General features: G+C 42.8%; 1 long non-coding RNA gene and 1 pseudogene across 1 annotated transcript; one reads left to right on the top strand and one right to left on the bottom strand.

Moving 5' to 3' along the window:
• Positions 1–36,572: 36,572 nt before the first annotated feature.
• On the bottom strand, positions 36,573–58,205 carry LOC123370744. The gene is made up of 3 exons (XR_006579525.1): positions 57,917–58,205; positions 40,319–40,322; positions 36,573–36,583 (listed from the first exon to the last, which is right to left on the bottom strand). It is a non-coding gene; the product is annotated as an uncharacterized LOC123370744 (long non-coding RNA).
• Positions 40,406–40,461, top strand: LOC123372084 (annotated as a pseudogene).
• Positions 58,206–72,089: the final 13,884 nt, after the last annotated feature.

Genomic DNA, 72,089 nt, shown 5'->3' with positions numbered 1-72,089 from the left:
CAAAGGAAGGTTAGTGGGTTACAGATTGTTGTAATGAGATGATTTTTTGTGGCTAGCAAAGTTATGAATTTAAGATCTCAGGCTCATCTTTTGAAGGTGTTGTGCAGGTTTCCTTTGAGGATGAGAACTGAGTCAGATATGGAGTGATCAGGGTTCTACTCAGCACTGAAGTCAGGTTGCAGAAAGCCAGGCTAGAGCAAGATAGAGTTGAATTGTGCCTGTTTTATGGAGCAGCCTGCTTTTTCACTCTCTGTTTTTGGGTTATTGTCTTAGGATTCTGTATTCTAAGAAATAAAGTAGAGGTGCATTGCGATCTTCCAGCAAGAGTACAGGATGTTTTTATCTAACTTCTGTATGTCTGCCACATACTTTTAATCCAATAATGTTAAGCATTACATAAATGTAAGTAGTTATTTACTGGTTTTCTAGCAGTATAGAATGTATATATATGATTAAGAGGGAGGCAGAGTGATGAACCATAAAGGTGAAACCATCTGTATATTGAGAATATTAAGCCCTGAAGAACAAATCTAATAAAGGCTCATTGAATGCAAGCACACAGTTTCTGAATCAATATTTCCATAGTAGCTCACTGTAGGGAAATGTTAAGAGAATGCTACCATGATCATCAATTGGTATTTTTAAAGAATAAAGAGAGGAAATCCTTCTAAATGGCAATGTGCTGCAGTATGTTGGGCAAAAAGAGATCTGAAATGCAGCCACATCCCGAAAGCTTTGAATCAACTGAAATGAAGATGGAAAATTGAATGAATGGTTATATTGCTAGAGGGATAAAAATGTGGTATTATTATGAGCACCTGGTGATACATCTTCTCCAGGTCTGCCAACTGTCATCACTGTGCTCTGGATAAAACTGATCCTAAGGTGGGAATGTGTAAAGCAGCCAAAATGACTACTGTGGGAGATTGGGAAAAAAAGGTATTAGATCCTTTTTACAATAGCAATTAGCCACAGAACACCATGACCTTAATAGAATGCTTCAAATGATGAACAGGATCGATGAGAAACCAAATAACCTAATGAAAAGAGGTGACAAAAAATAGTAAACAAGCAGCAGAAATATTTCAAACAAAACAATATCACAAGTAGGTTAAATAACATATGGCACATATCAATCAGCTGTTTGCCGAGGCAGGAGTATAAGGTGATCAAGCATCTAGATTTAAAGATAATTGAAAAGGTGAGGGGTGGGGGGAACAAGCAAAAATCAGACATGAAGGATTAAGGGGCTTAAGTGTTCCTGTAAGAAACTGAGCTGACTAAAGCACATTTCAGACAGAATTAATATTTTTGGTACATCCATTTAACAGATGGCATAGCATAAAAACAATGTAGTCACCACACTAACACAGAACCTAGTCTGATGTATTTGGCATTACATAGTTCAACATCTTAAAAAGATAGCCTCTCAAAACAGAGATGTCAGCTTTTCAACATCACCTCATGAGCCTGAATCACCCCTGGTTCTGTTTTGGGCCTACAGAAGGCCCAAATACAGCAGAAATACCATGTTTCCATGGTCCTGTAGGAAAGAGGGACTCTCTACCTTAACTGCACATATAAAGGGACAGCCCTGCAGTGACTCTGTGTACTGTGACATGGAGTGAAGGGAAACAGATATATTGGGCTGTAGCATGTGTGTTAATGCACAGTTTGAATCCACAATGGCAAAAACCCATGCTGGAGAGACACAATGACCTGCCTCCAGTGATCCCCTTCTTGTGCTCTGAATTAACTGATGGTATGGGTTAGATGGCACATGTTAGGACTGAAGATTCCTTCCCTTAGCTCAGATGTGCTTCAGCTCAATTTCCACATACTAAGAAACTTTGCCGATTAGCTAGCTATTCCATTGAAAGACTTCTTGCACCGTCCTCTGTAGCACCTGACATTGACCACCATCAGAAACAGAATACTGGACTTAAGGATAAAATAAAAATAGGTCTGCAACTAGGGTCCTTGATTTCAAGAGGACAAACTTAAAAAAAATTAATGGAATTAGTTGGGAAAGTGGACTGGACTGAAGAACTCCAAGATTTGAATGTGGAAGAGGCTTGCAATTACTTTAAATCAAAGATGCAAAAGCTATCAGAAGCCCACATCCCAACAAGGGGGAAAATATTCATAAGGAAAGGTTGTAGACACTGGATGAGCAAGAATCTTAAACAGTTTATTAAGAGAAAGCAGAAAGCCTACAAGGAATTGATGATGGGGAGGATCAGCAAAGAAAGCTCTCTCTTGGAGGTCAAAAAGTATTGGGAAAGAGTGAGAACTGCCAAAAGCCAAGCAGAGATGGATCTTGCAAAAGAAATTAAAACCAATAGTAAAAGGTTCTATAGCTACGTAAATAAAAAGAAAACAAGAAAAGAAGTGGGACTGCTAAGCATTGAAGATGGAGTGGAGATTAAAGATAATTTAGCTGTGGTCCAACACCTAAACCACTACTTTGTCTCAGTTTTAATAGGGGTAATGAGGAGCATAGGAGTAGGGTGGCTAATGGAAATGAGGATATGGACGTAGAAATTACCACATCTAAGGAGGAAGTCAAACTCAAACAGATTAATGGGACCAAATCGAGGCACTTTGATAATCTCCGTCCAAGAATATTAAAGGAACTGGCACATGATATTGCAAGCCCAATAGCAAGGATTTTTAATGACTCCCTAAACTCAGGAGTGGTACCCTATGACTGGAGACGTGCTAATCAAGTACCTATTTTTAAGAAAAAGGGAAAAAACGTGATCCGGCAAACTAAAGGCCTGTTAGTTTGATCTCAAGTTGTTTCAAGACCTTGAATACAATTTTGCAAGAGAAAGTAATTAAGGACATAGAGGTAAATGGTAATTGGGATAAAATGCAACATAGTTTTACTAAAGGTAGATCATGCCAGACCAACCTGATCTTTGAGAAGATAACTGATTTTTTAGACAAAAGAAATGCAGTAGACCTAACTGACCTAGATTTCAGTAAGGTATTTGATATAATTCCACATGGGAATAGCTCAGTGGTTTGAGTGTTGGCTTGCTTAAACCTAGGATTGTGAGTTCAATCCTTGAAAGGACCACTTAGGGATCTAGGGCAAAAATCAGTATTTAGTCCTGCTAGCAAAGGCAGGGGGCTGGACTCAATGACCTTTCAACGTCCCTCCCAGTTCTAGGAAATAGGTACATCTCCTTTTTTTAAAAAAAAAAAGATGGGGATTAATATGAGAACCAGAAGGTGGATAACAAACTGCTGGTTAAAGGAAAGACAACAACAGGTCATACTGAAAGATGATGTGTCAGGCTGGAAGGAGGTTACTAGTGGAGTTCCTCAGGGATCGGTCTTCAGACCAATCCTATTTAACATCTTTATTAATGAGCTTGGCACAACAAGTGGGAATGTGGATGACACAAAATTGGGAGGTATTGTCAATATGGAGAAGGACCAGATCTTCTTGTAGATCTTCCTACAAGAAGATCTGCATGATCTCAAAAACTGGAGTAGTAGAAATGGGATTAAATTTAATAATGCAAAGTACAAGGTCATGCATTTAGGGACTCACAACAAGAATTTTTGCTATAAACTGGGGACTTATCAGTTAAAAGCGACAGAGGAGGAGAAAGAGCTGGGTGTATTGATTGATCACAGGATGACTATGAGCTTCCAATGTGATGTGGTGAGACCTCATCTGGAATACAGTGTGCAATTCTGGTCCCCCTTGTTTACGAAAGATGAATTCCAGTTAGAACAGGTGCAGAGAAGGGCTAGTAGGATGATCAGAGAAATGGAAAAGTTACCTTACAAGAGGAGATTCAGGATGCTTGGCTTGTTTACCTTAACCAAACGAAGGCTGAGGGGAGATATAATTGCTCTCCAATATTATTATCTTGATATTTAGGAATGTATGTTATTCATTTTTTTGACAAACTCTTCATACAAACATTTCAGCCTATGGATTTTTTGCAAGCTATTGGCTTCTGTCTCTTTATTTGCTATTTATGGTGTATGATTGTTCAGTCATGTAGTATTGTTTCCACTTACTTGCTAACCAAAACTTTTCAAGTTCTGATTTGAAGAGTACAAAGATTCAGGTGAGCATTTGAAAGACTGTACTTATTTGAACATATTTAAACCTTTGGGTGCTTACCTAAGAAAGTTCAAACTTTGTGATGCTTTTCTCAACATATCAGAATGTCTTTTCCCTGAAAAAGGAATTGAGGAGGGGAAAAAGTGTTCTTGTGATATGTCTAATAATTTATAGTGCAACCAGTTTTTGGCTGCATTGAAAATTCATGTAATACATTTTATACCATTGTACTATCTGATAACAGCCTTTCTCCTACTACATCAGTATGGTTGCTTCTAATTAGAGTTGGTCAGAAAATGGAAAAAAAAGCAAAAGCCACAATTCCACTTTCCATCCAGATTTCCTTTTGTCAAAATTTCCAACCAGCTCTGCTTCTGGCTGAAGACATGGAGAGGCTTGTACAAGACACTTAGCACCTCAGATCAAACCAGGGAAGAAGTATTTCTGCTACTAGCCCTGGCATAGGCTGCATGTTGGAGTTGGGACCACAGTGAATAGCGCTGTGGGGATTCCACATGTTGCTGCCATCCAAGGAAGCCATGGACAGGCTGGGCTACTGTCCTAAATTACTTCAGGAGCTATAAAGTTCCCTGCATCATCCCCAAATCTGAGGGGTGTGAAGGTGGTTTGAAGCCCCTAATCTCTTCCATTCCCTTGAGTTGACAGATCTGGTAAGAGTCCTCTATAGTGAGCTGAAACTTGGAAAGCACAGGAAGGATGGTCAACTTGAACACTTTAAAGACACCATTAAGCAGAGTCTCACCTCATATGGTATAAATATTGATAACTTTGAAGACACTGCCAAGGATAGACCTAAAGGGACAGCAACTATCGATAACGATTGTCAATACTTTGAGGAAGACAGATGAGAAAAACTGATTGAAAAAAGTGAGAAGAGTCATGCCAAGTCTTCACTGGGAGCTTGCACATTCCTATGTGACATATGTTCACCTTGCTTACCACCTTGCTACTGACGGATTGGACTATAGAGCTACAGGAAAACACACATGAAGCTGTGATGGTCACTGTTGGATATGATGCCCAGCCTATACATGGTAGTGTCTAGAACTTTAATAAGGGAATCTACTTAGTATAGTAAATCCAGATGCATTGCAGGGTTTATACAAATGAACCATTAATTTATACTGCACCTTGTTTTACTTATGAACCACATAGTTATCTACGGTGTCAGTGATTATCATTTTCTTATAAAAAGTATTAAAATGAGGTATTCCAGGCACTTTAGAGATTTAAAAGTAGCTGAGGATTTTAGGAAGCTAGAAGGCAGAATTTTTGAGGTTTTACAAAGCCTTTTTGTCCATATATTCTGAGTCCAGTTTTAACATTTGGTTGGCAAGGGCAGTAGATTTCAACCGTTATGCCACTACTCTGATTGCTGGAATAAATCCCCCTTCGATTAAAAGTCTATCTTCAAGTAGGTTTTGTGAAGTAGCTTCTTTATCCAGAGAAAGGTGGCTGGTTGCTACAAATTTTGAATCAGTGGGACTGTATTTTTAAATGATCTGACAAGGGCTTCTAGACTCTGGGATAGATGTTTATACACTGAAAAAGAAATTATTATTAAAGTCATTTCAAGGATGTTTTTAAAGCTCCTAATAATGAAACGGGTCAGTTTAAAAAAGCTAATAACCATTCTGTTTATGGCGTCAACTGTCAAATTGTGGAATTAATTTAGCTCTTTTCCCAAATATCCATCAGGCAATCTAGTTCTCTAAGGGTGACATCACCCTTAAACAGAAATGCAGCAGAAGGTCAATAGAATTGAAAGTGGATTTAAGCATTGGTATGGCTTTTGCTGGTCCTCTCCATAGGGGTGCATTTCTTCCCAAATGGAGAAGTGGAGCTTGAAACTGCAATGACTGATAAACAATTTTTGGTTTTTGACAGTATTGTAAAAAGCGTGCTGAAAAATACAAGATGTTTCCCTGATTTTCATCTTTCAATTTGGGTATATAAAATAATAAGAGCCTGTCATGACTTATTAGACTGAAGATACAAAAATAAGAGAAACATGTTTTATGCCACGATCTTGCTAGATCAGCCAAGAAACTGCATTCAGAGCAACCAGATCTTGAATATTTCAGATTATTCTGGCTAGAGTGGAGAACAATGGTGGCAAAGGATTTATTTGTTTTTTAACTTTCTGTAGAGAAAGTAAACACAGCTTTCCTTTCCCTCAAGAAGTTCATTTTAGGACAAGTTGATTCCTGGATTAAATTTTACCAGTGCAGTAATTTATTCCCTTCCTACTTTTAATTATCCCCTTGATGGGGCCAGGGATTGTTGAGGGAAGAATGCTAAATGTAATTGCTATACGAGGAACAGTATGTTTGCATGTTAAATATTAATGTCCCTGTCCCTGGAACAAAACAAAAATTCTTAAAATATTTTCCTTAGTTAAATTCTACATTGAAGTTTCCAGTACAGTTTTAATTGCATTCAATATGTCAGGCTATAGATAGGATTAGAAGTAAACCTCAAATTACAAGAATGTATTGTGTCTTGGTGCGCTTGCCTCATGTGTGCAAGAGTCCTTTCAGTCTAGTGTTCCCTCCAGTCCTTCTGGCCTCATAACAGTCTGTCATTATATGTGGCCTAGCTCTCCCATTAAGTCACTACTCTTGTCAGTAACAGAAAAGTCCAAAATTACAGAACTCCAAGTCCAACTGTCTCATTCTCTCTCCCATCCTTCTTAGAGTCTTTGACCATTTTCCTTCTCCCTTCTTAGTCTGAGCAAGAAATAAGGAAACCCAGGGCCATTCACTCCACTGGTTCCCAGTTCAGGGCTCACGTTCAGGAGCAGCCAAAGTTAACCCTTCTCAAGTCCCTTGCTGTTACCTGAGCTGCTTCCTATCTCTGGGGGCTTTCCAGCCATTTGTTCCATTTCTCTCTCTGGAGTGTTGGTTTCTCTGGTGGCTTCTCACCATTTGTTGGCAGGATCTTCTCTCCAGAATCTCTCTGCCTCTCTGGCAGCCATCCTGCCCTCCAGCCTTTTTATTCTCACAGCAGCTGTGGGGCTACCAATCAGCTCCGACTGAACAGGCAGGCAGTTGCAACATTAATTGCAACATTAACTCTTTGGTTGCCAAACCAGCACGGGGTGTACAAACCCCATGCCATGACACATGTTCATTGTTTCAGTTGCACCCACAGAAGTCATGGAACCAAGGGTGCAAAACCAGACAAACATACAGTGGCTCAGAGGAGAGGCAGGGGATTTGGAGAAAGACACCTTCCTGTACTCATCCTGTAGCAGCAGCTCTTGTCCAGTGGGTCTGGGAGTGGGCCAGGTTCCCCGCTTCCAAGCCTTGAAGCCTGGTGCATGGTGTCACAGTGTCCCTCAGCTGCCCCTTATGGGTGCTGGGTTATAGGATGGTGCTGCAGGTGGTTGGTTCCCCCCTCAGTGTAGTGCACCCATTGAGTTGGGCATCTACATCCACCCCTGGGTTATTATGATGCCCGTGAATTCTCCAAACAGGGCTGCTTAAAATATGAAGATCTGGTAATAATTCACTTCCTGTTGCTTTGCCTGATAGATTCAACTGCTTCTTAGTTATGCTATTAAACGGAGCCAGCAACATAATTCTGAACTCCCACTGAAGCAAATAGGGACTCTACATGAAATCCTGGCCCCACTTGAGACAATGGGAGTTTTGCCATTGATTTCATTGGAGCCAGGATTTTACCCTCAGTGTGCAGGCTGGGCCTGGAGTTGTGTTGTCACTGCTGACGGATCTCAATTTTGTTAAAGTCAGCAGCAGAAATGTAACTTCTGTGTGGAAGTTACATTCTACATGTGGGTTTTATTATCAGCAGTGAGATTACAATGATTAATTTGTGACACTGTTTTACACATTTTGGTTAAACTGGCATTTGTATTTGCAGCAACTATGAGACAAAAGAAAAGTGTAAGTGAAGATACAATATGTCAGTACAGAAATCAACCGAATCAAAGGAAACTGACAAGCTTTATAACAAGATTAGTTTGTAAAGTCAGAATGTTTTCTATAAAAGTGTCTGGCTGCCCATCACAATAGACTATTGAACTAAGGAACCATGTTCTTGATGCAAAACTACTCGCTATAAAAAAAATAGAGAATTTCATGCATAGAGCTGTTATAGGTGGAGGTGGTGGTCCCACCCATTAAAGTTGCCCAATACCACTGTAAAATTCTGTTTCCAGTTGCTTAAAAATTAGAAGTTTGACAGGGGAGTGACCTGTGTGTCAGGGATGTACCTTCTGCTGTCCCCGTGAAAATCCACCCAAATTTGGCCAAGTTATAAAACTTTGAAAAATTGCAGTTTACACATGCTCAGTAGATTTTTAGCAGGTAAATTCCCTGAAGATTGCATGTGCACTTAGCGTGCTCCAGCTGGGGATGAACAGGGCTTTCCCTGCCATTGCAGCTCTGGGATATACTAGGCCCAGGTCAGGACACGGGCACCTGACATGAGAGCAGGAACACTGTTTCTCCTGTGCACCCAATGACCTCCCTGCTGGGCCTAGGCAGAATAGAGGAGGAAACTGATTTTGAATGCAAAGAGGACAAGGGGGAAGGGGTGCAGGAGGAGTAGATTGGGACAAGGAGCTAATACTAGAAGCCAGCAGTGTAGGAGCAAACATGGGCCTGGGGCTCTCTGAGCAAGGAGATTGGGACTGAGAATTGATTGTGGGGGGGAAGACAGAGCTGGGACGTGGGGGTAAAACTGGGATTCCTTGGACGAGGAGCTGCGGGGTGGGGAGAGACACTATGATCGGATGAGGAGACTGAAGTGGAGATTGGGATTGTGAGCCAGTGGGGATGGGGAACATGGATGTGGGGTGGAGGAGAGAATGAAATCAAATGAAGAACTGTAACTAGCTGGGAAAGGAGACTGGGACAAGTCCTTGAGGTGGGAAGACTGGGAATGACTTGTCAAGAAGACAGGGCCTGCGGGGGGGGTGTGTGTGTGTGGAGACTGGGTTAAGGAGTCCAGAGGGATGAGATGAGAACCAGATGGGCAAAGAGATGGACTGGGATGAGAAACAGAGACTGGGACTGGCTACGTGAGGAGAATGGGACTGGGGGTGAGGAAGAATCAGGCTGGGACAGGGATGATTATTATAACTAATTAAGAGTCAGCTGAGGAGGGGGAAATGGACCCTGGGTCACCTACTTCCCAGGTGGGTGACCTAACCATTGGACTACAGAGTCATTCTCTCACACAGTCTCTGACCCTATGACTATTTAAGCATTAGAACACAGTGGAACAGCTTTCAACAGGTGAGACGAAGAGGAATCCACATCAGAATATCCCACAGCTCAGTGATTAGTGACCTCTCCTGCGAGTTTAGGTATATCTGGAGTTCAAACACCTACAGAGTTTGGTGGCAGCTGAGCGGAAGTTTTGTGGATCACAATGGTGCCTAAAACTAGAACTTAGGTGTCTGAGTACCTTTGTGGATCTGGGGCTGAATACCTATGTAGCCTGAGACATGATTACTTACTTGTTAATAGGAATCTTCCTAAATTGTTCCCTAAATAAACTACCTGAAATCTATGTATTATCTTCAAACTTCCACTGGGTTGCGTTACATAATTGGATACTATACTTTTATGATCAGTGAAGGTATATTTGATAATTCTCCTTTATCTCCAAGGCCCTAAGCCAGTTTCTCCCCACTGTTGCCTAAGTAAAGAGGCATATTTTAAGCATGACACATCCTGGGTCCCTTTTACAGTGCTCACAGCATATTGAATCATTCTAGCCAAACTAATCACTGTGAACATGAAGGACTTTTATTATGAACAACTCTATGCAATTTCTGGCCAGTCTGTTTTAAATAAAATGCAAAGGTAAGGTGTGATTTTTACAGAACAGAGAATTCAGAATTATCCAGGTGCGCTAATTTCCTGGGATCAAGAAACAGCATTTGATCCCACTAATTTTGGGTATTTTTATTTAACTGAACTTTAGTGCTTATAAATGACTGACAGCAACTGAGTGACAATTGTGATCTAAAAGGGCAGGAATAGCTTTGATATCATGTCATGAGTTTATAGTTTGAGAAGTTCTATGGAAGCTAATAGGGAACGCTATTTGCTGCTTAAAAATCCCTATAGCATGGATACTGTTCTCCACTGGAGTCTATGGGATTTTTCCTTAGGAGAATTTTCAATATATTATAAACTATGGACTCACTTCTGCAGCCCTTGCTCACACGATAATGGGACTAGTTGCATTAATAATGACTCAGTAATTAAGGGTCTGCAGGTTTGAGAGCTCTGTTTTTGGATGTAGTATATATTGGATACTCATGCATTCTGTCATGAAGTTCAAAATATATTTAAGATTATTTGGAATCCATTAAAGGTGTTCCCACTTTTAACTCTCACGTTAAGGTCCTATTTAATAGATTCATAGATTCCAAGGCCAGAAAGGACTGCTGATCATAGAATCACAGAAGATTAGAGTTGGAAAAGACCTCAGGAGGTCATCTAGTCCAATCCCCTGCTCAAAGCAGGACCAACACCAACTAAATCATCTCGGCCAGGGCTCTGTCAAGTTGGGCCTTAAAACATCTCTAAGGATGGAGATTCCACCACCTCCCTAGGTAACACATTCCAGTGCTTCACCACACTCCTAGTGAAATAGTTTTTCCTAATATCCAACCTAGACCTCCCCCACTGCAACTTGAGACCATTACTTCTTGTTCTGTCATCTGTCACCACTGAGAACAACCTAACTCCATCTTCTTTGGAACCTCCGTTCAGGTATTTGAAGGCTGCTATCAAATCCTCCCTCATTCTTCTCTTCTGCAGACTAAATAAGACCAGTTCCCTCAGTTTCTCCTTGTAAATCATGTGCCCCAGGCCCCTAATCATTTTTGTTGCCCTCCACTGGAATCTCTCCAATTTGTCCACATCCCTTCTGTAGTGGGGGGACCAAAACTGGACACAATATTCCATGTGTGGCCTCACCAGTGTCAAATAGAGAGGAATAATCACTTCCCTTGATCTGCTGGCAATGCTCCTACTAATACAGCCCTATATGCCATTGGCCTTATTGGCAACAAGGACACACTGCTGACTCATACAGCTTCTCGTTCACTGTAATCCCCAGGTCCTTTTCTGCAGAACTGCTGCTTAGCCAGTTGGTCCCCAGCCTGTAGCAGTGCATGGGATTCTTCCTTCCTAAGTGTAGGACTCTGCACTTGTCCTTGTTGAACATCATCAGATTTCTTTTGGCCCAATCTTCCAATTTGTCTAGGTCACTCTGGACCCTATCCCTACCCTCCGGCATATCTACCTCTCCACCCAGCTTAGTGTCATCTGCAAACTTGCTGAGGGTGCAATTCATCCCATCATCCAGATCATTATAAAGATGTCGAACAAAACTGGCCCCAGGACTGACCCCTGGGGCACTCTGCTTGATACAAGCTGCCAACTAGACATTGAGCTGTTGATCACTACCCGTTGAGCCCGACAATATACCCAGCTTTCTATCCACCTTATAATCCATTCATCCAATCCATACTTCTTTAACATGCTGGCAAGAATACTGTGGGAGACCATATCAAAGCTTTGCTAAAGTCAAGATATATCACATCCACCACTTTCCCCATATCCACAGAGCCAATTATCTCATCATAGAAGGCAATCAGGTTGGTCAAGCAAGACTTGCCCTTGGTGAATCCATGTTGACTGTTCCTGATCACCTTCCTCTCCTCCAAGTGCTTCAAAATGGATTTCTGGAGGACCTGCTCCTTGATTTTGCCGAGGACTGAAGTGAGGTTGGCCGGTCTGTAGTTCTTTGGGTTCTCTTTCTTCCCTTTTTAAAATATGGGCACTATATTTGCCTTTTTCCAATTGTCCAGGATCTCCCCCAATTGCCATGAATTTTCAAAGGTAATGGCCATTGGCTCTGCAATCAAATCCGCCAACTCCCTCAGCACCCTTGGATACATTAGATCCGGACCCATGGACTTGTGCATGTCCAGCTTTTCTAAATAGTCCTTACCCTGTTCTTTCACCACTGAGGGTTGCTCACTTGCTCCCCATACTGTGTTGCTCAGTGCAGTAGTCTGGGAGCTGACCTTGTCTGTGAAGACCAATCTAGTCTGACCTCCTGTACAATACAAGCCATAGAATGTCCCCCAAATAATTGTTTGAATTACAGTATATCTTTTAGTAAAAATCTCAGAGCTGGATTAAAAAATGGCCAGTGATGGAGGATCGACCACACGAGGTCAGGCCTTGAATCTATGAAGGGCTCAGGCTACTAACTTTAGGAACCTATTTTTGAAAATGGACTCAGTTTCCCTGTCCCACTAATGCATTAAGAGTGACTGGATTATATCATGGTTAATAAAGGTATAAGCAATAATGAAACTGGAAAGCACTAGAGGAAACAAGTCACACAAAGATGCAAGACTTGGAATACCTGGTCTCTCTTATCAAAGCACTTTGGCTTTCACAATGTTAATTAGAAGGCTCCCTTAGCAATCCTGATGGCTTTTCACCCCCCCCCCCAAGGGGATTCAGACTGCATTGTAAAAAAAGCTGCTGTCACCCCAAACGGTTCTGCTGCAGTGGAGCCTGGTGGTACACGTATCCTTCATGTATATCTTATCCTTTGTGTTTTTATAGCATAGAGATTTCAGTATTTTTCCTGGCAGTCCACAGATTGCAATGAAGTACTGTCAATTAAATGAAGCCTCAGTGGAAAAGATTTCATAAGGCCTTGTTGCATAGGAGCACTGGAAATATGAAGTGGTGACTCGCTCATGAAGAAACCTTCTTGGATGTTTTGTTACAGTGGAAATAACGGTAAGGCATTTTCATTTGGTAATTAAAGGAGACAACACTAGATGATCTCTTGAGGTCCCTTCCAACCCTAGTAATCTATGATTCTATGATTCTATGAACACTTCATTTATTCTCCTGGTGGTATCTTTGTACTCACTATTGTATAATTGAGTGAGAAAGTATAGCACAGTATAATTGAGTCAGTGTTCTTTTATAGATATAAACTTGCATTTTAAATTCCTTTACTGGAGAAATTCGGAACTTTTTTCTTCACTCTATATGCACATGTAACTTCCTGTGATATCGATAGGAGCAGCACTCACACAGGAAAGGAAATGTGTAAACATGTACAAATGGAACAAAATTCAAAATCAGGGATTCTAATATTTAAATGATGTTCTTGTATCTGAAATTGAATATTTTGCTGTTTTCCCCTCAAGTCTTTCCTAGTCCCCATTTAGCCTAGGAAACCCTCTCTTACTTTTGATATCTTCAGAAGGATGGAGGGCAGTCTTGAGGCTTACAACTCCTATTCCATATCCTTTTGAATGGCAGGAGGTATGCGTTCTTCTTCCATGGCACCAAAGCAGGCACTGCTGGCCATGCCCACTGGCAGGGTCTTTTAGGAGCCACTGTAACTGCTGCCTGTCTGAAGTCATTAGGATGGAGTAGTGTTGGAGACAATATACCTCCTTTTACTGCAGTAGTGAGAGATGTCAAGAATTTGGTTGGAGAGGGCCACCATAATGCCACTATATAAATCCATGTACACCCATACCTTGAATACTGCATGCAGTTCTGGTTGCCCCATCTTAAAACAGATACTAGAACTGGAGAAAGTACAGAGAAGGACAACAAAAATGATTAGGGGGATGGAACAGCTTCCATATGAGGAGAGATTAAGAAGACTGGGACTGTTCAGCCTGGAAGAGAGACAACGAGGAGGGATATGATATAGGTCTACAAAATCATGAATGGTGTGGAGAAAATGAATTGGGAAGAGTTATTTACTCCTTCACAGAACACAAGAACAAGGGGTAACCTAATGAAATTAATAGGCAGTAGGTTTAAAACCAACATAAGGAAGTACTTCTTCACACAACACACACAACCTCTGGAACTGGTTGCCAGGGGATGTTGTGAAGGCCAAAATGTACGTGGGTTAAAAGAAATTAGATAAATTCATGGAGGATAGGCCCATCAATGGCTATTAGGAAAGATAATAGGGAATCTAACTCCATGCTCTGGGTGTTACTAAACCTCTGACTGACAGAGGCTGGGCCTGGATGAACCACTCTATAAATTGCCCTTCTCTGTTTACTCCCTCTGAAGCATCTGGCACCAGCCACTGTCAGAAGACAGGATACCAGGCTAGGTGGACCCTTGGTCTGACCCAGTGTGGCCATTTTTATGATGTTCTTATTTTCACCCACTAAGGACTCCCAATGCCCAAATCCTGTAGGATTTTCAGCAGAACAAGGTGTAAGGCCTGCCTCACCACACAGTGGGGAGAAATACACCACCTGCTGCCATGGGTACTACTGAACCAGGAGCAAATAATGCTCCAAAAATCCCTAGTGCAGTAGTTACCGTAGGGAGCAGAGGGTGTTTGCTGCAAACTCCTTATAGTACGTGCTGACAGTGGGAACAATAGCATTTACCTTCTTCACTTGCCCTATTGGGGAAGTAAATGTATCCACCTCCCTGTTCAGGGTCAGTGCTGTGGCCCCGCAGCCAGGCACACTTTCTTGGTGCTGCTCTGTGTGTCTGCATATTGTCCCCCCCTACTCCTCCCACCACCCTTTTAAAGTTTCTGTTTCCATCTCTTTCTGTTTTCTCCCAGGCTCCAGCTAGTCTAGCAGCGGGAGAAAGAGACAGACTTTTGCCCTACAGTACTTCGCCTGATGCCTACTGTGAGAGAAATTAGCTCAGACTTGTGTTGGTCAGTTTCACTCACAGCAGGTGCCACCAATTAAATGCTTCAGTGCAAAAGTTTGTTGATCCTTTTCTGTGGCTGATAGTCTCAGTTATGAGAAAATGACCACTGGGAAAAGAAGTGCAATAATGGGGCTGGTAATAAGGTCTAGAGCCTTGTGAATCTGTTAGCAGCAGCCCAGATTGATAGTGGCCAGATGATGTTACTACCAGGTAGCCCTTCTTTGAATAAACAGAGGATCCGAGTTATGCTCTTGTCAGTGTGGCATCTTTTATCATCATCTCCAGATGGACATTTTGTATAGAGATGAGCTCAAAGAAAAAGCTATGAACAAATGACTCAAATGCCTGCATCTTTGCAGGATGGGCCCTTAGTTTCCATTGATATCCCAGTCCGCTTTCCGTAACTCCCTCTTATGGCAGAGCAATGGGCTGGCTGCAGTATTTGCCATGGGAAATGAGGCCCCACCCACATATTAATGAATTATTTTAGTTATGATTTTTAATGGTGACCAATGTAGACCTTTAATACCAATATAAGTGATCACTACATTTCTTTGAAAAAAAGATTTCCTTTACGTATTTTTTGTGTGAAAGAACATGTGTGTGCACACATGTACATATGAAATAAATAAATAAATAAATATACATTTATGCCAGGTCAAATGTCTGTTTCTAGTAAAAATGTCCACATGACCCATTGAAACTATTTGCTGGTTAATCTACTGGAGGCTATCAGCAGGTCTAAAATGTATGTTTTGAAATTTGTCAGGGAGAGGTTTTCCTATAACTAGTATCATTACAAAGCATGGATTTTAAATTTTAATCTTGAACTGGCACAAGAATGTACATGGAGACATTTTTTTTGACAGAAGAAAGAAATTGTGGATCAACGGGAAAGAAACTGGAGGTATTAATTTACCAAACTGGAGATTTTGCAGTGAGGTAGACTTCCCCTGATGCATCAGGGACTGATTACACTGTAAAAAATATACCATACAAATTATCAGATAAAACAGTTGACCCTCTGAAAACTCAGTCTGACATGCAGTATTTTTGGATTTTTTAATAAAATGTGGTTTGTTTTTTTCCTATCTAGACATTTATACCACATTCACCACTGTAATACTGTAGCTTTTATACAGATGAGACTCCTAACATGGGAGAGAATAAGTACTTGAGGATAACAGCTGAATACTCCTACAATGCATACCTGTGACATCCCCCAGGGTACAATCTGGGCTGTTGAACTGCTGTGTCCTTTTAACTCTCCAGCCCAGGCTGCCTTTTACATTGCTTTGTTAGTGAAAAGAAGCCTCTCCAGGCTCTGCTCACACAGCCATTAGCACAAAAGTCAATCCCAGCAAAGTTACATGAATGTTTTCCCAGCCACTCATGAACTACCTACAGGATGACACCCGCAAATTCTTAGCCCCAGCCTAACCCTAAATTTATTTCTAAATTTTACCAATCTAAATAAGATTGGAAAGCAAAAAGGGTTTCTCTCACTCCAAAACCTTCAGCAGTCCATAATAAAGCTTTCCAGCTAGGACTCCCCCGCAGTCCACCCCACCCCACTTCAGTTCAGTAATGCTCCTGTTGTCTTTCAAGCGATCTTGCTGCTGTGAGTAAAGATAGGGAAGGAGAGGTAGCCAGAGGCCTTTCCCCCACCTTTTAATAGTCTCACCCTTTGTACTGGAAAAACCCTGTGCTGGGTCATGGGGTCAACAGTTCCACTGCGGATGTGCTCTACCACCTGCCCTTCAGGTGAATTGTAAATGTTTTGTTTATTACTCCCCTGCTGATGAATCTCTGATTAAACAGGTGATGGCCTTTTAGCACCTATGAAGGAAGGCTGAAAGAATTGGGTTTGTTTAATTTGGAAAAGAGAAGACTGAGAGGGGACATGATAGCAGTTTTCAGGTATCTAAAAGGGTGTCATAAGGAGGTGGGAGAAAAACTTGTTCACCTTAGCCTCTAAGGATAGAACAAGAAGCACTGGGCTTAAACTGCAGCAAGGGAGGTTTAGGTTGGACATTAGGAAAAAGTTCCTAACTGTCAGGGTGGTTAAACACTGGAATAAATTGCCTAGGGAGGTTGCAGAATCTCCATCTCTGGAGATATTTAAGAGTAGGTTAGATAAATGTCTATCTGGGATGGTCTACACCAGGGGTCCCCAATGCGGTGCCCAGGCGCCCACCAGGGCATCTAAGTGTGCCCACATACTGGCTGGCAGACGAGGATCCGCCGTAATGCCACTGACAAGCAGTCCAGGCTCAGAATAACCCCCACTGATTTAACTCCATAGCATTGTTTGCAGCTAATAGGTAAATTGAGGTAAACCAACATTCCTTGGTCTAGGACAGAGCTATTTTTCACCTTTAACTAGGGTCGACTGTCTGGTCTTAAACATGTGCTAGTAACATCATACACAGGGAATTCATAACATTACATATAATGATGTTAACACAGCCATGTTACACTTATATTAGTAACCAGCATGGTATTAGCTTTCATATGATACCTGACAAGTCATATTTGTACAAATATTATTGCAGTACTGTGTAAGTTGTGAGTACAGGGGTGCCTAAGGTCACAACACCCCCTACCTTACATTGGATCAATCCTTAGTTGCTCAGCAACATTTAACTGACAAATAACTGAAAGCTAGGTAGTGCTTTCTCTTTTTTTCTATCCTACCTTAAATTAGCAACAAGGATGATCAGCCATTTCAGGTACGGTTCTTAGAAGTCTTTGCAATGTTTTAAACTTTGTGAATTACGTTTTTGCTCATTGCTGATCCTACAGGTAAAATGATATCCATGTCACACCCAAACTGCAATTGCTGATAGCATGGCCAGGAAGTTAAAGAGATTTAATGACAGATAGCATGGCTTTGAAGGCACCCAAAAACCTTGGCAAAAGCTTTCCTCTGCTCTTCTTCCTCATTGCTAGTTCAGACAAGTTTTCCAAATTACTGGACCCATTTTACCAGCATAAGTTGGATAATGGTGTGGATTCCAATTTGTCTATATTTGTAGATATTTTATCAAGCCTCTGGAAACAGGTAATGTCAGGTTCAAAAGAATTTCAAACATATTGTAAATAGCTGGTCTAACTGGAGACTAAGGGGAAAGGTTTCATCATGGTGATGCTGGATTTAACTATCCAGTAACATCAAAGCTTATTGGGAGTCCAACAACCAAATCCTTGTGAAACACTGAAAATGTACCCCTACAGTTGCAAGAGACCATACATACAAAGAAGCACTTTGTGTACAATGAATTAGCTTAAGGCCAACACACAACTATCATAAACGGAGAAGACGTTACGTGACAGTAAAAGGGGAATATGATTAACAATAGGTTAATCTCATAAGGTTCAGGTTTGGTTCTTATAGAAGTTCCAGAATGTGGGAGGAAGGACAGGGGGCCATGGTCCCCCCACTTTTAAAATTGGGAGGGCTATGCCCTCCTACTTTTTACCGGCCATAGGGGCGAGTGACAGGGGAGGGGTCGTGACCTTGGGGGGAAAGAGGTGGCATGAGAGCAGGGCCTCAGGGGGAAGGAGCAGCATGAGGGTGGGGACTTGATGGGGAAGGGGCAGCCTGAAGGGGTAGGAGCACAGTTCAGGCACTGGTGACTCCCACTGTTAGGAAGCTTCCACTGCCCGTGGTTCTTATCAGCACTCAGAAGTACAGATGCTTTTCTAGAGCTCAAAGATTGTGACTCACTTGGATTTTCACAACTGGCCTTGGAAACAACCAGCTCTCTCACATATCTGCTATTTCCTGGTTCTGGTAAGAATGAAAATACCACAAAGAAAGCCTCTCTCTCCTGGTATTTTGGTTCTCTTATTTGCATCCCTAGCCAACATTCAGAAATGCTGGAGTATGTGAAATTTTAATTAAATTCTAAACTTTTAGAGTGTGAGTTTAAAATTTGAACTTAAAAAATGGCACATCCATGTAGGAATAATGGGCCTGATTATCCTCTCACACTAGGCTTACACCCATATAACTTCATCAGCTTCAACAGCGTGTCAGGATCCTAATATGGGCTTTTAGGACCAAGGGTCAGAGCAGGGTCAGACCTGAGGCTGGGAGTAGCAGAGGAGTTTGTTGTCAAATTCCAGGTGTGGGTCAATACTGGTCAGGAGGCAAGATCCAAATCAAGCTGAGGTCTAAGCCAAGAGCTCAGGAGCAGGAATAGTCATGGCAGCTAATGGAGAACCACACTGTTGCCCGCAATGCCCCTTGTGTTTATATAGGGCGAGGAGCCAATCATGAAGCTGCTGCCCGCCAGAGCTCTTGAGGTGAGGATGTGGCATGGGCAACGTCCACAGTGGGTCAAAGGCAGTGGAGCACAAACTAGTTCTAACTAGTGTTGGGTGGCAGCATAGTACTGTTAGCTCTCTGGTATTTCTATAGACCTGGGCTCTAGACCTGCAGGGCCTCACACTAAGCTACTTTCTTTGAGAGGTGCATCTGGCCCAGTATTTGTTACATGGGAAACCTTGCAGTACTTGTGTAGTTGAAAATATGTTTGAAAGTCAGAGAAATGGATCACAAATAGGAAAAGGCATATAGACTGAAGGACAAATACTGATATGGGGCCTGTGTGTGGGAACTGTGAAAAGCAAGAGTGATGACAGCTGGAGGAGTTGTCAGTTATGACTATGAGCTGAATGGCTCTGTGCATCAATTGCCCTTACGTGGGAACAGGAGTGATGTTGTCACTGAAAAGGAATCTTGCGGTGATCTGTTCATCTTATTTAAAATGTCTCAGGGGGAGAGGGGGAGGGAGAGAGGAAATCTAACGACACTAAAATGAAACTACCATAAATCTTTAAAATAAGGAGGAAAAAAACTGTTTCCTAGCACTGAGAAGACATTTGCCAAATATGGAACAAATTACTAACAAGGCCTCCTATGCACAGCACCATTCAGTTCTAATGAGGTTCTAGACAACTGTCTCTGTCCTTAGAAAAGCAATAATCATTTTTCAATTTCGTTTTGTGGTCGTTGGGTAAAGGTAAAACATACCTTTCCCTCATTCTGGTCCATGATTTTAACAATTGTATTTCTTTCCAAGTGTGTGTTTGTAATTATACACATAATATATTGCTCATAACTGGGATCCATAGAAATGAAGGGTGAAATAGTTCAGATAATAAGCATCAGTAGGTGCCTTTGCTGAAAACACAAACTGGACACAGACCAAACCCTTCTAGTACCAAATATTTCAGTCCTTATTCAGGCAAAACTTCCTATTAAATGATCAGTCTTTCTTCTGCTAAAGACTGGGGATTTGGCCCCTACAGTGCAGATCTACCCTGAAAAGTGACAGAGCAAAAATGTTCCTTTCAATAGATCCTCTCCCTGTATATATTCAGAATCAGTTCTGCTTTAAATGTTAGAGGGTCAAAATGTGTACTCATTAATTGACAAATCTCAGATTAAATTAAATGGGAATTTTATTTAGTTCAGAATTTGGCCCTCTTTAAAAATTTTCCAGTTTTTAACTCCGAATAGCATTGCCAGCGCAGTACTGTGAGAGGGAGATGGTTTATTTTCCTTCCCGTGCATCATCGTCATCTTTTAACTAGGTTCCAAATGCAGGGAAAATTTCCATCCTCATTTTCACCTTTGCAACTCAACAGAAAACATTTCATTGCACTTATGCAATTCTGTGAAATATAATGTGGTTGTTCAGAAGTAACTGAGTAAAAGTTGGTCTGCAGGATCCTTATTATTGATGATGTGTGTGAAGGGGAGAACCCAGCTTGACTTTTAGATTCCAGGCTGAATTTGCAGGATGGGCACTGAGGAAAACCTTAGTTTAGGAAAAACCTAGTTCCTTGCAAACTAAGCAAATGGTATTCAGAAATCACCGAGCCAAAATGCACATTGAGCATTTATTATAGAACATTATTTTTACATAGCCTTTACAAGTAGGCCTCTGTATCTTGAGATATTGTACTTATAGAGAGGAGTAGTTACTTACATGAGTAGTTCCATGGAAGTTAGTGGAAACAATGTGAGCAAGATTTTCAGAGCCGGTCTATAATGTTGACATACTCTCTATGCACACAAAGAAGAGATAGATTGAACTGGTGTAGAAAGCCCTGCAGCAATTGTGGGGAAAATAAATCCACTCTAAGATTGCAGGTGTGGAGCATCTTCACAGTTGCTTTTTCAGAAACTGTGGGGCATCGGGACCCCAATCCATGCACACATCCATATGTGTGTCCCTTGGGCATGCAGGATTCCAGACTCATGTGGTCAAATCCTCAACCATCTTCAAATTTAATCTATTTTAAAGCTAAAAGGGATCGTTACAATCATAATGTCCTGTCTTTGGTGTTCTATACAGGGTGGGTATAGAATTTAACTCCTCAAGGGTAGAAACCTACTATCCAGTCATCCATCACACATGCACGGGTACTACTAGGGTTTCCACTGCATGCAGGGAACTTCCATAGTGCCTACAAAGCTGGGTGACTTTCACCCTCCCAGATAACTGTATCCTACTGAGAATTTGAGTAGCCATGTTGATACGCAATTAACCTAGCTTTAAAAGAATTCTTCATTTATCATTTTCTATAATGAGACCGCTAATTAGGACAGAGTGCTATGTTTTTATTTTGTTTGATTAGAATTTGATTACAAGTGTGACCAATCTGCAGAGGATTAGGTACGGTCACCACTGTTGCATTCCCTAATGCGGTGCTTCTGAAATGAATATGTAACTTCCCATCATTAGAAAAAACAAACAACAACTTCATTAGTGAAGCTACCACAATTTTCCTTGCTCAAAACATTTTTGGATGAAACTAATCACTTATGAAGATCTACAATAGTCGTGCACAGCCAATATATTTTGCCACAGTTGGCAATTACTGTTTTTATTGTAGTGGTGCCGAGAGGCCTTATTCAGGTTAGGGCTCTGTTTTTCTAGGCACTCTATGTAAATGTAGTAAATGACACATAAGTGAAATGTATTTTAAAAAGTTTGAAGTACATATGGGACATGCAGAATGAAAACCATGGGGCCTTAAAGTTCCCACAGGCGGGATTTTTGTTTATTCTTCTAATGTCAAGAATCTGGCTTGCAGTCACCTCTACTGCATTTGGGAAATATTTTAAATTTCCTGTTGTTACTATGGAGGTCACAGAATGTTCATTCCTTACTGTGAAGTTATTTAACCTGTAAATGCTACAATCTTATTGAAATGTCAGCTGATCATAACAGGGTATTTTAAAGGGACTCCGTCAATCTTTTTTTCCCCCTCTTACCTTGATTTTGAATTGTGCCTTACAAACATAAGAATGAAATCTACTTTTGTCACTGATTGCTGTCTGAACCTGCCTTAGCACTTGATTTTTTTGAGGAGGAGCTGTCCAATGCGGTCAGAAATCCAGAAGCAGTAGTAGGGTCTTTCTGAGAGACACCACGGACTTGGAACATCTGGCAGCTGCTGTATCTTTGTAAGTGACTGCTTTTAAATGACAAATTAAAAATGAGTGAAACTGGGGATGATCAAATTCTCAGGATTCAGCTGACATGGGCTATGTGAACCAGACTGCTAGCTCCATTAGCAGGAGTTATCTATCTGAAAACATAAGAACAATGCATCTACATCTCTAAGAAAATCCTTATGTCCCCCCAGACACGCAACCAAACTCCATCTCTTTCAGGACCTGAACACACCCTCACCTTACTTTTTAAAGACTTCAAGTGGAGCCCTTCCTTGCCCACACATGCATATACATGTATGCACTGGGCTATTCTCTTGGCCCTAGGTGACCCTGCCTCGAGTCTTTGGGGTATACAGGGTATCAACTTCTCCAGGTAAGTGCTGCTGAATCAAGCCCCAGTCCATGGTAAGATGTGAAGGTCCCACTCAACAGACCAGCAGTAGTGCTGTAAAGTGTAGCCCTGCCCCAGAAGCACTGATTGGATGGGGACAGGCAGACAGGAGAAACTGACATCGCCACCCTCCACCTTCGCCCAACCCACCTCCAGCCCACACTAGTTAGAGCATTGGCAAGAAATCTCACCCCTACTTCCAGGTGCGAGGTCTCCTCTGATTGGAATAGGGGGTGCAATTGGAGAATGCTGTGTATGGACTGCAGAAGAGGGAATGTGCTTCCACAGCAGAGCTTCAGCCAGCCCTGAAGGAGCCTGAGTTCAGTATTAGGGAAATGACCCAAAGTGTGCATGGTCCCCATGAACCTACATGACACATAAGAATCATTCACTGTTCAAAGGGAAGGAGGTGCTTTAATCTGGGACTAAAGTCCTGAGGCTTTGTGTACATTTAGAGGAACTACTAATTTCAGGGTAAAAAGAAGTAGAACTTCAATTGTGCCTGTGTCCAAATGAAGCCAAAAAGGACACACACACGGCCATATTATAAGCAGGACACAATTGTATTCACAGTCATGCCCCAAACTGATGTTTCTTGCTGTTTTAGAGTCTTTGAGGGTCTTGGCCTGATGACTCTCCATTTAAGTTTGTGTTTCAGCTGTGACATGTTCCAGTGTTTTGAATATTGTGACTGCTGCAGTCAGCCTGGAACTCCAGCTCAAAAATGAACACCACAAGCAACATACTGACAGCTACAGAAAAATGTATGAATCTTTTGACCCAGAGATATCCTTGTACTAAGAAGGATGGCAGCCAGCAATTCTCTGGATAAATCAGAGTAATTCTGACTCCTTTGTATTGGACTCACTCATTTCCTCTCAAAATTGCATGCAGTGGCTGGAAAGGTGACAAGTCACTTATACTTTGAGTGATTAAGTCCTAGTCAGGGATAACAATAGTAATAACCAGCTGCCAAGATGGTCTCCCACACAAATAAGGGTAATAAAATCAACAGTGCTGTCAATCATTTTGTCTAAATTTTCTACATATATTTCTCACAGCACAAGATGAACACAAACTAAAAAGTAATCGTGTTTTACTGCCATGCTATTCATTAAATAGCTACTGTCTAATGGCATAATTGCCTGGAAGTAATTTTACACAGTGGCATGGTATTTACTCATGGTATTATTCATCCGTGGAACTCACTGGTACATGGTATCATTGAACCCAAAAAATATAACAGGATTTAGAAAAGAACTAGACATTTATAAGGCTAATGAGAGATGCACAGTTGCATAGATAGAAGACATATATGGACTATTTGCCCTCATGTTTCAGAGAATTAAATAATGGTAACTACAAAAAGCTTCTTATATGGGCAGGTGATTCCAAAGTTGTCTACTGTAGGGTTTCTTGCATCTCCAAAAACCACTACCCCACTGAATCACAACCGTCAACCACTACCACTAGATGAACCACTAACCTGATCCATTGTAGCAAATTCTTTGTGCTTATCATGACTCCTGCTATACATGCAAAAATGTGATCATTATTAGTGGTCAATGGCACCAATTAGGATGGGGGCAAATGCACCCCCAGAGGGATTTTGCACTTCTCAACGTTTCAGAGGCCCTGGAACTGGGGGGGACACCACTTTTAAGCAGTGGTCCTGTATTAAATCAGTATGGCTGATGCTAGAGTGGTCCAGAGTGTTGATCCATCTGTGTGATCACTATCCCACCAAAATTTGATCTAACTGCTCTTCTGCATAGACAGAGGGGTGGTCAGGCCAAATTTCAGTGAGTGGTGCTGCCACCTGGGAAATGGGGTTGCAGTGCCACTCAAATTTGGCTCAGCTGCCCTTCCATCTGGATGGAGGGAAAACTGGGCCAAATGGTGCCGTGCCCTTGCACACAGGGAGTCTATTTCTGTATGGTGGAGCACAGGGAAGTCTGCCAAGGACTCGACTCCCTGACTCACCTGCTCATGCATTGTGTGGGTAAGACAGAGGTGAGACTTCCTGGCCAAGGAAGGAATCAAGTCCCTCTGGGAAGAGGGGTGATTGAGCATGGACCAGAACTGGGTCCCTGCTGGAGGGCATGGAGGCAGGTACTGGAATTATCCTCCCGCAAGATATACCTGAATTGGTGCCATTGCTAGTGGTGTCATTGTGCTGGATACATAATATGTCAAAAGAGGAAACTGGCTATGCCAAATAAAGACACATGGCAAGGACAACAACAAATGTCTGCCTTTCAGGAGAAAATAAACCTGATAAAAAATAACTTCCAGACTCAGTGTGTAAGAGATTACATATACCTTTTAAAGAACAAAATTATCAGACACATAGATGAACATAATTTGTTGGGGAAGAGTCAACATGGTTTTAGTAAAGGGAAATCATGCCTCACCAATCTACTAGAATTCTTTGAGGGGGTCGACAAGCATGTGGACAAGGGGGATCCAGTGAATATAGTGTACTTAGATTTTCAGAAAGCCTTTGACAAGGTCCCTCACCAAAGGCTCTTAAGCAAAGTAAGCTGTCATGGGATAAGAAGGAAGGTCCTCTCATGGATTGGTAACTGGTTAAAAGATAGTAAACAAAAGGTAGGACTAAATGGTCAGTTTTCAGAATGTAGAGATGTAAATAGCGGTGTCCCCCAGGGGTCTGTACTGGGACCAGTCCTATTCAACATATTCATAAATGATCTGGAAAAAGGGGTAAACAGTGAGGTGACAAAATTTGCAGATGATACAAAACTACTCAAGATAATTGAGTCCCAGGCAGACTGTGAAGAGCTACAAAAGGATCTCTCGAAACTGGGTGACTTTGCAACAAAATGGCAGATGAAATTCAATGTTGATAAATGTAAAGTAATGCACATTGGAAAACATAATCCCAAATATACATATAAAATGATGGTGTCTAAATTAGCTGTTACCACTCAAGAAAGATCTTGGAGTCATTGTGGATAGTTGTCTGGAAACATCCACTCCACTCAATGTGCAGCAGCAGTCAAAAAAGTGAACAGAATGCTGGGAATAATTAAGAAAGGGATAATAGGACAGAAAATATCATGTTGCCTTTGTATAAATCCATGGTATGCCCACATCTTGAATACTGGTGCAGATGTGGTCGCCCCATCTCAAAAAAGATATATTGGAACTGGAAAATGTTCAGAAAAGGGCAACAAACATGATTAGGGGTATGGAGTGGCTTCTGTATGAGAAGAAATTAATAAGACTGGGACTTTTAGGCTTGGAAAAGAGACAACTAAGGGGGGGATATGATAGAAGTTTATAAAATCATGACTGGTGTGGAGAAAGTAAATAAGGAAGTGTTATTTACTCCTCATAACACAAAAACTGGGGTCACCAAATGAAATTAATTGGCAGCAGGTTTAAAACAAACAAAAGGAAGTATTTCTTCACACAGCACATACTCAACCTATGGAACTCTTTGCCAGAGGATGTTGTGAAGGCCAAGACTATAACAGGGTTCAAAAAAGAACTAGATAAACTCATGGAGGATAGGTCCATCAATGGCTATTAATCAGGATGAGTAGGGATGGTGTCCCTAGTCTCTGTTTGTAAGAAGCTGGGAATGAGCGACAAGGAATGGATCACTTGATGGGTACCTGTTCATTCCCTCTGGGGAACCTGACATTGGCCAGCGTTGGAAGACAAGATACTGAGCTAGATGGACCTTTGGTCTGACCCAGTATGGCCATTCTAATGTTCTTAAACCATTTCACTGGTAATAATCTAAGTGGAAAAGACTGCCATCCCAACAGCAAATTATTGTATCTGAACTTGGAAATACCTGCATGAGAAACAGATTGCTATTTTTCCATAACGCAGAACAACTCACCAATTGCCGTTTTCCAAACTTATGAATCACAAATCAAAACATTACATAAAACAGTATAAAGTAGCATGGGAATTTGCCAGGTCTCGTCAGCTTTATTACATTACCCTACACCCAATTTTTTTTGAAGAAACACAGTACCTAGTCCCTGCAGAAACAGGCAATAATAACAGCTTTGTCCTGTCACCAACCTTTGACACAGCCAGCCATGCTCTTCCTGAAATTCTGTTCTCCTTTGGCTTCTGTGACTCTGTCCTCTCCTGGGTCTCCTCAAATCTTTCTAATTGCTCCCTCAGTGCCTTTTGGAGAATCCTCCTCATGTGCCCTCCAAGTTCCACGGGGCCCTATCCTCGGTCCTCTTCTCCTTCCCCCTCTAGCCCTTATCCCTGGATAATCTCATATACAAACACAAATTCAACTACCCTCTCTATGCTGATAACTCACAGATTTACCTCTCCACTCCAAATCTGCCTCCTTCTGTCCCAGCTAAAATCGACCTGTTTCTCTAACATCCTGTAGTGAGATGGAGTGGCCTCCCTCCAGACTCAAGAGCAAGGGACCACTATACTGCTCCTGGCAGGTGGAGTCAAACCTGCCCCCCTTGCTGGAAGTACCAGAGTGGGACAGGAAGTATAAAAGAAGAGCCCTGTGGCTCAGTTTGGGCTTGACGAGGAATGGAGGCAGACGTCTTTTCTAGGGAGCCGAGCCTTCTGTGGGAACCCAGACCAGCAGCTGAGCAGACCTGTTCCCTACTGATGGAGGAGGCAGACAACTCCAAGGAATTACCAGTGATGCCACTGCCTGACTGCCAAGCAGTGCAATGAAGCACCACCAGCCGAGTTGGCTAGGAAGCAGCCTGGGAATCAGACATTGATCCAAATTTGCTCCCAGGAAGCAAGGCAGCGTGTTTGTATTTCCCTGCTGACCCTGTGACAGAACCACCCGCCACTATTAGGGCTCCTTGTTTAGTATTTCACTGATGATCAAAGTGCAAGAAGAAATAAGAGGGACAATCAAACATCTGCACCAACTGCTGTGAACAGCATCTCTTATTGGTGGCTTAATTGGGTGGACATGGGATTTTAGGAGGAGGTTAGGAGAGTGCTACTGAACTGTTTCCCTATCTGACACCTAAATAGTTATTAAACGTATCAGAATACAAGGAAAATCAAGTCATTAATATTTGCAAATCTGTTGTACATAGGAAATGGTTAGAAACTGTAACTGACAATAAGCAGTTTGTGGCTTGACATGGAAACTCGTGTGCTTCTCTGAATAGCTCACAAGGGGGAGGGATAGCTCAGTGGTTTGAGCATTAGCCTGCTAAACTCAGGATTGTGAGTTCAATCCTTGAGGAGGTCACTTAGGGATCTGGGGCAAAAAATTGGTCCTGCTAGTGAAGGCAGGGGGCTGGACTCAATGACCTTTCAAGGTCCCTTCCAGTTCTAGGAGATTGGTATATCTTGTATTATTATTATATTATAAATTCATAACAAATAGCATGAGGCCCTTTAGTTCTTTTCAATGACAGTCCAGAATCATGACTACAGAAATGTTATTTCTTGTACTTTAGGCTTGATATTTGAAATTTGTTTTTACTACTCAATTTTATCACCGTATATTTGTTCTCTATGATTATAGCAGCTGGTTTTTAAGTACCAGTAAGTTTGAGAGTTTCTAAGGAAAATTAAACTGATTGTTCCCTTTTATTTTCCTTTTTTGGACAATACCTGTTTAGTTTAAGTCATATCTACTGCCTTGCACTATTTTTTATCCATTGAGGTTGTAAGACTCATCTTTTGGGTTGTTGTATTAGTATAGATTTTTAAAAAATTCCATGTAATACAATGAACTCCAGTTTCATGGCATATATGCTTGACTTTCACTACTCCAGCAAACTTCTTAGCTGCTTCCCTGGGTTTCAAACTCTTCATTACCCTTAGGCCTGGTCTACACTAGGGGTGGGGTGTCGAACTAAGGTACGCAAGTTCAGCTACGCGAATAGCATAGATGAACTCGAACTACCTTAGTTCGAACTACTCACCCGTCCAGACGCCGCGGGATCGAAATCCACGGCTCCCCCGTCGACTCCGCCACCGCCGTTCGCGGTGGTGGAGTTCCGGAGTCGACGGGAGCGCGTTCGGAGTTCGAACTATCGCGTCCACCACCGCGAATGGCGGTGGCGGAGTCGACGGGGGAGCCGCGGACTTCGATCCCGCGGCGTCTGGACGGGTGAGTAGTTCGAACTAAGGTAGTTCGAGTTCAGCTACGCTATTCGCGTAGCTGAACTTGCGTACCTTAGTTCGACACCCCACCCCCCCCAGTGTAGACCAGGCCTTAGTGCCTGCTGTCTCAGGCTGAAATCCTGGCCCCACTGATATCAGTGGGAGTTTGCCATTGATGTCAATGGGGTCAGGATTTTACCCCTAGTCTTTCCTAGTTCCAATCCCAAAATAACGTCAAGCCCTTTTGCATTCACATCTTGAATACATTTTTTTTCTGTTGTATATATATTTTAAACGGTGCCACCCTCCAATACAGTTCCAATCCCAAATAACAGTGCCCTGTGTCTAGGCTATGTGGCTGAATTACTTTTTTCCATTTACTATGGTGTTATATAGATTCCCACTGTACCTCAAATTTATCCTAATTTGAAGCCTAAACCATGCTGGCCTTTGTCTGCATCTAGAGATTTTGGGTGGGGTTTTCATTCGCCCTGACCGATCTCTGCCAACGAAGTTAGTGCCAACTTTACCATCAACTCCTACAAAGCTCACAAAAACATATTTCATGCAGTATCACAGACATTTCCATTTCAGGTCCCTGCTGGAAATAGCACAAGGACAACTTCTCTCACTGTGTTTTGGAAATTTGACTTTTCTGTTCCAGCCCAAGCCAGAATTCAGAAATGCAGTGTTGGAGGTATGGGTCTAGAATGAACTGAACATTTCAGAATCATAGAAAGGGTTCATTTCAAATTTGGTACTAATAAAAGGTGAAAGATCATGAGTTGGGGGATATAATTTATTCCTCCACCCTCCAACTGGCTCATCCTTCTTGGGCTCTTTCATATGTTCTAAAATGTTATGAACCAGAACTAGAAATGCCATGCTACCATGAGGGAACTTGCTCTTATGCTATTTCTTGCTGGGTCCAGAAATGGAAGTGAAAGAAATCTCATGAGAAAATCTGTTATAAAATTTCTATCCCAATTTTGTAACTTGAAGTTCAAACATGCTTCAAAGAAGCATCCAGACTTTTCAATGCAAGCTGCACATCTTTGCGGTTAGATAAAATACTAGAATCATAGAAATGTGCATCTTGAAGGGGCACTTAGAAGTCATCAACTCCTGTCCCCTGAGCTAAGGCAAGACCAAGTATACTTAGAACATCCCTGACAGGTGTTTGTCTAACTGCTTTTAAAACCTCCGGTGATGGGGATATTACACAAGCTCCCTTGGAAGTCTATTCCAAGAGCATAATTATCCTTATAGTTAGAAAGTTTTTCCTAATATCATACCTAAATCTACCTTGTTGCAGATTAAGCCTATTATTTCTTGTCCTACCTTCAATGGACATGGAAAACAATTGATCACGGTCATTTTTTGTAACAGTGAGATGCTTTGCAGGGGTATCCAGGGTTGTGAGGCTTCTCACTACTACCTGTCCTTAGCATAGAGGAGTCTTGTCTGCCTGTGTGGAACAGCTCCCTGAATCCACCAGCTCCTGGCAGCACAAACATCATCTTCCAGGCCTCCACAGGCTCTCTCTGTGCAGGAAGCAACAGGCACACAAATATTCAGCCCACAGTCTGTAGGATCCAGCCCCTTATCCACAGGTCCATAGTGGGTTAAGATATTTGAAACAAATGGTTACATATAAAACAAAATAACACAATTTCTAAACACTAAATTTAACTTACAGGATAACCTCCTCTATAGGGAAGTTTAGCTCACCCAAAGTCCTCTTCAGTGTTTTCAGTCAAGGCTGGCTGAGACCCTATTTTCCTGAATGCAAATGCACTGTCTGTTTTACTTCCTGTCTGGAGGAACCAGTCTGAGGCATGTCATAGCTGGGTGACTTGCTTTTTAACTCACATGCTTCAGACCATAATTTTCTGTTACAGATACGTAACTCCTTACATAGTACCTGTACATACATTCACAATGATATCGGTGACCAGTGTGACACTGGCTTTCATTTGAGACCTCATCTGACATTCTTTGGTGAACAAGAATGGACATACCAGAATCTGGAGACTCCTGTAACCCCACTGCACCCCTTGTCAGTTGGCATTAAAAGGTCCTTTGGTCACAAACAGTCCTTAACATATTTGAAGGCTGTTATCAGGTTCCCACTCAGTCTTCCTCTTTCTCAAGACTAGACATGCCCAGATTTTTTAACCTTTTGTCATAGGTCAGGTTTTCTAAATCTTTTATCATTTTTTGTTCTCAGAACTCTTCCCAATTTGTCCATATCTTCTTAAAGTATGGTGCCCAGAACTGGACCCAGTATGCCAACTGAGGCCTCACCAGTGCTGAGTAAATCAAAGATATTACCGCTCATATCTGACATACAACACTCCTGTTAATACACTCCGGAATGACATTACCCCTTTTTGCAACTGCATTACATTGTTTACTCCTATTCAATTTGTAGTTCACTATAACCCCCACATCCTTTTCAGCAATATTACTGCCTAGCCTGTGAATTTCCCATTTTCTAGTTATGCATTTGATTTTTCCTTCCTAAGTGAAGTAATTTGCACTTGTCTTTATTGAATTTCATTTGGTCTGAAATCAGCAAATTCTCCAATTTGTCAAGGATATTTTGAATTCTAATCATGTCCTCCAAAACGCTAGCAACCCTTCCGAACTTGTTGACATACTACCAATAAGTGGAGGAAAAAAAACTTCAGACCTATAAAGAAAAGTTGAAAAAAATACAAGTTTTATTATTTATATTGTGGCAGGGCCTACAGTGTACAAGATAGTGTCCCAAAATATAAGATGGCATGGTTACTGCCCAGAAAAATGTATGGTCTAAAAAGTGAAATCAAGGGATCTGATCTCACTTATATCCATTATTCCTTTGAAATAACACTAGCATAAAACTAGTTTGAGGTCAGAATCAGGAAGGATATTACAAATGACAGGTGAAGCTTCTCCTCTGCAGATCATACCATCCATAGGAAAGCTGGGTGAAGGAACAGAGAGGAGGCTGGTAATGGGGGAGTAGGAAGAGTGTCACAGTTTCAGGGCAACTGCACCTGCAGTCCCCCTCTGTGGTCACTCAAGGGCACCCACTTCAAGGTTTGCAGATCCCAGCTGTCACCTCTCCTGGGCTGAGACCTGCATCTCACTCCTTTCTTACTGGGGTTTTAAGGTTGCACAGTCCCCTGCCTTACACTGTGATATCCCCTGGAAGCCAGACTGCATAAAAGGCCAGCACCTGCACTTTGCTTTCTCTCCAAAAGCTATGAGCAGTGCAGTTGCAAGTTACCACACAGCTTCTTCTAAGCAAGCATGTTTATTCTGAAAGGTACAGCATTATAGAGAAAACATTAAAACAATAAGAGAACCTATGCACATGCTACAAAGCTTATCATGATCATCCCCAATTCCATCCCAGGGCTCTGGCAGGTTTTAGTCCTTCATAACCCAAAACTGATTTTTCCCCTTGGTTACAAGTTCATATCCATCTTCGATCCAGAACCAGAATCCTGACTGGGCAGATGCACCATTTCTTTATACGGCTCAGGCCTTTGATCTTGGCCTTCTGTAATAGGTAATTGGCTGACAATCACCTCTCCTCAGGGTGTAGCTTCACAAGACATGGTTTTTGAATAACTGGAGTCGGGGAATTTGCATTAACCTCTCCCTAGAGCTTCCCCAGGAAAGCCACTTGACATTTAAAAGCAGCAAAAGAATTCTGTGGCACCTTATAGACTAACAGACGTTTTGCAGCATGAGCTTTCGTGGGTGAATACCCACTTCATCGGATGCAACCCACGAAAGCTCATGCTGCAAAACGTCTGTTAGTCTATAAGGTGCCACAGGATTCTTTGCTGCTTTTACAGATCCAGACTAACACGGCTACCCCTCTGATACTTGACATTTATTGTCCCAGAAGTTCATACTTATCCTGACCATTTTCAGTATAGTCTTTAGAACTCCAAGGTCTCACATCTGTCACATCTCCTTCCTAAAGAGTTTATATATAATCCCAGCCCACAATAGTACATATACCTAATACAATAAGGACTTTCAAGGATATTACAGGAAATTGGCCTATCGGTTACTAAGTGTAATGACAGGATCTGGGAGGCAGGTTCAAGTCAGTCAATGGATGGCATTTTTTTTTTAAGAGGGCAAATTTTAAGTGAAGTCTAAAATGTTTGGGAAGTTACCAGAGGCATTTGAGCATAAGATAATAATGCAGTGGATAGGAAATATCAATTCAAGTGTGTGCCCTGAGCATATTCCAATCTTTACAGTAGTATCTACAATATCTCTAACATTATAGGACTAGCTTCTGCCATGCGCCCTTGTTTGCATTTAAAAATGCCTTATTTCATATATAGTCCCACCGAAATCAGAGTAAGGTACTACTTAGTGCGAGCAAGGTAGCAGAATCTGGCTCATAATTACTAGAATTTAAAAGCTCTACAGTTTCTGTATTATCAAAATTATTTTATTCCCACTATTAAACAAATTGAACAAGAAAATAATCCTAGACTCCCTAGAGAAAAACACTCCTGTGTTTTGTGTAGATTCTCCAAACGATGCCTGAATAATTACAACTTTTCAGTGTACCAGCTTGTGTCTGAATAATAAAAATCCCACAGGAATGATGTATCATCCTTTTTTTACAAGCTTCTTTTAGATACACAAAGACGTCCTTATCTCCTTATCTGCAAATTGTAACCAAACTTGTTTGTCTGAGCGATTGGCTGAAGTAGGACCCAGTGGACTTGTAGGCTCTTATCTCCTTCCTCAAACTGCCTTGGAGGTCTAAAGCAGAGGGGGGCAGAGTCAGGGGTGGGGGGAGAAGGAGGACATCTGACTATGTTGTCTTCAGTGTTCTATAATTTAGCACAGGCATAAAATTCTATGTAGAAAACATTTAGTGTAAACAATAACTGTGATTAATAATCCAACATTTTTAGTACTGAATTTACAGTCCCTCATTAAACTTCCATCTATTTAATATGAACGAGGAAAGAATGAGGTTAAATATACTCATACAAGTGTGCTGATTGGTTAAATTGCTACCTTGGTAAAGAAAGAATCCAGTCTAACATTTTCATCGATAACTTTTGTAAAAAAAAATATTTCTTGTGGTAAAATGTGTGACCACATTTTAGAGAACTTTAGCTGTCTGCAATAAGGATTTAATTCAGATTCTTAACACAGTTATTGCATGGTATTTAAATAACAATTATCTATCAAAGTTTTTTTCAGGAGGTTTAACAAGGCTGGCATACGATATTTATATACCTTGGACCATTAACCTAAAAAAAATGCACCTAATCCATTCTGCATATGCATAACCCATTTCATGTGAGTAAATGTTTGCAGGATCAATGTCATGGTACATTAATATTTATTAATAAGCATAACTATTGTCTCCCATTACATTTCAGGATGCAAGTTTACTTTAAATGGATACAATTTAGTTCTATGCTTTTAACTATCCATAATTGCTCTCCTATACCTAAGTGTATTTAAAATACTGAAAATGTTTTCATGCATTTTTTTAATAAAGGAAAGAGAATAATATTTACTTCTATATCATAGCACCATCTAAAGTTAAGGTTGAATGACACTTCCCATTAGAAGATCCTGTTTTCAGTTGCTTATAACTTTGTCAAACTATATTATTATTATTTATTTGTTCTGAGGTAGCATCTAGGAACCCTAAGCAAGGACCAGAACCAGTGCTAGGCACTGTGGAAACACAGAACTTTAACCATTTAGGTAATTAACATAAAATAGGAGTTATGAAGTATAGAAAATTGACAAGGGAAGCTAAAGACATTAGAAAAAAAATCCACAGCTGGCAGGACTAGGAACAATAAGAAGGAATTTATTAAGTATATTAAGAACAAAAGAAATCCTAGAAATGGTATAGCCTGTTACTAAATGGAAATGGTAAAATTGTTAATAATGCAGAAATGGTAAAAGAATTCAGTGCATATTTCTGTTATATTTGGAAAGAAAAAGAATGATGCATTCATATCATAAGAGGATGATGAAGTACTTTTCAGTCCATTAGTAACCATGGATGATGTCAGACAATATCTATTAGAGATAAACATTTTTCAATCGGGAGACCTGGATAACTTGCACCCAAGAGTCCTTAAAGAGTTGGCTGCGGACATCTCTGTCCTGATTATGTTAATTCTTAATAAGTCTTGGAATACCAGGGAAATCCCAGAAGACTGCTAATGTTGTGCCAATATTCAAAATGGGCAAGCAGAATAGCCAAGCAGACTAGTTAGTCTGACATCAATCATGGGCAGAATAATGGAAAGCTGATACGGAATTCTGTTAATCAAGAATTAAAGGTAGGAATATAATTAATGCCAGTCTACTTGGTTTGTGGAAAATAGCCCTTGACAAACAAACCTGATTTCATTTTTTGAGATGACAAGTTTGGCTGAGAAAGATAACTGCATAGATGTAACTGACTTTTGCAAGGCATTTGAGTTAGTATGGTAAGGCATTCTGATTTTTTAAAAATAGCACTACACAATACCAGTGGAGCTAACTGATGGATCTCAAGAAGGTAGCTGTCAATGGGAATCATCATCATCATCAAATGAGGATGTTTCTAGTGGGATTATACAGGGATTGGTTACTAGGCCCAATTCTATTCAACATTTTCATCTGTGTTCTGGAAGTAAATATAAAAATACTGCTCATAAAATCTGAGGATGGCAGAGTGCTAAATAAATGATGAGGACAGGGCAATCAGAGTGATCTTGACCACTTGGTAACTTGGGTCCATTCAAACCTCTAGGCTGTATCTGCTACACCAGAATGGGACCTGAATCCTAGAGAGCAGTGACTCTGAAAATGATCTAGGAGTCATAGTGAACAAGCAACTGAACATGAGCTGCCAGTGCAATGCTACAGCAAAAAGGGCCAATGTGATCCTCATGTGTATAAACAGGGAAGCAGTGAGTAGAGTAGAGAGGTGATTTTTCCTCCGTAGATGGGGTTGTAGAGACCAATAGTGCAAAACTGTACATAGTATTCGTGTCCACATTTTATAAAGGGTGATGAAAAATGGGAGAAGATGCAGAAAAGATAAAAAAATGATTTGAGAGCTCACTCCATTTAGTTTATCAAAAATAAGATTGAGAGGAGATGCGATTACAGTGTATTGGTATCTTCACGGGGAGAAAATACTAGGCACTGAAAGGCAATTTAATCTAGCGGAAAAACGCATAACAAGAGCCAGTGATTCCAGCCTCACTCCTGCAACTGATGTTACTAGAAGCTATGATATTTTGAAAATATAAAGTGCTATATAATGCTAAGTATCCTGAAAAAAATCAAGCCCTAGGTGTCTCAAATTGGACATCCACAATTAGTGGGCACTTTTGACCTTAATCCGTCTATGTTTCATTATCCCTATTTTTAGGGATAAGGAACTAAAACTTCCTCACCTCACAGCGGGATTGTGTAGGTAAATTAATGTTTGTTAAGTACTCAGATATTATAGTGATGAGTGCCATAGAAAAGTCCTTGAGGAAGTTAATTCTGCCTTCGGAGCAGGGTTTGAATAGTGTAGTGAATAAGGCCTACAGCCACATGTTGAACAGTGAGGAGAAAACAAGATATTGAATAGCTGCTTATTAAATGATCCCTGACTATATTGTGCGCTGACTGAAGCAGCGGTCCTGTGGAAAAAATATGTGATCATGTAATTAAAGACATAATGCAGAGGGGATCCAAAAGAAGATTGCACAGAAAACCTTAATTCTGGCTCTTCCGAACTTTTGAGTCCTCGACTTTGCAGTTTAAATGTTCTTATGTTTTTCAATTAGAGATATGGATGAGTGTCCCAAAAGGGCTAGGATAATATGAACTCATTTATAACAATAAAATTTGTTGGGCTGTCAAGCGATTACAAAAATTAATTGCATTAATTGCGTGATTAAAAAATTAATCATGATTAATCGCATGATTAATCGTGCTGTTAAACAATAATAGAATACCATTTATTTATATATTTTTGGATGTTTTCTACATTCTGAAATATATTGATTTCAATTACAACACAGAATACAAAGTATACAGTGCTCACTTTATATTTATTTTTATTACAAATATTTGCACTGTAAAAACAAAAGGAATAGTATTTTTCAATTCATCTAATACAAGTACTGTAGTGCAGTCTCTTTATCATGAAAGTTGAACATATAAATGTAGAATTATGTACCAAAAAATAACTGCATTCAAAAATAAAACAATGTAAAACTTTAGAACCTACAAGTCCACTTGTTTGTCTGAGCAATTGGCTGAAGTAGGACCAAGTTTGGTTACAATTTGCAGGAGATAATGCTGCCTGCTTCTTGTTTACAATGTCACCTGAAAGTCAGAACAGGCGTTCACATGGCACAGTTGTAGCTGGCGTCGCAAGATATTTATGTGCCAAATGCGCTAAAGATTCATATGTCCTTTCCTTTCATGCTTCAACCACCATTCCAAAGGACATGCATCCATGCTGATGATAGGTTCGGCTCGATAACAATCCAAAGCAGAGCGGACCGACGCATGTTCATTTTCATCATCTGAGTCAGATGCCACCAGCAGAAGATTGATTTTCTTTTTCAGTAGTTCGGGTTCTGTAGTTTTCACATCGGAATATTGCTCTTTTAAGACTTCTGAAAGCATGCTCCACACCTTGTCCCTCTCAGATTTTGGACGGCACTTCAGATTCTTAAAACTTGGATTGAGTGCTGTAGCTATTTTTAGAAATCTCATATTGCTACCTTCTTTGCATTTTGTCAAATCTGCTGTGAAAATGTTATTAAAATGAACATGTGCTGGGTCATCATCTGAGACTGCTATAACATGAAATATATGGCAGAATGCGGGTAAAACACAACAGGAGACATACAATTCTTCCCCAAGGAGTTCAGTCACAAAATTTAATTAATGCATTATTTTTTAAACGAGCATCATCAACATGGAAGCATATCTTCTGGAATGGTGGCAGAAGCATGAAGGCCATATGAATGTTTAGCATATTTGGCACATTTGTGATTAAATTTTTTAAATTGTGATTCTTTTTTTTTTTTTTTTGAGTTAATCGTGTGAGTTAACTGTGATTAATCGACAGCCCTAAAAATTTTGCTTTATAAGATATTCAGGGCACAGGACCTATTTTTACACTTTTGGGGGATGTCTATTTTGTTAAAACCTCTGCAAATGTCCCAAACCTATTATCTTACTTTTGACACATTTTGTCACCTGAACTAGAATACTGGATCCACACCCCACCCACTCTCCCACTATTCACTTGGAGTTTGAATTGGGTCTCCGCTTAGGATCTCAGGCCTTTCTCCATAAGGGGCCTGAAGTAAAATTTTGGTAAAGTTTGAGTTTGGATTGTAATCTTTAAGCCAGCATTGTAGCTCGGAAACATTTTTTTACTTTAATCACTGCATTTCCATAATATGTAATTTTATTGACCTTAATGGCAGTCATTAAGAAGCTCCTTTGCAACTTTTTTAATACATTAAAATGTTCTGTTTTTTAATATGTTCACGGAAGCACTGCGCTTTCTCAAGGCTCCTAATTTTACCTTAGTTTACTATTAAAAGATGTCTAGCCTTTTTTTGCACCAATGATGATGGGACTTGCTAAAAAAATATCTGTTTTCCAACATGCATAAAGAAATCTGCTTCCAATTATAGCCCATTTTGCTACAGAATCCAAGTCAGGGCAAAATTTGACCCCATACACCCCTATTGTGTTTTCAAATATATGGCACCCCTCCCATTATTTTACAGAGGAATTCAAAAATATCCCTGTTTTACAGAGGGTGAGACAGAGAGCTCAGTGTCAGAATCAGTATTAGAAGGAGCCCCGTTGGAAAAGGGGTATCTCCTCATCCCTGTATCCTAAGGACAACTTTATACATCTCAGGGCTAGTCTACACTTACCGTCCGGGTCGACACGGTGAGTTCGACTTCTCGGAGTTCGAACTATCGCGTCTGATCTAGACGCGATAGTTCGAACTCCGGAAGCGCCGCGGTCGACTCTGGTACTCCACCACTGCAAAAGGCGGTGGCGGAGTCAACCTTGGAGCCGCAGACTTCGATCCCACGGCGTCTGGACGGGTAAGTAGTTCGAACTAGGGTACTTCGAGTTCAGCTACGCTATTCACGTAGCTGAACTTGCATACCCTAGTTCGACCCCCGCCCTTAGTGTAGACCTGCCCTCAGGCATATTGTGTGCCAAAATGTTGCTAGTAGAAATTTTACATCCTGAATTTCCTTTACCAAAGTGCACTATTTTTCTGGAGTATTCTGCAGGGGGAAAAAAGAAACCAACATCTTATGGTATCACTGCAATCTAAGCCATGGCAGTGCAGACAGATATTTGATTGTTTCAGGTATACTGTAGCTAGAATGTGTCCTTGGAATATCACCTCCATAGGAAAAGGGATTAAATAATGAAAGTGGAAACCAGGGCCGCCCGTGGGGGTGGGGTGGCAAGTGGGGCAATTTGCCCCAGGCCCTGCAGGACCCCCCCATGAGAATATAGTATTTTATAGTACTGCAACTTTTTTTTAATGGAAGAGGCCCCCAAAATTGCTTTGTCCCAGGACCCCTGAATCATCTGGGCAGCCCTGGTGGAAACACAATCAGTTAAGAAGAATATAGAGGACAAAACTGAAACTCTAGGTGTCAAGGATAATGAAATACAGTGGCCCTATCTGAAAACTCACCATTCTAGTTTGGGGGCAATGCTCCCCCACGCTCTCCCCAATCTCCGCCTATGTTGAAAAGCAAAGCCTTACAAGAATATACAGGAACAATATTTCTACCCAGCTGCCCTCCCCAACACACCAGTGCACTAAAGTAATTACCCCAGTAAATGAGCATTTGAGTCAGCAGTGAAAGATCTGTTGCAAACAAAAGTAGAGCAAATGGGAATCGGAAAATTAAAATTTTGGGCTCAGCAGACTTTATCAGTGGCATTCACTTCCTGTTCTCGCTCACTTCTAGCACATCCAGGTTGCTTTTGATTTAAATTCCTGTCAGTGTAATTAATTTAATGCAGCAATGTGTTGGGTCACACACTTGGATTCTGTTTGCATTTTTGGAGGACTGCACACTTCCAGCCTTCCTCCTACAGTACTACCTGAAGCATACTTAACTCTACCATTAGCTTAATTTTTATATGGAAGTGCATGAAAATTATACATTGTTTTTATTTAAACATGATACGCATCCCTCCTAAACAATTTTCTCAATAACTCCCAGACCTCCAGCCCATGAAGGAGCCTGCAGGGAAGACCTAGCAAGGCTGAAAAACTATGCTCTGAAATGTTTACCTCGTGGGGTTCTCTGCATGTCATCTCTCAAAAGGGGATGAGTTGAGAAGGCTGCAGCATGGGAAGAAAGTGAGCTCTCCAAACCTTGTGTACAAGATCGGGTACCCTCTAGATCCATGGAGGTAGCAGCTCCTGTCTCAGCTTTGGGCTGCTCCACCCACACCTGCCTGCTGCCCCAGCCAGAATGACTCCTTCAAGAGCCATACTATTATCGGCTAGATCAACAGCTGTGGTTCAGAAGCAGTTTGGTGTCTCTTCAGAGCGTATAAATCTTTCGCCTTTTACTAAAAATTTCCATGGAGAGGCCTCAGATTTCTGTAGGGGATGGTGCTGTGGAATCACTGCATCCAGTCTCCTGTTCCTACCACTCCCACGCAGCCCCACCCAAAACCTTCTGAAGTTCCAGAGGATTGGCAAGCCAAATATAGAAGACGGTGAGGCTGGCAGAGATAGCACATCCCACTGCTTCTTAAGTGCAAGGGGGAATCAGTTTAGAGGAGTATCAGAGGGGTGCCTGCTTCATCTCATGCCTGCTTAGACTCTATTGTTGGTTGCCTTACTCAGGCATGTGGTTTCCCTGCAAAGCACTTGGGTGCCAATAGTGCTGTTCCCCCACTTCTTGGGCCAGATTCTCTCCTGCAGTCCAGCACTGCCTGGAATATGGAGCGGGAAGGCTCATAGAGCCTGAGGGCTGGCTTGTGCTGACGTAGAGTAGTTTAAGGCTCTAGCCAGAGATACCCCTAGAGTCTCATGGCCAGTGGAGGGTAGGGGTAGCAGAGCTCTGATCTGCCACACCTCCTCCCTACCCCCACCATGCTCCCCTATGTCAAGGGTGGCGGTTGGCTGGCTGACTCAGGAGCTGTCTTTACTAGTTTTATGCCAATGGGAGCTCCCCTATGCCAAGCAATACCCTGACAGCCACTAATGGCCAGATTCCAGGCCATTTGCATCACCTGGGCAGTGCAAAGGGACCAAATCTCAGTAGAGAATGTGGCCTTGTGTGCACCCCAGGCGCTCAGATATGTCAAACATTTGCTCAAGCAGATGGCAAAATTCAGAAAAATCAATGTGCTTGCGTGGGAAAACAGTCAGCAAAGTGATGCTTGAGATTCTTTTCAATTCATCTGATCCAAGAAAGAAAGATTCAGAAAGATGGTGACTGCTGAACTAACAGAGATTTTACTGACACGGGGACTAATGAGAAAGCTATTGCATACTTCATAGTCTTATTAAAGGCTCACTGGAGTCTAGTTCGGAGGAGATGTTGCCTCATAAGAGAGAAGGGTCTGAGTAGAATAGGCAGCACAGTAGGAAAGGCAACAGCAGTTAGCATTGCAAGGAAAAGAATGTTAATATCCCGGCAAAGAACAAGATGACTGAGTGTCGCTGCTTATACAGCTAATTGTCTTCACCGACACGATGCATTGTGGAAAACAGCAAAGAAACATTTACCATAATCTAATTTCCTCTCGGTCACAATAAAATGATCAACTTGATAAAAGTAAGTGGGACATTTATCTTGTTTCCTTACAAGCGGACATGTGAACTTTCCTCTCCTGCCAATTTGTATTGATCTCATGCACTTTATGTTTCCCTCTAATAATACTGTAATAAAATCTGACGTATAATTTGCTGAAATAATTTTTTTCATTATACTACATCTGACCTCATCAGTACTTTAAGATGTACTGCAAACAGTGATTTACAATGGTCCCTATTCTGCTGCTATGTGGGTGTAACGCTCTATTTAATATCCTTTTTGTTTGTTTTAAAAGCTAACCTACAAAACCCCGGTGTTTTTGAGGAATTTTGGAATGCAAACCTCTAGAGAACTAAACCAGCATATGGCCTGAAGTGTATAGTACATGACAAATTGTATTGAACTAGGATGCATTTAATTCATGTGTTTTTTAAAAGAAAATTTAAAATTTTTCAGAAAAAGCTGAAGCCCATTGATAATAAAATTGATTAAAGCAGAGCAAGAAAGCTTGCATAACATACTCCTATCTAACCTGTAATTCCTCAGAACACCTACATTTTCATTTTAGCTGCCTTATACATGTTGTAATTCCATCATATTTTCTTTAAAAAAATTCTCATCAAGATTGTGGGCTTTGTTGCACAGTAGTGGGTTCCACCTACATTACATAATACATTGTTTTCTATCCCGTTTTGAGAAAAGCTGAAACAACTGTGGGGGCCAGATCCTCCAGTCCAGGACCTGAGGTCAGGGGGCAAAGGAGCCATCTTAATTCCCCACTAATCCCGGAGGCTCCCAGAGCTCTATTGAACTTAGAGCAGTCCCAGAGCTGCTCTAAATTACATGGGCATAATGGCCTCTTGGGGCCATTTTGCTAGTTGGGCATACACAGATCACAGAACACTCCAGACACGCCGGCTCCCTCCCTGACTACCGCCACATCATGATACTTAAGGCAGCTTAACACAACCCAGAGATTCTCTTATACTAGGGGAATGTTCAGATAGATGAATGTGTCTGGGGGACACATTCATTTGTGGGAAGAGGCGCTGAGGATTCTAGCATGAACTAAATCCATTCCTGGCCTCTGAGCAGAAACTGTCAATAAATGCAGAAGCCTTCTACAGAATTTAATTTGGCTGGTGCAAACCTTGATGGGGGGTTGGGTAGTGTAAAACTAGCTCTGGTGGATTCCTCCGCTGTGTGTCTGTTCAGTCATGTCAGGGCAGCGATCATGTATTAATACTCGTTCAGGTTAGCTTTCCGTCTGTCTGTTTCCATCATTGCTATTTATGAAGGGAACACATTTTCTCTAATTTTGAACCCACTTGAACAGCACAGGTTCAGTTAATCAGTTCTAGAATTACTGACTTACTTGGAAGACTGAAATAAATATTCAGCTCCTAGTCTGACCTAACTCTAATATAGAAAGAAGGAGGACTGCATTTTTGGGAGCAGGCTAAAGTTTATCTACAGAGGGCTAACTACTCACTGCAGAGGAGTGTGGAAAGGGCACAGACAAGGAGATGAAGATCAAGGATATTTTGGGGTTTGATGCAATGCCCGCTGACATCAATGAGAATCTTTCCACTGACTTAAATGGGTGTTAGGTCAGGCCCTAATGCACCTCCCCCTCACAGTTTCGCTTTCCTCATACTTCCTATAACAACAACAAACAAAATATTTTCATGAATAAAAAACAAACAGGTAATTCAGATAATTTATGGTATTCTAAATGTTTCCTTACACTAACTCCCTGCTTTCCTCACCAGGAATCTGCAACCTGTTTGGGAAGTTGTGCTGGAGTGGGCAAAGCAAGAGTCCCATTTCTCTGTTCATTATCTGTCCCTGCCGTGATGAAGAGGCTGAATGTTTTTACTGACCCACTCTGCAGCCACGTAAGTAATCAGCATGTATAATTCTGGGTGTATCCCTGCATGTACCTGTAGCGCTGAAGAGCTCCTGCCAAGATTTCCCTGAGAACTCAATGACAGAAAAATATCCTCTGTAATTACCTTGGTTAATTCTCTGTGATATAAACTTATGCCTGAGGTTCCTAAGCTAAATGAAGAAAAAGAAAAAGCAGTTGTTCTTTTCTGAATGTAACCAAAGGACAGTTATAGTCCCGAGGAAAACCTTAACAATTCTACAAAAAAGCAGAAGAAAATGTGGAAACTAAAAATCTATCAATGTGGTCTCCTGTGTAGGAAAAACACCAGCTATACAGAAACCCTCCCTCTCCCCCACCCCACATCAAAATATGGAAATGCACAGAAAATCTGTGCAGTCCGAGAGCTAGTCAGAGCTCTGGGTAACACTGATTTATATAGAAGACCAATATTTTCCTTCTTAACCTTTATTGTCATCTCAAAAGATCCTAACATTATCACCACCAAAGGCACACCTTGGATTTTCCTCCCGGCTAATCCCGCCCCTAGTTTCTAATTGTCATTTGAAATAAAACTAAATGTCTCTAAAACTTCATTAAGTCAGGAATAATAATATACCCCCCACCGAGTGAATCCAGATAGCAGCACAACTCAAAAACTGCCTTCTAGGCGGACTCTCTATTTCCCTCCAGTCTATTCAATTTCATTTTCACGCTTGCAGCGCCACATCCTTGGCCAAAAGCCATGGAGATTTATTATTAATTTAAAATAGCTACAGCACTTCCCCATGGCTCCTAAAACAGCCTAATTGGCATGTTTGCAGCAGCAACTACACAACCCTTGAGGCCCTAAATTGAACTTTCAAGAACAGAGGAAGAAACTAGGTTTGCCGGGGATGGTGACCTAAGCCCAGAGATAAGTGGGGAAGTGGAATATCGGGAGGAAACACAAGGAGGAGGGTACAAGATGGGAAGCCTCCTGATTCATATTGAGAAAGGGCAATTGGCTAGTTATCTTAGGTGCATGCATATGAACACAAGAAGTCTGGGAAACAAAGCAGGAAGAATTGGAAGTCCTGGCACAGTCAAGGAACTATGATGTGATTGAAACAGAAATTTGGTGGGGCAGTTCACATGACTGGAGCACTGTCATGGATGGGTATAAACTGTTCAGGGAGGACAGGTACAGGAGGAAAGGTGCAGGAGTTACATGTATATAAGAGAGCAGTATGATTGCTCAGAGCTCCAGTATGAAACTGGAGAAAAGCCTGTTGAGAGTCTTTGGGTTAAATTTAAAAGTGAGAGCAACAAGGGTGATGTTGTGGTGGGCATGTGCTATAGCCACCGGATCAGAAGGATGAGAAAGAGGAGGCTCTTTTTGGTCAACTAACTGAAGTTTCCAGATCACAGGCCCCGGTTCTAATGGGGGACTTCACTCACCCTGACATCTGCTGGAAGAGCAATGCAGCAATGCACAGACAATCCAACATGTTTTTGGAGAATGTTGGGGACAACTTCCTGGTACAAGTGTAGGAGGAACCAACTAGGGGTCATGCTTCTCTTGACTTGCTGCTTACAAACAGGGAAGAATTGGTAAGGGAAGTAGAAGTGGGTGGCAACCTAGGCAGCAGTGATCATGAGATGGTTGAGTTCAGGATCCTGACAAAAGGAAGAAAGGAGAGTAGCAAAATACGGATCCTGGACTTCAGAAAAGCTGACTTAGACTCCCTCAGGGAACTGATGGGCATGATCCCCTGGGAGGCTAATATGAGGGGGAAAACGAGTCCAGGAGAGCTGGTTGTATTTTAAAGATGCCTTACTGAGGGTGCAGGAACAAATGATCCCAATGTGCAGAAAGAATAGCAAATATGGCAGGTGACCAGCTTGGCTTAACAGTGAAATCTTTGGTGAGCTTAAACTCAAAAAGGAAGCTTACAAGAAGTGGAAATTTGGACAGATGACGAGGGAGGAGTATAAAAATATTGCTAGATCATGCAGGAGTGTAATCAGAAAGGCCAAGGCACAAATGGAGTTGCAGCTAGCAAGGGATGTAAAGGGTAACAAGAAGGGTTTCTACAGGAATGGAAAAGTGTGGGACCCTTACTGAATGGAGAAGGCAACCTAGTGACAGATGATGTGGAAAAAGCTAAAATACTCAATGCTTTTTTTGCCCCGGTCTTCACAGACAAGGTCAGCTCCCAGACTGCTGCATTGGGCAACACAGTATGGGGAGCAGATGAGCAACCCTCAGTGGTGAAAGAACAGGTAAGGACTATTTAGAAAAGCTGGACATGCACAAGTCCATGGGTCCGGATCTAATGCATCCAAGGGTGCTGAGGGAGTTGGCTGATGTGATTGCAGAGCCATTGGCCATTATCTTTGAAAATTCGTGGTGATTGGGGGAGGTCCTGGACAATTGGAAAAAGGCAAATATAGTGCCCATATTTTAAAAAGGGAAGAAAGAGAACCCGGGGAACTACAGACCGGTCAACCCCACTTCATTCCCCGGCAAAATCAAGGACCAGGTCCTCCAGAAATCCATTTTGAAGCACTTGGAGGAGAGGAAGGTGATCAGGAACAGTCAACATGGATTCACCAAGGGCAAGTCTTGCTTGACCAACCTGATTGCCTTCTATGATGAGATAATTGGCTCTGTGGATATGGGGAAAGTGGTGGATGTGATATATCTTGACTTTAACTTGCTGGCAAGAATACTGTGGGAGACCATATCAAAGCTTTGCTAAAGAAGTATGGATTGGATGAATGGATTATAAGGTGGATAGAAAGCTGGGTATATTGTCGGGCTCAATGGGTAGTGATCAACGGCTCAGTGTCTAGTTGGCAGCTTGTATCAAGCAGAGTGCCCCAGGGGTCGGTCCTGGGGCCGGTTTTGTTCAACATCTTTATAATGATCTGGATGATGGGATGAATTGCACCCTCAGCAAGTTGACACTAAACTGGGGGGAAAGTTGATATGCCAGAAGGTAGGGATAGGGTTCAGAATGACCTAGACAAATTGGATGATTGGGCCAAAAGAAATCTGATGAGGTTCAACAAGGACAAGTGCAGAGTCCTGCACTTAGGAAGGAAGAATCCCAGGCACTGCTACAGGGTGGGGACCAACTGGCTAAGTAGTAGTTCTGCAGAAAAGGACCTGGGGATTACAGTGGACGAGAAGTTGGATATGAGTCAGAAGTGTGTCTTTGTTGCCAAGAAGGCCAACGGCATATTGGGCTGTATTAGTAGGAGCATTGCCAGCAGATCAAAGAAGTGATTATTCCCCTCTATTTGACACTGGTGAGGCCACAGCTGGAGTATTGTGTCCAGTTTTGGTCCCCCCTCTCTACAGAAGGGATGTGGACAAATTGGAGAGAGTCCAGCAGAGAGCAATGAAAATGATTAGGGGGCTGGGGCACATGACTTACAAGGAAAGGCTGAGGGAACTACGGTTATTTAGTCAGCAGAAGAGAAGAGTGGCGGTGGGGGGGTTGATAGCAGCCTTCAACTACCTGAAGGGGGTTCCAAAGAGGATGGAGCTAGGCTGTTCTCAGTGGCGGCAGATGACAGAAGAAGTAGTAATGGTCTCAAGTTGCAGTTGGAGAGGTCTAGGTTGGTGTGTCGGGGTAGCCCCGCCCCACACTAGCCCTGGCTATGTTAGACCAGTAGCACTGATGGCGGAAGTCCCACTCCATCCGTACTGGGCATGCTCCAAGTGCTCTGGGAGTATAAAAGGAGGGAGCCCAGCTCAGTCTGGGCTGGCGGTCACAGGGGAAGAACCTGACCAGGAAGCTCCTGTGAAGGGCCAGCCACCGCCTGTGAAGGTGCTGGGGACAGAAGCCTCTCCAGGCCAGCTGGAAGCTCTACTTTGGGAGCAACCCCAGAAGGCAACTGACCCAGAGCCCCGCAGAGAACCCCAACTATCAAGCCGGGTGGGGTGGGGTTGATGGACTGGTGCCTTGCCCCCAGTAAGCCTCAGTGTGTTTCGGTAGGACCCCTCCCCGCTGAGCTAGTGGCAAGGTCCTATGCCACAGTTAGGGCCATGGGCTGGGGTCCGGTGGAGTGGGAGGGATTCTGGCCACTAGGCCATGCCTCCCCACAACCAGGGGTGGTTCTATGGACTCTGGCCACTAGGCCGTGCCACCCTGCAACCAGAGGCACAGACACCCACAGTTGGATATTAGGAAACATTATTTCACTAGGACAGTGGTGAAGCACTGGAATGGGTTACCTAAGAAGGTGGTGGAATCCCCATCCTCAGAGGTTTTTAAGCCCTGGCCAGGATGATTTAATTGGTGTTGGTCCTGCTTTGAGCAGGGGATTGGACTAGATGACCTCCTGAGGTCTCTTCCAACCCTAATATTCCATGATTGTAAAGGGCAGATGGACAAGAATATTTCAAATCAGTCACAGCCTAACAAACAGTGTCAATAGAAGCATCCACTCTAGATATAGCGGCAGCACTGTTTGAATAACTTCTACACAGGCCACTTGGGCTTGGATTAATATCTCCCAAAAGATTTTCCCATTATGCTCTGATGTAAACACAATCAACATGTCTAGCTATTAGCATCTTCCCTGTGATTTGTCTAACTCTGAGGCGTGGAGCCCTTAAGGGCTGCATCCTCTAATGGCAGCAGCACAACAGGAGAAAGCTGTGGCAGTGATTCTGATGAAGTGGAGAGTACTGTGAGCAAGTTTACAGTAAGATAACTTTCCAATCAGAGCCAGCCTATCTGAAGGCAGCACTTGTACTACTGTGGTATGCTATGTACTATCTCCTGCCCTTAGGCAATGGAGGGAGGGGAAGATAAGAACTATATTCGGTCTTCGATCCTTCCATTGCAAAACTTCTATTAAATTTCCAAGGGAAGAGGATCAAGTCCTACAAGTACGTAATTTGACAATTGTGTTGGGAATTTCTGCTCGCAACCAGAAAGAGACCCATCCCAGAATAGTCCGGCAATTAGGACACTCACCTGGAATGTCCCTGCTCCACAGACTTGAACCTGGGTTTCCCATAACCCAAGTGAGTGCCATGTAAACAACTTTTAAAACCACAAATTTCTTCACAAAACAGGATTGTTGTTTTCTGGCCAGCCCCAATATATCTATCACATGCAAACACACAAACTATGAAAGAACATTTTTATATTCATTGTATCAATTGATCAAAATGAGGATTTTATGCCTAAAAGCCTATATTTGGGTCACTTATTTTGCTCAGCACTCAGTGTCTCAGATGGGGTAGAGATACTTGGTAAATAAAATTATTTAATATAATTAAAAATAGTGGAGCAACATTGCCTTTCCACTCTAGCTGGCCAAGAGTTTTCAGCAACTAAACCACTTGCTGGCTAGCTGGCAAGTAGCTAATCATAGCGCACTCTTAACAAAGATGTTTTGTACTCCAAAGTGTACCTCCCTCTGCTCAGAAGACCCCTTATTTGTCCTATCCTTTGTTTTCCAAGTTGCCAACATAGTGCTCCCAGCCAGCTGCTCTCATGCTGAGTTAGCCTCAGTCTTGTCATGGACAGAATATCATTGTAGGTTTACCAAGGCTCAAGGATATTTCAAGGCTATCCCAGGTCACTAACCCTCAAAGCAATGGCTGGCTGCAGAGAACTCTTTGACATGTGGCCCCACTGCCAGTACCTAACAGCAGGGGAAAGATGGATGGGGAAAAGAAAGAAAATGGTATTTATAAAATTTAACTTTGCCCCTTTAACATCCTCCCCTCTCGTTGCATGAATATGTTCCTAGTGTGGTCTTGATTGCTTACATTTGCAAACTAGGCTATACCATGGCCTTCCTGGAATTGTTTTGAAGATGCTCTCGCTATTTGTTGGTTTTCTAGGCATATATTCATGGTAAAATGCCTGTTTGGCATGGATCAGTTTCCTTTATTTTTAACAGGAGAAAATCCACTTGGTATTCGCTTGCTGTCTCTGCCCATTGTCACAAGATAGAACGTCTTTTGGCACTGATCAACTTCCTGTGTAGGTGAAGTGTCCACTTGGCATTAGAAGCTTTTTATTTATATTAAGTAGCAGTCCTCTCCCTGTGGAATGCCATCTAGTGGCAAGTTAAAGAGTCACATATAAACAATACAATACCTGCGTTAAGTTCCAGTAATTTATTGTATGGTGATAGCGTTTCAGAGGCTTATATTGTATAGACTGGATGTATAAGCTTCTGATTTAAATAGGCATTAACAATAGCTACCTGCAATCTAAGGCCAAAACCCAGATGTGAAGAAATCCACACACACTTCTTGCATCTGTGGGGAGTGGGAAAACTTGTAGCATTCATCTATATTATTAGCCTTTCTACTTGCTAATCTGCAAAGTAGTTTTATGGACACCAGACTAGACAATCTCCAGGGAGAAGCGCTTAAGAAAATGCAGGATCTGATTCAGAACTGTTTTACTCCACCTGTGCTTGGTGAAACACTGTTGATTTCAAGGGACTTGCATTGGTATAAAACTGGAGTAACAGTGAGGAATCAGGCCCACCAAATAGATTCTATTGTTTTAAGATTAGCAACTTTTCTTGAATATTCAGGACTTGAAACCTTGCCCCAAACCAACAGTACCTCAGAAACACATTTACTATCCAAGAGGCAATTTATCTTGTCCCTCCTCCGCTAGTGGTGTCCAGGAGCAGTGCCCTGATGATGCTAACCTATAGGTGTTGAGAAGTGGATGTGGGACAACATTGGTATTCTTGCTAGGGGCCCAAGTCTCTAGTCACAAGAAACAGGTTAACTCTTAGTAACTTCAGAGGAAGTTACTCATTTCCTGAAGCAGGAGAATAGGTCCCCTGGGTTTTTCAGGTCTTCTCCCCTCTGCTGCTCTACACAGTTTTCCCAAGAAGCATCTAAACCTTCAGGAGTGACACTGACAACATTCTCAACAGCTCTCTCAGTCCCAGCGGTCACTAAGCTTCACTCTGTTGCTGCTTGGAGTCTTAAGAGCAACAGGATCGGCAGTGGCACAGAGTCAATTTGATTGTTCTCTTGCAGGTGTTTTGTGGCAAGGAGAGAAGAAATGCCCTTCTCTCTCTCATAACTTCTCAGCAGTCAGCTTCTAAGGAACCTTGACCATTAAACTTAATAGTCCCTGTGTCCTCACACTGCTGCTCTTCAGAACATTATTGGGCTGCTTCTCAGTTTTACTTGGTTACTCCTACTGTTGGCTATCACTTACCGGTCAAAGAGTTTTATTTACCCCTGGCAAGAGATTTTTTTCAAGTGTATAAATACCAAAATTTTCTAGATAAGCTTGTTGAAATACACTTTTCAGATTGATGCCTGCTTGCAACTTGCAATAAGTGACTCTCACTGTGTTGATCACATTGTATTATGTTACCTGGACAGTATAATATAATCTTACTGATGTAATCATCTTTGACATGGCAGAGCAAGGAGCTGCAAGTCCAGAAAATCTAAAATGATGTCATTTCCCCAAAAATGTTAAAAAAAAAAAGTTTTTTCTAAGCCCCCAGGCTCAAAGCAAGAAACATCTGTTTTATGAAATAAAACTTTGAAAGTTCAGTCTATTTTTCATGAGATTTTACATGCATGAATTAATGTAGTTTGAATTTTTATACTCTTTATATTTTTTTTGCTGACCAATCTCCATGGTCTTTATGCCCCCTCAGTTGCTTGGTAGAGGAAAAAGAAACATGTTCCTTATGCAGGAATAGGGGTCAAACCAGCCATATGGCAGAGAAAGTAGTTTCGAGTACTGTTCCTGCCCCTCTTCTGTGATTTTACAATGATTGCCCTACTTTTCAAAGGGCCACCAATTTCATCCAGCTCTGCTGATACAGTATTTTTCTTTGTGATCAGATCAGTAAACAAAAGCAGAAAGACCTTTCTATGTCACCAAGACTACTAACCAATCAAAACGGAGGGTTTCATGAGGGCATTTTATAGTTTCCTTTTTAAACCCAGATTCTACAAAGGATACCATGTGTCTAGCTAGCTAATGTATACATTTACCTGGAGTGCCTAAGCTCCACCTAGCTCTTGCCAAGCTGTTGAATTAATGATAGCTCTGCTGTTAAATCAGTCTCACCAATTTCCCTCCTCCCCCCAGCCACGAACAGTTCTGTTGTGTATAATTCAAAAGGAACCACTGGTAGCTAGCTCTTACTTTAAGCATATTAAGGCTAGACTGTGCTCTCCTTTTACTCTGCCCAGCGAGAAGTGAGGCCCCCCACACTACCTTCTGTTCAACTTATCTAGATCTGGGGTCCTGGTGTGATGCTTTCCAGATGTAATCTCTGCGCCTCATTCTGCCCCAGTGATATCAGTCAGAGCTTTACCATTGATTTCAAGCCACACCCTTTCAGGGGAAGAGCTGCAGTAATTTACTTCTCACCTGGAGCAAGAGGAGAATTGTGGCCGTGAATTACAGTTTCTTCCTGAGGCAACAAAATTACACGCTGAGCCTAAAGGGTCAATCTAGTCGTCAGGTTTTTAAGCACAAATATAGCCTGCACAGGAGTGAATATAAGTGCTGACTCTTACTCTGTATAAAATCTGACCTGTGCTGGGCATTCTATTTTCTTTGTTTACTGAAGGGAAATGTCTTTGAGACTTGGGTTCTCAGATTAAGAAAGTATATTTCCCATCAAGGAGCAATACAAAGAACTATTACGTGCAAAGTCTATTCCATTGTTATTATTTTTATTGATTTTCTATCTGCCAGACCTTGGTAGAGCTGCATTTAAAAATCACTCTTTAAGGGAGGTTAAAGATAAAGCTGAGGATTGGATGAGATTGCTAAGAAAAAGGATTTCTTCCATAAAGTATCCTTGGAGTAACCCACTGAACTAAAATATGTATCCATCTATATAATTTCCTCTATGTACTACGCACACCTGCCCACCTCCATTGGAGGGCTCCTGATGGAATCAATTCATTAATATATATAAAATGTTCTGATACTGTGGTGATGGGCAGGACAGAAAAGCCTGTAAAAAAGTAAGTAATACATTGAAAAGGGTTTGAAACTGAAAAGGGTCAAATTCATCTCACCCTTGGCTCAATTTGGGCCTGATCATAAGCTCCTTCTATGAGGCGCTGAGCACCCTTAACGCCCCTTGAAGTCAACTAAAGTAGAGGGTGATTGTGACCTCACAGGATCAGACCCTATGTCAGTAGACCCAGGTGGAAAATTAGGTAAAAGGAGGAGCTGCCTTAAAACCCAATACTGAAGTTGATCTTGGATATATAACACATTATAAAAGAAATAAAAGTGCAATTTCTCTGCTTTTTATCTACTTTCCTCATATCCGTCTAATGTCCCTCATTAGTGCACACTACCACAAGGTGGGGAGACAATCTGACATTCTAAAGGACACTAAGGGATAAAGAGATTGTTATGGGTTATTAAAAGTAAATTTGCATTTGATTGCAGGAGGGGGACATCAGATATCTCCCTTTCCCCGCATAGGGATGCACTGGAATTTACTCAGCATTAGCTCATGCAGAGGAAAGTGTTTTTAAGTAACCACAGAGCATGAGGTAAAGAGTCAGCTGAGCCACGCAGTATACATAGCTTGACAATGCACAAAAACTGGATATATGACAAGGTTTCAGTGATGCGGCCATATGGCCAATGTACTAGTCCTCATGTGGCCCTCATGGTGATTTGAGTTTGAGATCCCTACGATATAGGATACATCTACACTAGGCACTGTTCATGCATCCATGAGCCGGCTTGTTCCATAACCCCCGTATTGTCCACACACTTAAACCACAGAAGCACATGTCTCAAGATGAGTAGAGGGTGAGTAAACTAGCATGCCTGAGATGCGAGGGTGATCAGTGAGGAGGCAAAATTTGAAGATGATACAAAATTACTCAAGATAGATAATACCAAAGCTGACTGCAAAGAATTACAAAGGGATCTCACAAAACTGGGTGACCCAATGGCAGATAAGTGCAAAGTAATGCACACTGAAAAATATAATCCCAAATTAGCATAAAAAATTAGCAGTTACCGCTGAAGAAAGATCTTGGGGTCATCGTGGATAGTTCTCTGTGAAAACACCTGTTCAATGTGCAGCGGTAGTCAAAAAAGCTAACACTGAATTTTAGGAACCATTAAGACAAGAATATCTCAAAATGCCTCTATATGAATCCATAAAATGCCCACACCTTGAATACTGCATGAAGCTCAAGTCACCCTGTCTCAAATACATATTAGAGCTGGAAAAGGTACAGAGAAGGGCAACTAAAATGAGGAGGGGTTTGGAACATCTTCCATATAAGGAGGGATTAAAAAGGCTGGGATTGTTCCCTTTAGAAAAAGAGATGACTAAAGTGGGTTATGACAGAAAACTATAAAATCACAAATGCTGTGGAGAAAGTGAACAGGGAAGTGCTATTTACCCCTTCACGTAACACAAGAACCAGGAGTCACCCAATGAAATTAATAGGCAGCAGGTTTAAAACAAAACAAAAGGAAGTACTTCTTCACACAACCACCATCAACCTGTGGAATTCATTTGCACGGGATGTTGTGAAGGCTAAAAGCATGACAGGGTTCAAGAAAGACAGGTAAGTTCAAGGACGATAGGTCCATCAGTGGCTATTAGCCAAGATGGTCAGGGATGCAACCCCATACTCCAGATGTCCCTAAATCTCTGATTGTCAGAAGCTGGGACTGGACGAGAGGATGGATCTCTCAATAAAATTGCCCTGTTCTGTTCATTTCCTCTGAAGCATCTGGCACTGACCACTTTCAGAAGACAGGATACTGGGCTTGATGGCTCATTGGCAATAATGGGTCAGCCATTCTCATGATACTGTGTTATGCATTGCTCCATATTTGAACTGCAGTGCTGAAGCCATGGTATTGTCATGTCTCATCCCCTTACCAGAACCCTCCAACTTCCCCCGCCCCCACAACAATCCAGCCCCTGCTCTGTTTCACCTCAAGTGAGACAGATTTAGAACTCTATGATTGTATTGATTTTTGATGAACCACAATTATGCATTTGGCTTCTAGAGCTATTTTGCAAACACTTCATAAAGGAAAAATCAGTGTGCCCCTGTATCTGTGTATTTCTCAGCCAGCCATCAGGCAACTATGGTCCTGGGGCCTTGTAGATGGGGTCTGGGCATTGGAAAAGTCCCAGTGGGGAAGGGAACAGAACACAGTTGTGGGAAACTAATGGTTGTCTAAGGAAAAGTTAGTTACCACAATCTTTCCTCTCTTGAAAGATTACAGTCTTTACAGTCTCTGTCCTCGGTGTCTGCCCTCTTCCTGCTCAGAGCCATACTGCACAACCTGTGGGGAGAATGGAGGGAGAAGGGTCTGGTGGATGGATAAAAACATTGCAGTACTCTTTCCAGTTGTCTAAGACAACAGATTGTGTTGCTGAGCTGAGTCTTCAGGCAATCCAATAAAGTTTGCCTGGGAATTCGCATGGGGAAGAGAGCCCACAAAGCTTCTGCTTTTCAGGTTTGTATGAGTAGTAAATACATCATCTGAGAAGGCTCTTGATACATTACAAGGTAGAAAATATGGATAGTGAGGGAAGTCAGGATTTGGTGCTGCAGGCACAGCATGCCAAAGTATTGGTGAGTGCAGTGGATGGGGAAATGAAGAAAGATGGCAGCATGTGTCCTCCAGAAGGAGGAGGAGGAGAACCAATATACCCCCAACACAACTGTTTTCAGGTTCCCTGCACAGGTACTACTGTTAAGAATGCTTAGAAAGAGTCATCTGGGGGAAGAGATCCTAAGGAGGGAGGGGTAGGAAAGGAACTGCGGCGTGCCCAGGGGAGGAGGCGGGGCTGGGGATTTGGGGAAGGGGTTGGAATGGGGCAGAGAAGGGGCGGAGTTGGGGCAGGGCCGGGTGGGGCGCAGGAAAAATTTTTTGCTTGGAGCAGCAAAAAACTTGGAGCCAGCCCTGACAATACTATATAATAAATATCAGCAGTGGGATATTCTTATATTCACATTCATAACAACCAGAATTTCAAGCATAACTTCATTTGCTTTCACAGTTGCTAGGATGCACAGAGGTGGAGATGGAAATTGCAGAATCATTGCTTTCATGCTGGAATTTATCTAATTCCCTCAGGGTAAAACAATTGTCACAGACATCAGCTAAATCCTCTCTCTCTAAATCACCAGCATCCACTGGGCTGTTCACCCTCACAGGCCTTTGTATAAGATGCTTTGTCCTTTCCTCCTATTTTGTGTCAGCATCCCTAGCTTAAGTATTCAGTATCTTGCAGGGTTAAGGACCTTAATCAGGTTTAACAGATTATCAGTTTTAAGAAAATATCTATATTAGTAATATTGATATCTGGAAATTTTGATTGTAAGACTAGGATTAAGATTTAGAGGATGAATCCAGTCTGATTTCCATGGGGAAAACTTTATAACTGAACATTAAGTGTGATAAGAACAAAGAACCCTCCTTTATTTTATTTTGTATGAACTTAATTATTTACTTTATGGAATTCCATATGAATCACGGGCAAACACAACCAAAAGTCAAAGCTCAAAGAAAAGTGGAGCAATAATCATATACAATCTAAATCAGGGGTCTCAAACATGCGGCCCGCGGGCCGCATGCGGCCCGCGGAGCTCTTCCCTGCGGCCCGCGGAGCTCCCCAGGGGAGCTCCGCAGGGCCCCCCAAGGGAAAAGCGGAGGCTCCCGCCTCCGCCCCTCTCCTGGAGCCTCGGCGCATAGAGCGCCGAGTCTCCGTCTGAGCGCCTGAGCCCCGCCCTGATCCGAGCCGCGTGGGGAGGGGGCGGGGCTGGGAGCTCTGGGCTGAGCGCTGCGCTTGGCGTGGAGCTCCCAGCCCCGCCCCCTCACCACGCGGCTCTGAGCGGGACCGCCGGAGACACGCTCGGGTAAGGGGGGGGGGGAAGCGGGACCCGCCGGGGCCGGGCTGGGGGGGGGGGAAGGGAAGCGCTCAGGGCTGGGGCAGAGGATTAGGGTGCGGGGGGATGAGGGGTTCATGATGTGGGGGCGCTCAGGGCTGGGGCAGAGGATTAGGGTGTGGGGGGATGAGGGCTCTGGCTGGGGCTGAGGATTAGGGTGCAGGGTCCTAGTGCCTGCCCTCCGCCAGTACTGGCAAGGCAGGCTTCCCTTACCCTGAGCCTCTCCAACCCCAAACCCTCAGCCCCAGCCAGAGCCCTCATTCCCCCCGCACCCTAATCCTCAGCCCCAGCCCTGAGCACCCCCACATCATGAACCCCTCATCCCCCTGCACCCTAATCCTCAGCCCCAGCCAGAGTCCTCATCCCCCCACACCCTAATCCTCTGCCCCAGCCCTGAGTGCCCCCACATCATGAACCCCTCATCCCCCCGCACCCTAATCCTCTGCCCCAGCCCTGAGCGCCCCCACATCATGAACCCCTCATCCACAGCCCTCACCCCACACTCCAAACCTCTTCCCTAGCCCTGAGCCCCCTCGCATCATGAACCCCTCATCCACAGCCCTCACCCCACAGCCCAACCCTCTTCCCTAGCCCTGAGCCCCCTCGCATCATGAACCCCTCATCCACAGCCCTCACCCCACAGCCCAACCCTCTTCCCTAGCCCTGAGCCCCCTCGCATCATGAACCCCTCATCCACAGCCCTCACCCCACAGCCCAACCCTCTTCCCTAGCCCTGAGCCCCCTCCTGCATCATGTACCCCTCGCCCTCAGCCCCACAGCCCTCACCCCTGCACTCCCTCCTATCCCCAAACTCCGTCCCAAAGCCTGCACCCCCACCCCCTGCCGCAGCCTGGAGCCTGCATCGAGCACAGAGCCTGCATCCAGACCCCCTCCCCCACCCAAACTCCCTCCCAGAGCCTTAGGCAGTAAATCTAAGTGCGTGTTTTGTCCTTTGAGTGAGGTGCATTACTGAGTGTATATATTTATTAAAACTGCGCGCGCTTAGGGGAGGAGGTGGAGAAGAGACAGGGCAGGGGCGGGGCCTCATGGAAGGGGTGGATTGGGGGTGGGGCCAGGGGCAGCAAGGGGGCGTGTCAGTGATGCGGCCCTCGGGCCAATGCACTAGTCCTCATGCGGCCCTCGGGGTCATCTGAGTTTGAGACCCCTGATCTAAATCATGTAAAAGCAGCAAAGAGTCTTGTGGCACCTTATAGACTAACAGACGTTTTGGAGCATGAGCTTTCGTGGGTGAATACCCACTTTGTCGGATGCATTCACCCACGAAAGCTCATGCTCCAAAACGTCTGTTAGTCTATAAGGTGCCACAAGACTCTTTAAAAAGAACAGGAGTACTTGTGGCACCTTAAAGACTAACAAATTTATTGTAGCATGAGCTTTCGTGAGCTACAGCTCACTTTTTCGGATGCAGGTCCCCATCAGACTGCGCGGACCCCACCCGTTTATCTTTTAACGGTTTCACGCCCTCTTGAACTCCCTCTTCAAAGTTCTTTTCAACTTTCCCTTACGGTACTTGTTGACTATCGGTCTCGTGCCAGTATTTAGCCTTAGATGGAGTTTACCACCCGCTTTGGGCTGCATTCCCAAGCAACCCGACTCTGAGAAGACCCGGTCCCGGCGCACCGGGGCCCGCTACCGGCCTCACACCGTCCACGGGCTGTGCCTCGATCAGAAGGACTTGGGCCCCCGGGAGCGGCACCGGGGAGCGTCTTCTGTACGCCACATTTCCCTCGCCCCACCGCGGGACGGGGATTCGGCGCTGTAGCTCACGAAAGCTCATGCTACAATAAATTTGTTAGTCTTTAAGGTGCCACAAGTACTCCTGCTCTTTTTGCGGATACAGACTAACACGGCTGCTACTCTGAAACAAGACTCTTTGCTGCTTTTACAGAACCAGACTAACACGGCTACCCCTCTGATACAATCTAAATCATAAAGATAAGGAAAAATATGAAGCCTGTATCCAAATTAAGGTTTTGGATACAGTCAGAGTTATTAATAAATATTTCAAGGAAAAAGTACAGGCAATGATAGTGGAAAAGGACCATAATTCACAGAACTCAGTGGAATGTCCAGAATTACAAGAAGGTCCTGTTAGTGGTCTCACCACCACACCTATGTCAGGGGTATTAATCAAACAAGTACAATTCATGCATATCCCTGCGATGTTAAATTTCTCTAATTGGCAAATAAGTGAATTTAGGTATTGTAAAGACATAAAAGTGGCTTTTTTTTCTCAGTACTCCTTGTGGATAAGATCACTGCTTAACACGTGCAGGACATTGCTAATTTGGGTTTGGAGATACACAGTAATCTGTATGCTCCTAGAAAAAAAAATGAAAAACAAGTCCTTTAGGAATTTTAAATAGTATCATAAAATTGTTTGGTGCACAAATATCAATTTTAAATAAGATAAATGTTTTAAAAAAATAAAAAAGCATATTAATTACATAACCCAAAAAAAGCTAATAAAGTAATTGTTCCAATGTTAAGAGGAATTTATAGCTTATCAACTAAAAACAATTTACAGTGTATAATATGCATAAAGTCACCAGATTATTTAATAAAACTAAAAAAAAATTCCAATGAATTGGTAAACTATAATAATGATCATTATCTTGAAAAAAATTGTTCAGCATATAAAAATATGTAATCAACACTATTAAAATATCTTATAGTTTTTAAAACTAAAAAAGGTACCAAAATTAATTAAAAACCAACACATTTTGAATTGATATTACCCACAATATGTTCAAAAGCATGGAGGAAAAAAAGCTGAATGCCAAACGGAATGAAAAAATCATCATTTGGGGGCAATTAGAAACTTGAAATCTGTGACACCACATCCAAATCATAATACATGTTATTTAAGGAAACCTTGTGACATGTCACGATCCTTATATGTTTCGTTCACTCTGTTGCTACCAGTGTTCAATCCAAATGAGAATGTGTTTGACCAATTGGCTACTGTCCAGTCCATAGGCCATTTAAAAGATGATATTTACAAGAAACAAATATAAGTAACTCCACTGATAGTGTATCATCACAATACCCAAACATTGAGAGTCCCACCCATGGCTTGTTGCTCTCAAAAGGAGCATCAATGGATCATAGAATCATAGAATCTCAGGGTTGGAAGGGACCTCAGGAGGTCATCTAGTCCAACCCCCTGCTCAAAGCAGGACCAATTCCCAACTAAATCATCCCAGCCAGGGCTTTGTCAAGCCTGACCTTAAAAACCTCTAAGGAAGGAGATTCCACCACCCCCCTAGGTAACCCATTCCAGTTCTTCACGACCCTACTAGTGAAAAAGTTTTTCCTAATGTCCAACCTAAACCTCCCCCTCTGCAACTTGAGACCATTACTCCTTGTTCTGTCATATTCTACCACTGAGAACAGTCTAGATCCATCCTCTTTGGAACCCCCTTTCAGGTAGTTGAAAGCAGCTATCAAATCCCCCCTCATTCTCTTCTTCTGCAGGCTAAACAATCTCAGTTCCCTCAGCCTCTCCTCATAAGTCATGTGCTCCAGCCCCCTAATCATCTATAGGTGTAATGTGTTTAAGGTAATAACGCCTATGCGGCCAGTTGAAAAGGTACCAGTGAGATTTACTGGCAGTAACTGGTACCACAAAATTCATGTCCAGTACAACTAGCTAATGAAAATCTCCTATAAAACAAATAGCCTATGTGGGAAAAAGGCAGTATTGCATGGTAACTAATCATAACAAATTCTGTCATGGTCAATGTAGATGTATGGTCACAAATCCACATTTTTGTTTTAAGCCACAAGGGCCTACAACAATTGGTCACACAATAATATCTCCGATAACCATTTTATTTTTAAAAGTGGGTATTTTAACTGTTTATCAAACCCTGATTATCAAAACTTGACTAGACAAAGTAGTCCAGTTTTTCATGCATATATACCACCACTAACCTTACAGCTAAAACAATTGTTAAAAAAAATTCACATTTAACTAAAATTAGTAATAACATGAATAAAGCAAATCAAGAAATAGTTAAAATTTTAACTAGTGGCAGTTCACAAAATAGTAGACCAGAAATAAAATGAAAAGAATGGATTATTGGTTACGGTATTCTTACTATGTGCACCATTCTTGCTCTATGTCACACGAAAGAAAAACTTAGAGCAATACGCACAAGTAGGGTTAACTCTCTGCTGCGTATGACTCAACCTGTTTCCTTTCCCTTGTTGTCAACTGTTACAGCCCCTGCAGCAACTAAAGCTAATGTAAAAAAAGTATATAAAAAGTAGAAACTTATAAAAAAAAATGTGAAGTACAAGTTCCAAAAGCTCCATTATATATATATATATATATATATATATATATATATATATATATATATATATATACACACACACACACACACACATACCACAATGCAAAAAAACTAATTACTTCACCAGTTAAAAAAGTCCCTAAAAAACCCCTAAACCCTAATAATATAAAATAATGACATGGAAATAAATTTGAGGTACATATAACATCTAAATATTATATTAATTAAATTTGCTATACGCCATTGTATTAATCATTGCTGTCATATACATGTGACAGGGCTCTTATCTCTTGATAATGAGATAATTTTCACCCTGTCAAAGGGGGTGTAGTGAGGCAGCCTGGCTCCCAGCCACCCCAGAGAGGGACAAGCCCCGCCGGATGCCAAAGTGGGCAGAGTCACTGGAGCCTGCGCCCGCCCCCCAGAGGTCAAAGCGCAGGACAGGAAGTATAAAAGCCCAACACCAGGGCTCAGAAGCTGCCTGGCCACTGGAGAAGCCAGATGCTGGTGGCCTGGCTCCCACTGGGGAGACTCCTGTAGCCTGTGACTGACCATACCAGTCAAGGCCTGATGCTGACCCGACCCCAGAGAAGCTGGTAAGCCTACCTATGAAAAGAGACCCAGAGGAGCTGCCAAGCCTACCACTCGCCAAGTACCCCGAGGAGCCCAGGGTGCTTGATGCCATGGAAGACGCCGACCAGATGCAGGTACTGCTAGAGGGGGAGGTTGGAAGTAGCCCGGGGGCAGCCAACTCTAGTCTGGCTGCGGCACACCCAGAGCTGATGTCAGTGTTGTAGCCACGATCCCCACTGACACAGCAGCAGGTACCTGCCGCTGTTAGGGCCCTGGGCTGGGATGCAGTAGAGTGGGTGGGCCTGCGTCCCCCCCCGCCACCCAACTCATGGGTGGCAGTCTCCCCCTCGTCCCGACGCTCAGGACCAAGAGCCCGGGTTTTGTTCTTGAACTATTCGCTCCGCCCCTGCCTGAGGGCCTGAGCTCTGGTTTGTTTGCGGCCCGCTTGGGCTTGGTATTGAACTATTTACTCAGTCCCTGCCAGAAGGCCTGAGCCCTTGACTGTTTCCTGCCCCACCAGGCTAATGCCTCGACTCCCCGGACCTAAGAAGTGAGGTGGCCCTGCTCCCGGCCGCCCCAGAGAGGGGCAACCCCCAACCGAATCCTTCTACGGGGGGGAAATGTAGCCAATGATTTTTTAGTATCCATTTATCGCATGATGTTATAATTAATCAATGTTATATTATATGCATTCATTGTATGTTAATTAGAGTTGATTTGTAGAATTATAAAAATATAAGATTAATCAGTATTTCAAGGAATCAAGTATTAGACATAAGTCAGACAAGCTAACCCTAAGCCTGCAAGACTCTAGCTTAGCTATTTTAGGCCTTGGAGACAAGAAATGATGGCGCTAGACCAGGGGTCGGCAACCGGTGGCTCGCGGCTCGCCAGGGTAGAGCACCCTGGCGGGCCGGCCCGGTTTGTTTATCTGCCGCGTCGGCAAGTTCGGCCGATCGCGGCTCCCACTGGCCGTGGTTCGCGGTCCCAGGCCAATGCGGGAGGCAGGAAGCGGCGCGAGCTGAGGGATGTTCTGGCCGCGGCTTCCTGCCTCCCGCATTGGCCTGGGGACCGCAAACCGCGGCCAGTGGGAGCCGCGATCGGCCAAAATTGCCAACGCGGAAGATAAACAAACCGGGCCGGCCCGCCAGGGTGCTTACCCTGGCGAGCCACGAGCCACCGGTTGCCGACCCCTGCGCTAGACAATAACCAAGAAATAACCTAAAAAAATATGAGAAAAAGACACTAATTGGTAACATTGTGAAAGTATAGCTGGGAAGATTAAAATTAAATCATAAAATGCTGTAACAATAAATATTGTCTCTAACACGTGCCCTAACTGCAAACAAAGGTGGTACGTCAATGTTGACAAGAACCTACCCAGCCTATTGAATTTGGGATCCCTTATGTTTCCAGGGGACACAAACCAATAAGAAAGAGGGTTGACATTTTCATGTACATGCACAGAATGTATCATAGAATCTCAATGAATCATAGAATCTCAGGGTTGGAAGGGACCTCAGGAGGTCATTTAGTAGGTATAGACAGACTCACAGTATAAAAAGGGGTGCCCAGAGCAGGGAAATTGGGCTTCCTACGGGAAACTCCAGCAGGAACCACTCTCGTATTGACGGTCAATCCATAAGAGGGCCAACAGACTCTAACACCATCTAGGAGCATGAGAGTATGTCTGTAGGTATAACTCATTCATTATACATATCTATAGGAATTTTATATGCTGTGACATTTATAGCTTTGTTGGTAACTTTAATAAAATTACTAAAATATAGATGCTCTTGTAATTGTATGTGTTATTTGCCTACGGTTTCATGTGTTCCTATGAACTTTAAATCTAGAACTGTAGACGAGTGGACTCACCCCTGCGGCGCCTCCTGCTGGTGACTTCTGGGAACTAGCTCGATTCCAGCTCCGGAGCACCCTCTGAAGGCCAGTGATCCGCCTGTCATCTGGCCCCCATGTCCCTCCCTGGACCCAGTGCCATTTTACCTGGGGTGCTGCCCCTGGCAGTAACCCCTCAGTCTTAGGGTCTCCCCTCCTCAGGGGACCCCCACCCACTATTCCCACCTCGCCTCAGTATACGGCTACTGCCTGTCATTGTCTAGCTCCTGCGCCCTGAGGCAGACTGCAGTATCAGCCTACTCATCACTGGCAAGGTTGCAACCCCCAGTACCTGTTGACCCAATGCTAGGCCACAGCCTGGGGCTTTCCAGGCTGGAGCTCCCCAGCTCCTCTGCCTTTCCCCAGCCCTGCTTCCCTCAGGTACCCTGTGTCCAGCTCCCTGCAGCCAGGCCCATCTCACTCTACAGCTAGAGAGAGACTGTTTGGGCTTCTGGCTCACAGCCTCTTACAGGGGCCAGCTGGGCCTGATTGGGGCATGGCCACAGCTGAGCCTACTTTCCCCAATCAGCCCAGGCTTCTTGCCCCAGCCACAGGCCTCTCCTGGGCTGTTTCAAGCCCTTCAGGGCAAGAGCAGGGGACCACCCTTATACAAGAACCAACAGAGATGACTCTGTTGAATTTGAGACTGTAGCCGCCAGAACCGAACCCCCTGAGATATGATTAACATTAAATAGCATAAAAGGCTACACTCATGTTCCTCACCTTGGAAGCCCTCTGACAACTGGCACCTTCAATGAAGAGGCCAAGGATTAAATCCTTCCATGTCAGGACTGAGGAACATTGGCAAAGCAGCATGAAGAGCACCTGAAAATTTCCATCTCTTCTGTTAAGACCCCTCTCCATGATAGGAGTGGATCTAACTCACACTGCAGCAAAGAGAAACAGTAGTCCAGATGGCTCCTTGCATGGAAATACCCAAGATATGAGCCCAAAGTGGGATGAAAACTTCCTGAGGAGAACTTCACAGAGATCTCCATAGGTCATTCCATCAAGGATCTTGGGGTTTATCCTTGATGGATAAATAGAAAGGAAATTTGGCCTGAAAACCCTAGAAAAACTTGGAAACCTGCAGGGAGGCCTGGTGCTTCTGTACAAATATTCATCCCCCACCTATATCTTTCCTCTGGCTCCCTAGCAGCATGGCCATACTTTGCAGGGGTCTCCCGTATCCCACCAAAGAGGGATCTCACAGCGTGGAATGGCTTTCTGGAAGAGTTCATAGAGCTTCTGCTTGTATTAATTGTTTAGGTTCATTCCCCATGTGTTTTGTCAGGGGGAAGGGTGATACATCCCTTCTATGCCCATCCCCTCCCTGAATGTAGATCCCAAGCCCCATGGAATCTGCTGCAGAGTCTAAGGACATGGGGAACATTGTCCTAGAGGATGCCTTCATGTGGGCAGATCTGCATGTGAAGGGTGGCTTCTCTGCATGAATCTTGAGGAACAATCCATCCCTATGAACTCACAAACAAATCTGTAGCTTGTTCTAGGCCATAATGGTATAAATAGGTGTAACACTCTGGCTATTAACACATCCACTGTCAGTCTGCAAGGCATTACGCGTTCCAGTTACCCTAGATTTATTGACAATGCAAACAGCTTTCCCAAAAGGTGACTAGAACTGCCAATCTCATGGCTCTGATTTATTTTTAATTTCAGCTTTTTTGTGTCTGGTCTCTTAATATTTATAGCTCCTTTTGTGCAGTGTAATTTCCCACTTTCAAATTATATTGTATCAGATTATGTTTGGCTTCTAAGAAATCAATAAACATACCAATTTAAAAAACAAAACAAAAACATTTGGATAGCTACACATTCTACAGCCTACCACAAAATACTGAGTCAGACCTCCTCTCACTGCTGGTATATCAGAGTAGTCAGGGACGGCTATTTCCCAAGCCCTGCTACACCAGATTTTTTTTTGACTCTTAACAATGCCTCCTGTCTTTGCAAACAGTCTGGCAGCAATATGCCATCAGGCTCTGTAAAGTGACTCCCCCCCCCCAACATTGGCATCAGATTAGTGAAACCTCCTGTTACTAGCGCTAGATATGGGTCAAAACACAGTTATTATGGGGAGGAATATATTGGACGTGAAACAGCATTTGTCTATCAGCCAAATAATACCCATGCAATGTAAAGTTTTCTTTCAGGCAATTAATCATGTTAACAGGAGGGATGAGCAACAGGAGCTCCCTCAATGGATTCCAGCTCCCTCAATGATTTGGATTCAACTAATCTCCCCTCTGCCTGCACCAAGGATGTTCAGATCTAAGGTTTGGGGATCAGTTCACTCTCTGAGTAAGACAATCTGCTTCTGCTCCAGGTGACATAAATTGTGTGCGCTCCCGGGCTTAGTGGATTAGTGACAGAAACTGCAGTCTTTCAGTTCTAAATCATTAGTTTCCATGAAGCCGAGGTCGACTGTGATCAGTCCCATTCGATACCTGCTTGAGTACTATTGAAATGAATTGCACACCAGACCACAGCAGAGAAGTATTATTGTCATGCTCCCAAAAAACACAATCATAGTTGATATTCTTTGGTAGACTGAGCTGAGAGAAGGGCTGAAGGAACATAGGAGCTGAACTACACTCTGACCCACGGGTCCAGTCTACATTAGAGAATTGCCTTTGTGGCGATGCCTATCATTTGACACTGAATGGGCTAGTGGGCTACTTGTGACTACTAGGATCAGTGCATCTACTTACCTACGCAGAATATCTGTTTCTAGTGGTACTTTGTCTTCCCTAATTCTTACATTGTGAGCTCTCTAGGGCACAGCCCATCTATGTAATTTACATCGAACAATTAGTACAATGAGGCCTTGCCCTAGGTGCTACTGCAATAGACATAATAAATTATACCAGTTGAATGGTTGCTAATTGAACCAGTGGGATAGCACTATTAGTATCACCAGTGGAGCAATATCCCCACACTAGTCATGCTGGTTTGGGTTAAGCATCATTGCAGTTTTGCCCTGCATTTACATTTCCATAATACCACACTATATTGCATTAGAATTGCCTCTATATACCGTACCTATGCTAGAGTTCCTGAGGGTGGTCCATCCATTCAGGGCTGAGACACACTAGGTGTGAAGAAATGTGCACTGCTACCATTACATGCTGTGCTTGTTGTAGGGCTAAACACAGGACTCAGGTCTCCAGCGTTGCCATTCCCTCCCCTGTCATAAGCCCTATATTCACTTTAAAAAATAATATTTATAAAAAGAAAAAATAAGTTGAAAAACAATCCAGCTGTACATTTAGCTGCTCCAGTCCTCTCAGAAACTAATTCTCCCCCCTCGAAAAATCAATTTCTTTGCAAGAGGTTGGTTTTACTCTGTTATTTTCTAATGCTCTGGATACTCAAAACTTAGGAGCTATTTCTCCTCAGCCTGATTCTCTGCTTTGAGAATTAATTAGATTTCCAAGAATTTCAAGAGCTAAAAAGCATGACTAGTTACTAGAAGAATAAATCTGAATTTAAGGACACAAAGAGAAAGCATGAAAACAAAACTTCTGATACTGCAGGACTCATACATCAATTGTGATTATTTAACCAGAAGAATTTGCTTATTTCTATTGAAGTTTTGGAGCAGGTGGCAGTGGGATCTTGCCAATGTAGGGGGCATGTGGTGATGAGGCTAATTTGCCTGTACCCCACAGAGAAGAAAAGCTAGTCTAATAACATTTCTCCAAAGAAAAAGAAAATGGAAAACCTCTGTCTTTACCATAGATTGAAGAAATAAATCAGAATTATTAGCAAGTCGTTCTTGACACAGATACAAAAACAACAGGCTGGAGACCAACTCCTCTGCTTGTAAATTCACGCTGTGATCGTGTCAGCTCTCAGGAGCTATGCAAGGTCAAGCTGGGTTAGTTCTTAGAGAGGGCTGCTTAAGTAATACCAGGGTGCCGCATAGTGCAGTAATTGTGGCCACAAAGTTGGGTAGTACAAAGATCCTCTCTGACTGAGCCACAAGATCCCATCCCTCTTGACCCTCCCAGTGCTTACTTTGGTGCTGTCTGTCCTGTGTTCAACAGATCCTTTTCAGGACTCCCCCAGGTTTCCCAGCAGCAATCTTTGCTTGGTGTTTGAGGCCCACATGAATCTCCACAGTAGTGCAGAGACCAGCACTGGGATGGGATGGATGGCTAGAACCTCTCCTATCAATGATTCTTGGCTGCTGGTCACTGGTTCAGCCACTGTCACTGGTTGGTGAAGCCATCAGGGCTACCCAAGGGACTTGTGGCAGGCAACAGCCAAGGAACAGAGAAGACCCAAGACCACCTAAGCTGTCCCCTCTCTCTTGGAACACACCCTGCCTGCCCACGACACACTGCGGAATACCCTTGCATTGGGAATGCCATTGGAAGGGAAGGGTAGAGACACATCTGCACCTGCTGGGGATGCCCAATTTGCCATATGTATTTTAAGGGGTGTGGGGAAGGCACCTTACAGCTGCTGTGCAGCATAAAGTGGCTGCAGAGCCCCCATGAATCACCCTGTCTCCAAAGGCCTCTCTCCTCATCAATCCCTTCATCCTTCCTCATCACTCACTCACTCCCACCTCACCACACCCCATTGGTCTTACCTCTACCTCTGCCACAAGATGCTCTCACTCTGTCCTCCCTTCCCTCCAAAATTCATTGCGTCTGTTGTCCTTAAACATCCCTGTTCTCCTTCTCCTTGTCTCTCCTACTTGTCATCCAGACCCCGTCACAATCTTCTCTCTCTTTGGCATTCTCCTGCATCACCAAAATCCTCTTCTCTGCCCTTCCTTCCCAACAAATCCCCTGTGCTCCCCTAGTTTCCCACTCCTCACTCCCCATCCAATACTTCCTTCCAAAACGTCCTCACTATCTTCTCTACCCCGACATAACCCAGCCCCACCTACCTGTCGCCAAAAGCCATCCTAAACCCATCCCACTCGCCTCCTCTCTTCCTCTCACCTTCCTCCACATTTCCTAAGTTTCCCCTTCCTTTCCCTTTCTCCCCTTCTTTCAAAGGGCCAAATGTCTCCTCCCTCCTTCCTCATATCCCAGTCATTTCTCCCCTGCTCCCAATTATCCTCCTCTCCTTGCAAACTCCTCATTGTGGCTTCCCACACTCCCGTCTCCCTCCCCATCCCACATTCCCTCCTACCTTTCCTTCATATGCTGCTCTCCCTTCCCTTCCAAGATCCGTTCTTCATATCCTTCATGGTGGGAGAGAAGGAGATGGTGCTTCAGCTGGGCTGGAAGCCAGCAGCTCAGCATCTTCTCTGCACCTGGCTCAGCTCTCTGTCTGCCTGACAATGCTCCCCCTGCTGGTGGAGCAAGGCAAGGAAGGAGCTGAGCTGGCTCTAGTATGCCAACTCCTGCCTACCCTGCAAGGGGACAGAGCTGTCCTCAGCACAGGAGGCTGCAACTTCCAGTTCCTCCTCCCTGCCCAGCCCTAAGCAGCCATCGGGGAAGGGAGAGAAAGCCAGTGTTGTGCTCACCATCAGCCTCTTACTCCTCTGTGCTGCACGCCTCTCTCTCCCCCTTCTAGCTGGGAGCTGAAAGTTGGACAGGAGAGAAACTGGAATCTATGGAGGGAGAGGTCTTGTTTCCTATAAATTAAACTCATGGCGCTAAAGGTAGTGCTAATTGTGTGTGATGTGGCATTTGTCACTCTGAGTCAGTGCTAAGTCTATGGCCCAGCATGGCAGGAGGGACGCTATGCTGCTGGAGAGGGTCTCCTTCAGATGAGGTGTAAAATGAAACTCCTGCTAGCATGGGGTCATTAAAGTTTCCATGCATCTAGTCATTACAATAGGGAGCTTCAGCAGAGTTACAAACTGATTTACGTCAGGTGGGCTCTGCCCCATCAGAATTGCTCACCACAAAAGTTCAGCCATCATGGGGCAAGCCCCTCCCCCCAAATCATTTGCTTGAAAAAGAATTAAAGCATATGTTTAACTCCTGCTGCCCACCTCCGATGTGTGTGTGTAACAACAAGCAGCTTTGAGCTAGCACGTTGTAACACACACATTAAGTCTAATTCATTTTATTCCTCCAAAATCCATACTTGCCAACATCTCATGACAACACAAAAATCAAACAAAACCACCCACCTAAAAAACCACCACCCACAGACAAGCAAATCTTTCATTTACCTAAAATTTACAAATTTTGCTTAAGATGTTGCCTAAAAGTGAGGAGGGTTCAGAAGAAGCTAGAAGCCCAACTCTGCAAATTAATTAATTCTATGACCCCCAGCCTCATATCAATTAATTTTCCCCCAGCTCCCATCACTTGATAATGTACAACTCCCAGCCCAACACCAATTCATTTTGTGCCTCTCCCAGCCTCTATCTGCTTCAGAGCCACATGAACTGTGCCCACCTAGCTCCTTGTAGAGGTTCTTCACCTCCTCCCACGCCTGGGGGAGGGGCAGCTCCAACATGATCTTCTCACCCTTCCCAGACCTGGTGTTGCAAGGAGAGCTGGGTGGAGGGAGGAGCAGGTCCATTTTTCACAAGACGGGGAAGGAAGGAGTAGAGCCACCTTCAGTTGTTGGGTTCTTTCTGCTCCCTCCTGCAAAAATGCTCTATCCTCCCTATTCCGATATCCAGCGCTTCAAGCTTCTGTCCGTGCCTATGGGGTGGGGGAGAGCTCTGCATGCCTCCTGCAACGGCTGTGATTGCTTGCTCTTGCCCAGGAAGTGGAGAAATGGGAAAGGTGGGGCATTACTCCTTGGCAAATCTGAAAATTATATGAAAGCTGGAGCTGTGTGTATTATCAAGAGACCACCCGCAACATGGGCCACCAATCACATTACTCACGATAAAATTGCAAGAATGGGCAACAATTCTTTATCTCTGTAACAAAAAGAATATGCACCCAGGGGAAGAATTAAAGTTGCTGGGGCAACCTTATTTTTGGCATTTCATTATTTTAGGGTGTTTGACTTTGTAACCTTAATAATGTTCTTTCCAGGGATGTATTTTTGTATGAAATAATATACTATATACACACTGGAACATCAGATCCCAGTCACCCCCTTCACAAACTGTGGAAGATGGAATCCACATCTAAACTTCATGTAATACAGTTACAGCTGTGAGTGGGGAGTGAACTTGGGAATCTTGAGCACTGAAAACATACTTCTACCAGCTGACCCAAAAGAGAAGAACTTCTCCAAGCGTGACTAAATAGCAGGCTGTTATCATTACTGGGGCTAGCCACTAGATGCAAATATGTTCAGACGCATTATAAAATCAGTCCATTACTTTCACAACTTTGGCCTATCAATATAAAAAGGCTAAATCAGATCACTGATTTTGATACTCCCAAACTTTGTGGAAGACTGGATTCTGATTTAAATACCACAGCTCTGGCCCATTTCTAATATATAACAACAATTTTCTTCAGTCTCTCTCTTTTTAAAAAACGGACTTCTTGAAGACTGAGGAGATTTTCTGTCAGTGATCTGAAAAGATTTGAAAACCCACAATTATATACCATTTGTCCATATAATTATCCCTACGCTTATATTTTAAACCATTAATAGTAACGATGATGTACAATTTGGTAAGCAAACAAAGTTCCTGATAAATGCAACTCATAAGTTTCCAATAAAATCAATTGCCATTTTACATTTTCTTTTATCCTTTAGAAAAGAATGCAGCTGTAAGCATGCTGTCATAAGAATCATGTCTTAATTAGCTTTTATTTTATTCCCAAAAATATACGGCTGAATTTGGCAAAGCGCTGAGCACTCTAGATGGATTCTAAGTAGAGCTGGTCAGAAAAGGGAATTCCTGTCCAGTCGGAAATTCTAACATTTCAAAATCTGTTTTTCATTACAAATTGGAACAAAGTTTAGTGCAGAATGGAAGTCCAAAAAATTTCAATTCAGAAATACCACACTGTTTTGTTTTGATAATGTTGGAACAGGATAATAGGATATATTTAACATTTCTAATATACATATAACCCTTCTGCCTGGTATTGTCAGTAAAAGAAAGGGCTGGGTTTAATTATCTGGATATTTCTTCTGACAACTTAAACAACACTTGCTCGAGCAGGTTTTAGCCCACAAAAGCTTATGCCCAAATAAATTTGTTAGTCTCCAAGGTGCCACAAGGACTCCTCATTGTTTTTTCTGATACAGACTAACACGGCTACCACTCTGAAACCTGGGAAAACTCAATTACCTTCCCAGGATACCCTTGATAGGCAATGTTTTCCCACATGCAAGCCCTGAGGCCCAGATGCTCAAAGGTATTTAGGCTTCTAATTCCCACTGATTTACCTTCAGAGGATCTGGCCCTGAGTCCAGGGATTTAAAACAACGATAACTTTTGGGGGGAGGGGGGGTGAGGAAAATGGGAAAGGGGGAAAGAAGGGGAATAAAGTATAAATTTGGGCAAGCCAGCAATTAATAGCTCAACAATATCTATTAAGTGAACTTCCATCCATGAGGGTGTCTTGGTAAGTCCTCCTCTCACAATTGTGAGTTGCTAAGCAGGCAATGCATTAGTCACTTCCATCTTCCCCTTCTCCCCACTCACTGTTTGTTATCCAAAGATTTGGGCAGATCCATCTCCAAAAACACTGTCCATGTCAAATCCTGAACATAAAGTGGTTTGACTTTGTGAAAAACGTCATAATTTTGCAAAGTGACAACATATATGTTGATAAGAGACTGCACTATATTGCCTAGACCCAGTCATCTGACTTGCATCAAGGGTACAATGATATTAACACTTATCACATGATAGGGGTCAGTACCCATTGATTCCAGTCGCTGCTGTTACAGGATACTGAAGCTTGAATTCAGAAGATAAGCTGGAGAAAGGAGATG

The sequence above is a fragment of the Mauremys mutica genome, chromosome 5 (assembly GCF_020497125.1).
Source record: "Mauremys mutica isolate MM-2020 ecotype Southern chromosome 5, ASM2049712v1, whole genome shotgun sequence".
Lineage (NCBI taxonomy): Eukaryota > Metazoa > Chordata > Testudines > Geoemydidae > Mauremys > Mauremys mutica.
This window is presented reverse-complemented; position numbering and strand designations above follow the sequence as displayed.